At 41.7% G+C, this 72,089-nt stretch overlaps 1 protein-coding gene and 1 pseudogene across 1 annotated transcript; both read right to left on the bottom strand.

The window, feature by feature from the left end:
- Window positions 1–41,684: 41,684 nt before the first annotated feature.
- Window positions 41,685–60,232, bottom strand: Rnd3 (Rho family GTPase 3). Its single transcript, XM_021150212.3, has 5 exons — window positions 59,832–60,232; window positions 59,329–59,416; window positions 48,326–48,435; window positions 45,300–45,434; window positions 41,685–43,798 (listed from the first exon to the last, which is right to left on the bottom strand). The coding sequence occupies exons 1-5, from the start codon at window positions 59,979–59,981 to the stop codon at window positions 43,547–43,549; spliced, it is 735 nt and encodes a 244-aa protein (XP_021005871.1). The 5' UTR covers window positions 59,982–60,232; the 3' UTR covers window positions 41,685–43,546.
- A 5,397-nt stretch (window positions 60,233–65,629) lies between these two features.
- LOC110289485 (adenylate kinase 2, mitochondrial pseudogene) lies at window positions 65,630–66,552 on the bottom strand (annotated as a pseudogene).
- Window positions 66,553–72,089: the final 5,537 nt, after the last annotated feature.

Genomic DNA, 72,089 nt, shown 5'->3' with positions numbered 1-72,089 from the left:
CCGGCCAGCCAGCTGCTACCCCTCGCTCTAGGAGGGGAAGGCATTACTTCAAACACCAAGAGACAAAGCAAGAGCAGCATAGCGAATTGTAAATCAGTACACAAACTTCAACGACTCAGAGCTAATACTTTAAAAATGTAATATTAGGGTGGACCACACCCACAGGAAACCAGAACACCAAACTAATTCATTCAACTCTCCTAAACAATTCACCTAATTCTGGAGTGGGGAAAAAGTCAAACCAACTGAATATTTTTATAAATGTCTATTTATTCAATTTGCTATTTAATATCCATGAGAAGAAAGATCAACACACTGCTAATCGTTTATTGCATGCTGGTAAATGATTTGAAGTTCTCTTGTAACTTCCAAACTTTGATCAGCGAGCATTTATTTAGCTGAAGGAGAACCACTGAAGTCAAGGATGGCGAAAGCAGAAGGCGGGAGTGAAAGGAGAAGCTGCACACTGCACCACACTTTGCAAGTGGATTTGTGAAAGATGAAATATTCATCATGTGTTACCACGATGGTTTTAGGGGCTTGTGTGCGAAGGCTATATCCCATATGGTGCTGCCGGGCTGCCATCCCAGAGCCTTGCCATAAGGTGAGAGCTGGCTTGACAGAGGCAGCACCCATCTGCAGTTGAGGGCTGCCACCCACAGCTCAGATCTCCCAGTCTGGATGTAGCTCAAAAGCTGGACCTTCCTCCTTGAGCCCACCAACGCTGTCCTTTGCTTTACATGTGTGGCCACTCTTTGTGGATCTGCCCCTACCCACATTACAAAGAGAAAGCCCATTTTGGATTGCTCCCTCTATAGTTAAACATGTCTGGGTTCCTTTCAGCCATAAGAATTTCACAATCTACATACTCCTCACTTGTTTCTTTAGGTCCATTGTCTTCCTTTCATGCTTTTAAAAACTATTTAATTCTATTTTACTTCTTATGTCTGAGTTCTTTGCCTACATACATGTACGTGCACCACATGCATGCCTGATGCCTTCGGAGGTGAGAAGAAGGCATTGGATCCTATGGAACTGGAGTTACAGATGGCCATTAACCCACTACATGGAACCATCTTGCAGACTCTCCCTTCCTCCTTAGCTCACTGTCCTGCTGGAACATGAAAATGGCCATATCTACAGTTTCAGGACATGACAAGGCTCTGATTTGCTTAAAGCAATGGAATTTAAATACAGGACACAATACCATGTTGTGCTGATGCCTTAGCACACACAGGAAGCCTGTCATGATAGCCTTGTATTGGGGAAGGCTATCTACCTTTAAGTGACAGAAGCTGGCCTAATGGACAAGGTAAAGAGGAGCTAGGGTTACGTGAAATTGGCATCTTCAATGCCACCTATCTCATTTGTACATTATGGCAACTAATATAAAAATGTGAGAAGGTTTGTCAAGGTCAGCCTAAACAGCCCTGGGCCCTGGCATGCATGCGTGTGTGTCCTCAGAGAGAAGGATCTTTAGAATGTTACACTCATAGTAAATTAGATCAATAAAAGGCCAAGCCACAAAACAGTATGAGCTGCTCAAAGACAGCTGGTTGATTATCCCGTCATCCCACATAAGCAGGAAGGATGTCCCCAAGCAGAAGTGCTATGAAGGAGATCAATGGGTCATGTGAAGGACAAATTCAATTATCTGAGTCCATGGGCATCTACCACTATGTAGGACCTTTCTAAAACAATGTATTGTTCTTCCTCCCAAAAGACTTTTATAAAAAGTATCTAATGAAAGCAGAAATAAGTAGAGAGCTGTAGAAGCAAAAATACCAAATGAGCAATACAATTCTAAAAACAAATCAAAAAAGCCAAGAAGAATGCTTGGGGCTGATACACCAGAGTGGCTGTCAGAGCCAATTCTCCACTGCTTACAGTCATGGAGTGCAGGACTGTGGATATACTCCTCAGTAATTCCTTTAGAAAATACTGTTAGATAAACTCTTATTGAGAAAATAAGGTAAGCTATCAATCTATTCATAAGTAGAGAGTATGTCAGTAGTGGTCTCATTCTTAAAATGAATCCAGCTATTGTAAAACCATTAGACAGAGCAGGTAGACATGGAGTTGCTTGTCTGGAAGCTTGCAGAGAAGAATGTTCTTCAGTGGTATAACTCCAAGCATATTTTAAAACTGGTGGACAGAATTGTATCTGTTTATTTGCACTACTTAGACTCAAAAGATACAAAACCTGATCAAATAGACATTCATTAAATTCGAATTAATTTTTATTCAAAATAAGCTTTTCCTTGAGTTTTATCATGAATAATCACAATAACACTTTACATTCACATCGTATTCTGAAAACAACATTCTTAAAATTTTTGAAAAACAACTGTCAGTATGCATGTACACCAAATGTGTCTTTCCTTTGGAGACCAGAAGAAGGCACCAGCTTTCCCGGAAGTAGAATTACAAGCCATCTTGCATGTGGAGAACTGAGCAGGAGCTTTACAAGAGCAGAAAGCACTCCTAACTACTGAGCCATCTCTGCCTCTCCTGAAAACACCATTCTTTCTCAAAGACCTAGTAAACAGAATGTTTGTTAAAGACTACGAAGAGACAAACAACAGTTGTAAACTAATTAAGTAGAAGGAGAAGAACCCTGAACAAATCATGATTGCATGCAATGAATATGGCCCATCTGGTGATAAAGTTAACTTTATTTTAAGGTCCCAATGATACTGGTTCAAACTCTCAATATTATATTTTCATTTAAAAAATATTTATTTATTTATTTATTTATTTATTTATTTAATGTATATGCATACACTGTCACTGTCTTCAGACACCCCCGAAGAGGGCATCCAATTCCATTACAGATGGTTGTGAGCCACCCCGTGGCTGCTGGGATTTGAACTCGGGACCTTTGAAAGAGCAGTCATTACTCCTGGGCTCTGAGCCATCTCTCCAGCCCTCAATAGTAGATTTTCAAGTTATTTCTGGAAATCTCTTCAGTTTAACCTCCAAGAATCTGTGCCTTGGAGTCAATTCTCACTGTTGCAGTTCCCTCTGCAGCTGTAGAACCCTGTTGATATCAGAGTTCTCTAAGGTGTCTGGGAAGGCATGTTGGTTAGCTGACTCTATTTGCTGTGCAAATAAGGAGACTCCTCTGGCTCTCTAGAGCATGTCATATCTGTACGTATATGGAGCCTAGAATGACTCTCAATAGCTTCCACTGTGGCTTTCTAAAATAAAGAATAAAAACCAAGAGGAGTGCTTGATCTTCTGCTATAACCCTAGATAGAACTGCTAGTTCAACCCCCTAGTGTTGCAATATGTTTTTGATTCTTGCCAAATAACAATGCCATGTACTTAATATGTGGAGTGAAAAGTGTATTTTGGAGAGCTTCAGAACTGAAGGTCCATTAGGCTGTGCAGAAGTAACAAAGAAATTCTAAATCTTAGGGATTAAAAAAAAAGGTAAAGATGACGTCTTTGGTCATGTGCTGTGTTTATTTTGGATGTCAGTCATGATTCTAGGGGGTGTGAAAGAGTATTAAGAAAGAGTTTGTAGGCCTCTTCTCTATAATAGCTTACCATAAAAGTAGACAAGTGGCAGTATATATTATTGGTTGCAAAGAGAAGGAAATATTTGGCGGAATCTGTACTTACAGTGCTTACTACTGTAAGAAGTCCATGCTACTGTACAATGCACTGACCAAAGCAAGTCCCATGCTCAGCTCTAACTCAAAGAGAGCAGGGATTATACCATCCTAGCCTGTGCCTGGAAGGAAGGTGCTAGAGATACTTAATAGAAACTAATTGCTATCACATTACTTTAAATTTTGCATTACTGGTATTATTGTTGGTATGATGATGATGATGATGATGAAGATGATGGGTATGTATGCTTGAGGAAGAGGCTGGTAGGTGCATGTGAGTACAGGTGCTCAAACAGGCCAGTGTTGGAACCTGGGAGCTGCCTGATGTGTGCTGAGAATTGAACTTCTTCAGGAAGAGCAACATGTGTCCTAGCACTGAGCCATCTCTCTATCCCCCTATTGTCACACTTCAAAACAATTTTCTGCAAAAATAAAGCCTCAAACTCCAAAGATTCCTCTTAGAAGTTCAGAGACCATTCCACCTTCAACCTCTCAAAGTTTCAAAACAAACAAAACACAAAACAAAGCAAAACAAAACAACCCTCAAAAAATTAGTATTACTAGCATTGGAGAGATAACTCACTAATTAAGAGCACCTGATGCTCTTCCAGAGGTCCTGAGTTCAATTCCCTGCAACTACATGGGATATGAGGTCTCTGTTGCAGGCACACGTGCAAATAGAGCACACATATACATAAGTAAATAGATCTTTTTTAAAAAATTAGTATTATACAGTAATTCCACTCAACTTGTGGTGGTGTGTTTTGCTATTGTTTGTTTGTTTGTTTGCTTTTGACAGGGTTTCATTTTGAGTCCTGGCTGGCCTGGAATTCAAGATGTCACCAGGCTGCCTGTGAAACAGTGCTCTGCCTGCTTCTGCTGCCCACGAATGGAGATTAAGGATGTGAACCACGACGCCGGGCGTGGTGGCGCACACCTTTAGTCCCAGCACTCGGGAGGCAGAGGCAGGCGGATTTCTGAGTTCGAGGCCAGCCTGGTCTACAAAGTGAGCTCCAGGACAGCCAGAGCTATAAAGAGAAACCCTGTCTCGAAAAACCAAAAAAAAAAAAAAAAGGACGTGAACCACGATACCCAGCACAAGTTGTGGGTTTCTTGTTTCCTTTTATTTTATTTTTGTTTTTGTTTTTAGTAGCTCAGAACAATGAGTAGTATTTGATACCATGGCAACTTAGGAAAACAGGGAAGAGGTAGATTCTTAACTGGGCCTCCAAACAAAAGACTTAAGACAAACCTGAACGAAAAGGACTAGAGAGAGGGTCCAGCAATTAAGAACAATGGCTGTTCTTCTACAGGACACGGGTTCAGTCTGCAGTACGATCATAGTAGCTCACTAGTCCTGGAGAATCTGATGCCCTCTTCCAGCCTCTGAGATCACCAGGCACACACATGGTGCGTGGCCATATGTGCAGGTAAAACACCCACACATATGAAATAAAAATTAGGAAGTCGAATGAAGAGAAAATGTGACAAGAAATCACATCCTTGGGAACACACAGACAAACATGGATGTCAGAAAGTGTGTGTGGTAAATAGAGGGTTGAGTGGTTTGCCTGGCCAGCCGGTCTGCAGTGCAATCATCTTTAACATAAGCTTGAGTGGCTGTTAGGGAGCAGGTCACTGTAGGCCACGATAAAGAATGTGTTCTTTGTACAACACAAGGGTCATTAAAAGTTTTTGAAGACAGGCTGCTGATTGCAATGTAGAAAGATAAATCTGTGTGTGGAGTAGTTGATGGATTTGGAGAGGACAGACTGATAGAGGGAAACTAATTAGTCCACTATTGCAATCATCGGGCCCAGGCAAGAATGATGACAGTAGGGACAGTGGAGGAAACTGCTGGGGACAACTTGACTGGGAACACTTTTGAGGATAGGGTGGGGGTGGGGTGAAGAAAATCGGCAAGGGATGCTAGGCAGGTCTTGGCCTACTTATTCTTGTTAACACTGACACAATCAGCAGCAATCTGTACTTTGTGTGTGTGTGTGTGTGTGTGTATGTGTGTCTGTATGTCTGTGTGTTTGCCTTTTGCCTTTATGTATCTCTGTGTGTGTTTTTATGTGTCTGTCTGTAGGTCTATGTGTGTGTGTGTGTGTGTGTGTGTGTGTGTGTGTGTGTGTGTGTGTGTGCTTAAGGAGGGAAAGGGAGAAAGGGGAAGAGGAGGCTCAATGCTTCTACTTCAGTGCCTCAGAGGCGCCTGCAAACCTCTCCTTCCCTCCTTGCTATGTAACTGACAAGGCTCTAGTTACTAGAAAGGCAGACTTGCTGTGCAATAGACAGAGTATGGCTACCATAAGGGGAATCTCCTCCTTCTAGGGTAAGTCACACATTTGTTTGTTAAGTGCTTTAGGGTGGAGTTTGTAACACTCCTTTCAATGCTTCAAAGAAAATCTTCTTCTTGGGTTTCTCCAAATTACCATGAAAAGAAACTGGATTTGCCTTTGATTGACTCAGGACCTTTGATACTTACCTTGCTTGTATGGATCACACCTTGGAAACGTCTTCTCCAAAACTGTTGCTTCAAGGAATCCAAGTCTTGGCTTCCAGCTTATCATCAGTTTTTGTCTGTGAATGCATTTGCAAAAGAACAGTCTCAATATTTGCAAATGTTTCATTCTAAGCCACTTAAGAGTCTTTGCTCAGGGCTGTCTTGGACTCACAGACTTGTAGTCCTTGGTCAACTGTGGTTTCTCCCAGCGATTAAGGAATGGCAGTGGACTGTCCCTTCTCTCCTCATTCATCTTTGGCTGGCAGCTTTGCTAAAACAGTACCATTCTCACAGAGGCCACAAATCCATGTTTTATTTCTGCTCCTCCTGTCTTTTTTCAAGACCAGTCTACAACCTTTGCTGGCACTATACATCTCGACATTTGCATTTCACAATATGAGGTTTGGGCAATATAGCCAGCTACTTCCTATCAAAGGTGGGGTGGGGGGCTCATCATATTCTCCAAAACATCCTGCTTCCAGCTTGGCTAAAGTGGCTATGGCATGTAGGTAAGAAAGTAGAATGTCTTCAGAAGGATAGTGTGTCACAGAATCATTACCATCTCTAGGATGGGTAGCACAAACTTGTAACCAGCCACTAAAGCAGGAAGGTTTTGAATTCAAGCATCATTCCTGGCTAAAGTGATTTAAGTCCAATTTGGGCAACTTTGTAAGACCACGTTTCAAACTAAAACAGAAAAAAGAGGGCCCAAGCTGAGAACACCTGCCTAGCAGACGTGAGGCCCTGGGTTTAATTTAAAAAGAATTCACCAGTTTTGTTGGAAATTATATGGTTCAGCACATTTTTTGTTTTGATTCTCAATGTTAAATATGCTAGCTTTATCCACAAGCTGAATTAAAATATACTAAGGATGGCATTATTCTACTGTGAGAATACTTATTATAAGCACTGTGCAGGATAAATAAATTATTATTGTCTAGGGTTTTGGGTTACAGTTGACCTGGCTCCAGAGGCTGCACTCTGAACTATCAATTTATGGGTTCATTTGCCTATAGGTGTCAAAGCACGATGCAATTTTAATAAAACAGGGTTGGATAACCATAATAATAGATGGACCACTGAAGTAGAAAATAGGTTGAAAGAAGGCAGCCATATCTATAGAGATTTGGCATATGGTGGTAAGAAAAGAAAATAGTTATATAAAAAGGATTTGGAAAATCTAATACATTTACAGTAAAAGAAAATTGTGATATCAAATGATGTACAGAGATAATTTCTGAACGATTGATTATGAAAGTTCAATACAAGCCTGCCTTGGTTGTGGGACCTTTAATATAAGAAGGCGAAAGCAAGAGGGCCACAAGTTCAAGTCCCCTCTGTGATAGAGAGCTAGTTCAAGAGCAGCCTGGGCAACTTAGAAAGTCACTCAAAATAAAGAGAGAAAACAGATCCTCACAGCCCTGGGCTTAATGCTCAGCACTGAGAAGCAGGGGAGGGAGAGGAGGCTAACTGTAAAAAGAATCAAGACTCCAAAAAGCAGTAGGAACAGGGTGGAATTCTGTGAATCGGATTACACATTTATATTTTTGTATGTTATTATTCCAGTAGGAAGAATAAGGTTGACGATTGGGAAGATTGCTCAGTCAGTTATGCATTCGTCACAGGTAGGAGGACTTCAATTCGGATCCCAGGAGGCTTCATCATATTGGGCAGAGTAGCCCATTTCTGTAATCCCTGCCTACAGTGGGACAGGAAGTGGAGGCAAGAGAATTCCACGAGCTCCCAGGCTAGTGAGGCTGGAATCTAGAAAATGAACATAGATACCCAACCTGAAAACACTGAAAGGTGAAGGGTATTCAAGGCTGCCCTCTCAGCTACATACGGGCACTGCTACTGACCTGCAGGATTTCCTTAACCTAATCTTCTTTACCTCTTACATACACACATTCTTACCAACACACACACATACATACACACACACACACATGCATACACACACATGCATATACACTAACACAGACATAAATACTTACACATGTACACATAGTGCATACCCACATACGTACATGCACACACGGTAAAGTTTGTTTGCTAATTGGAAAAATTACCTCTATGACATAAAGAATTAATTTCCTGATAAAATGGCTATAATTCCTTTATGTAACATGTGTATATATAAATGCATGCATATGTCTATGCAAACTATATATACTCATGAATTATATGCATGCATGCATGCATGCATTTGTATGCATGAGTACAGATAGGAAAAATAAAGACAGATAATTCTCATTGTTAACAAAAACCTGGTAAGAAAATAGTTTGTAGATAAATGGGGTATAATTACTTTGCCTCTTTTTTCTCTCTGTTGTCTAGACTATATTTTTTATTTTTAAAAGTTAAGTAAACATAGCTTTTAAATTAAAAGTATTTGTATCATCCTTTCAAATAATGCATATTTTAATCATCAGACTCTGATGAAAAAAGGCAACAACAGTATAAGCCTCTTCCCAAAGTCCTTTTTCTCTCTCTCTCTCTCTCCATTCCTTCCTTTCCTTTCCTTTCCTTTCCTTTCCTTTCCTTTCCTTTCCTTTCCTTTCCTTTCCTTTCCTTTCCTTTCCCTTCCCTTCCCTTTCCCTTTCCCTTTCCCTTTCCCTTTCCCTTTCCCTTTCCCTTTCCCTTTCCCTTTCCCTTTCCCTTTCCCTTTCCCTTTCCCTTTCCCTTTCCCTTTCCCTTTCCCTTTTCCTTCCTTCCTTCCTTCCTTTCTTTCTTTCTTTCTTTTTTTTTTTTTTTTGGTTTTTCGAGACAGGGTTTCTCTGTGTAGCCCTGGCTGTCCTGGAACTCACTTTGTAGACCAGGCTGGCCTCGAACTCAGAAATCCGCCTGCCTCTGCCTCCCGAGTGCTGGAATTAAAGGCGTGCGCCACCACGCCCGGCTCCTTTCTTTCTTTCTTTCTTTCTTTCTTTCTTTCTTTCTTTCTTTCTTTCTTTCTTTCTTTCTTTCTTTCTTTCTTTTCCTTCCTTCCTTTCTTTCTTTTCCTTCCTTTCTTCCTTTCTTTTCTTTTCCTTTCTTTGTTTCTTTCTTTGTTTCTTTCTTTGTTTTCCTTCCTTTCTTCCTTCCTTTCTTTTCCTTCCTTCTTTCCTTCCTTCCTTTCTTTCTTTCTTTCTTTCTTTCTTTCTTTCTTCCTTTCTTTCTTTTCCTTCCTTCCTTCCTTTCTTTCTTTTTTCTTTTCTTTTCCTTCCTTTCTTCCTTTCTTTCTTCCTTCCTTTCTTTCTTTCTTTCTTTCTTTCTTTCTTTCTTTCTTTCTTTCTTTCTTTCTTCCTTCCTTCCTTCCTTCCTTTCTTCCTTCCTTCCTTCCTTTCTTTCTTTCTTTCTTTCTTTCTTTCTTTCTTTCTTCCTTCCTTCCTTCCTTCCTTCCTTCCTTCCTTCCTTCCTTCCTTTCTTTCTTTCTTTCTTTCTTTCTTTCTTTCTTTCTTTCTTTCTTTCTTTCTTTCTTTTCCTTCCTTCCTTCCTTCCTTCCTTCCTTCCTTCCTTCGTCTCTCTCTCTCTTTCTTTCTTTCTTCTTGGGACACTTCTCTCAGATATCTCCAAGTAGAGCATGCTACACAACACATGCCAGCAGTACACAGCTATGCCAGCTCAGATGTCACTTTCTCCACAGATTCTGCAGTCTATGTTGCTGTCCTGTCCTAAGGTTCCCTTTCCTTCCTAACAGACAACACAGCCCAATCTACACTCACTGCTTTCACATTTCCTCATTTAATGTGCTGTACCGTTCTGTAGACATCATGAGAAGAGGAACTGTGTCTCTTTGCTCCAACCTGAGACTTCATCAGGAAACTCAGTTCCTAGCAAGCTGTAGATAAATTGGCAATAGAAATAGTAAATGTTGAATAAATGAATGGATAAGTGAATGAAGGAATTCCATGTATAAGTGAGAAAATAAGTTACTGAAGACAGAAAGCACTAATCGTTATGTATCTATGCTAAGTGGAGAAGACAAACACCATCTATATGTGACTGGTAGGAGATTTAACTATAGGTACCCAGAGATGTGAGCAATGAATAAACAGTATATCCTTATATTCCTATTCTTTTCCAAGTAGAACCACATGGTGCGGCGTGAGGGAGCTAGATTTGTTATTTACAAAGCTGCCTACATTTTCCAGCTGCATTTCGGGTCAGGACTGGCAGGATAATCAGATACCCGGGAGAGTTCTTTCCGTGGATGTTCTAAACAGAACCTCTCGGTGAAAGATGCAGCCCTCAGACCCTGGAAGGGGCTTAATGCAGGCCTGGCCCGAGGGAGGAAAAAAAATCAATGCCTTCCACCGCGAGTGAGACCTGCTTCTTTAGAACTAATGTTGGCAAAGGGGGAACCCTCAGGGCCACTGAGATTGGCACCGTCTCCATCAATTTCCTCTGGCTCTGCTTGGTAGCAGATAACAGCAGGGCCTGAGATGAGGAGGGCTTGCCTGAGCCAGCAAGAAGACACCAGGGAGGCCCAGCTGGCTTGGAGACATGATTCCCGCCCGCTTGGCTCTCTCACTCAGCCATTGGAAACTCACCGAGCATCTACCAGGCAAGAGCCTGACCCTGGGAACATTAATTATAGTCTTGAATTGAAATTAGAGCTCAAGTCTTGAGCCTTCCCTCCATCGGCCATTGTGTTCTGTCACATAATGGGGGAAACACGAATAGATGTTCAAAATTAAGGTTCCACCAGTAAGGCCGATGCATCCAAGATAATGGAAAGAACCCTGGCAGCAGGCGAGGTGCTCAGTCCAGTTGGTTAAAGAGGCGCAGAAGTTTTCAACCCGTTTTTCCAAACGGTCTCTATTCTTTTCAACAAAACCAAACATGGTTTTCTATGATGATAGCACGCCCCAATTAAAACCAATAGCTACAAAACAATGTTTTGTTTGTTTTAAGTAGCAGGCAGAGAAATCACCCCCCCCCCCCAAAAAAAAGAACCCTGAAGTTCTGGAGGCAAACACTCTCAACCCCGCCCAGACTAAAGCAGCCCTTCAGCAGACAAGTCCTTGGTGCGATTTTCTGAAACAATGATATCAACTAACTCTTTAGCCACTGGTACAGTCTGGCTGTTTGAGGTTTTGTTTCTTTTTCTTTAATATAGGCTTTAGATTCCTGGCATTTTGGGCTGACTTTAATTATGGCATCAGTGTAAAATTACACAGTTGAGAGAGGCCGGTCATCTTATTATGGTTTCTTTCAGAAGTAAAAACATCTCCCTAACCATGCCTGTCTCATATCTCTGAGACCCACTTTGCCTCCGGTTTTGAGTATGCTGTGCATGCAATATTCATTTGGTTTGGAGATCTTAGTATTTATGGGTTGGTATGTTGATTGTAATATATGCTAAATGCAATCTAAAGCTAGAGAGAATTAACTTAGGATTAACTTGACTTGAGGTTCGTAATATTTAAAGATAGGAGAAAATGTTCACTTAATACGAGAGGGAAAACTTCTCTGCTTTTTCATTTTCTAGTGTCTAATCGGAATGTAAGGCCTGACTATCAGCCAGCATTTTCTCATTTTGCTATTTATAGAGTAAAAACTATTACTATCCGTGTAACTTCAGTGCAATCTGTGCCAGTGCCTGTACTCGGCTCTCTTAATTTATTGCAGTTGTTTCCAGAGTGAAACTTGGAGAAAGCCCGCCTGGTCTCAGTCCCAGACAGACACACAGATGTCTGCTTCACTAAAGCTAAGATTTGTGGGGCTGACGCTCTGCCCCTTATCCTGGCTGATGACAAGGGAATTTGAGCTCTGCTGGGCTTACAGGGCAGAACTGGAAGAAACAAAACTAAACAATATAAGTCACCCCAGCCATTTCTCCTCTCATAATTGCTCACGTCAGCGTTTTTTCAAATGGAAAAAAAAAAAGTGCTTTCAATGCCAAGGAAGAAGACAGAATAACACAGGCTACAATGATTGAGGTTTAAAAAGTTCTGGATTCAAGTACACGTTATAGTTAGCAACCTAAACCTACATAATCTATTTCTCTTTGAGCCTAACATTTTAAAATTTGAAACCTACCTTAGATATTAAAAGAATACACAGAAAGTCCTCTGCACACCAGTCAGTGATTGTCATTTTGAGAACATTTTATTTTCATTACATTAAAGAATACCAAAAAGTAGGAAAGTAATGGCTTCTGATAATGAAGAATCATTAAGCCTTTCTCTTTTTTTCCTGGGAATGCATCTGATAGACAATATTTGACACTAAGTGAAAGCATTCATAATTTTGTTTTTGTTTTTGTTTGTTTGTTTGTTTGTTTTAGTAAAATTGTGGTTAACAATCCAGTTGTGGATGACTGGCCAAGACTAGCTGAAAGGCTTTTCTCAAAATGCATAATTTTGTAATGGTTCCACGCTGTAGAGTTAGGAAGAATTGTCATCCATTCATGGGATAAAACTGGCAACGACTGTCATTGGTGTTGCCTAGCCTTGCCTGTCGATCTTTGGGTGGAGGCAGTTGACCATCTCTGCAGACACCTTCCAGCTAGCACTCACTCACACTCGCTAATGTGTATCTGTCAGCGAATGTTTATGCTTCCAGAAGAGAGCCTTAAAATCCATGATTATAGGAACAATTCTTTTTTAACGTTTCTTTGAAGAGAAGTCATATGTAAATTGTAGTTTTATACATATGTATGTTTATTTTTGTTAGTATGTGATGTAGACATATTCATTGAGGGAGACAACATTATTATTAGAAATAAGGCTTTTTATAAGCACTCAACTCCACTATGCAAATGTTATGGCTGTTAACCGATAGTCATGGCAGCCATGAGTTTTATTTTCTACACATTTTGTGTAACAGTGATAGGCAGTGTTGATTGTCAACAGAATCGAGAATGACCCGAGAGATGGACCTGCAGGTATGTCTATGGGGATTATCTTGATTGTATTAATGTAAGTTAGGGAGATCTGCCCTTTATGTGAGACATCATTCCCCGGCTGGGATCCTGGGCTGTGTAACTAAAGAAAGGCCGCTGAGCACGTGCTCATCTCTGTTTCCTGATTGGATTGTGGATGTAAACAGAAAGCCTCTGTTTGTTGGAGGGGTTGGAGAGAGAAGAGAATGGGGAAAATGATGTGGTCATATTTTAATTAGAATTTTTTTTAAAAATCACTTAGAAAAAAACAATGCTTGAAAAACCAAAAACACAAAACAAAACAAAACAAAAATTTCTAAATGTGATATAAAAGTTTAGCACCATTTTCTATTTCTTTTTCTTATTTATATGAGCTCCAATTTAGTAATTTACATCTTATAAATACATTTCTATTTATACTTTAATAGCGATAGTTTTTACAATTACATTTTGTTTTGCAAGTAAAGTGAAATGTCTGTGTATTTAAACTGTTTAAATTTGACAACCAGTCACTTTAGAACATGACTTCTTGTTTGGTTTTTTTTTTTTTTTTGGTTTTTCGAGACAGGGTTTCTCTGTATAGCCCTGGCTGCCCTGGAACTCACTCTGTAGACCAGGCTGGCCTCGAACTCAGAAATCCGCCTGCCTCTGCCTCCCGAGTGCTGGGCTTAAAGGCGTGCGCCACCACGCCCGGCTCTAGAACATGACTTCTAAATCCAACTTCTCATCTTATTTTAGATTTTAAAGTGTATATTTAAATCATGTTTTTGGAGGAAATATATAGATGTATATAGTTTCTGTTTGCTAATATCTGAGATTTTTTTTTGGTTTTTTTTTTTTTTTTTTTTTTTTGGTTTTTCGAGACAGGGTTTCTCTATAGCCCAGGCTGTCCTGGAACTCACTTTGTAGACCAGGCTGGCCTTGAACTCAGAAATCCACCTGCCTCTGTCTCCTGAGTGCTGGGATTAAAGGCATGTGCCACCACACCTGGCTGAGAATTCTATTTTTAGTCTTTGTACATAAAAGACAAATGAGATGAATCTCATGCACACTTCAAGCTCTCTATCACTAAGCTATAGCCCAGCACTAGTACTTTCTCTTGTGCTGTGTGTTTTATTTTTATTTATGTGTACTTGTATGTATGTTTGTGATTCTGCCTTGGGTCCTATTGTTTTGTTTTGTTATGCATGCTGAGAGAGTTTAAATTTCATTTTTAAATAAACTAACTTTTTGGAATCTCTCTCTCTCTCTCATTACCTAGAATGTGGAGATTTCCAGGCAATGTGTACCTCCTTTCCTTTCCTTTCCTTTCCTTTCCTTTCCTTTCCTTTCCTTTCCTTTCCTTTCCTTTCCTTTCCTTTCCTTTCCTTTCCTTTCCTTTCCTTTCCTTTCCTTTCCTTTCCTTCCCTTCCCTTCCCTTCCCTTCCCTTCCCTTCCCTTCCCTTCCCTTCCCTTCCCTTCCCTTCCCTTCCCTTCCCTTCCCTTCCCTTCCCTTCCCTTCCCTTTCTTCTTTTCTTTTTCTTTCTTTTCTCAGCTTGTGAAATATTACCTGTATGCATATGATTTCAGGACAGACCATATAGAGGGCTCTTCCCTGGGGAGCACCACTTATTCAGCTCTCAACGTTCCCAGTTGCCCATAATTCTTGGTCTAGTGTTAAGGTCCCACAAGCTTTTCCCATTGTGTATGAGTACGGCACTGTACTTTGGGTTCTGCTCCTGTAGCAATGTTAGTTGGACTTTATAGTTATGGGAGTGTGTGTATGTTTGTACATGCGTGTGCACGCATTTGTGTGTGTGCGTGTTTGTATGTGCTTGTGTGTGAGTGTGCATGTTTTTGTATGTGTGTGTGTGCTTGTGTATGTGTGTTTGTATGTGTATGTGTTTGTGTGTGTGTATGTGTTTGTATGTGTGTGTGCTTGTGTGTGAATGTGTGTGTTTTTATGTGTGTGTGGGCAGTGTGGGTGTTGGAGTATGTCATCTCCAATATTGCTGATTCTAGATCCTTCCTCAGCCCTTTTTGGTTTCCCTCCACCTTCCCCATCTTGCTGCATACATACTTTCATTTAAACCTTCAGTTATTCAATTTCCTGCCAGAATTCATTTACTCATTTTAGTTTTCCAATGTCTTTTTTTTCCTCCTCATTCTATGAAAATTTGTCAGCTATGTCTTTGGATAAAGGCTCTTCAGCACCTTCGCTTGAGGTGTTAATTTGACTGCTGTGACTTTTAGTATATGGCTATTGCTAGCTTCCTCAGTTCACCTTTCTCTTTAAAGGCCTTGTTATCTCAACTTGTCAGATCTCACAACTGTGAAAGACACATGCTTCTTTGCTATCGGGCTTCCTTGCCAGGTGTTTACTGAATTTCCGCCCCCAGGGATGTAGTTGACCATCTCCAAGGCAATCTCAACCATTGGATTGTTTTCCTTTATTTTTACTTTTTTGTTTATTTGTTGAAAGAGAAGGCCTCACTACATCCAAGATGGCCTGGAACTCTGTGTCACCTAGGGTGGAGGCAGCAATCCTGTGTCCATCTCCTGAGTATCTCCTGTGTTACTGACAGGTTTTCTTTTCTCTCTTTCCGCAGGCTCCAGTTTTTCCTGTTTTTTTCCTGGACCCAGGTAAAGGTTGGACAACTCCACTGTAGCCTGCTCACCCTTTCCACCTTTCTTTTCCATGTACTCCACAGCTTTTACTGGTGGCCAATAAAAGGAAACACTGATGGAGAACATGATCTATCGTGGAAAGCATCCATTGATGGGCAACACGAGCCAGCAGCTCTATTACAGGCTCTTTGTACTATAGTAATAGAACAGTATTAGGTATGAAATCTTTGTCTACTTTTTTTTTCAAGGAATCTCTTTTTCAAGTCAAAAAATTGTGACATACCAATAATTCTTTTCTCACATGGCTTAGGGTTTAGGTGTCATTCCATTTGGGTGACAAATTTCTATTGCAAAAAAAAAAAAAAAATCAAAGAAAATTGGAAAAATATCCTAAGTAAAAATAAGTGCATTTAGCACATCTAATGGACCCAGCAAAGCTTAAATAAGCTTATATGCTTATTTAAGCATATAAGTGTAACATCAGGTTACATTTAGACAAAAGTCATCTACCCCAGAGCCCAATTGATAAGTGTTAACTATGCATGCAACTCACCGATGGTTGCATTGAAAGAGAGAACAAACAGGTTAGAAGGCATGCTATCACACTATTGGAGAGTTTAAAAATCACTTAGGAAATTGTGCTAGCCAGGTATTAAGCCAGGTACCACATGCATAGGTGTCTTAAACGACAACGTTTCCACTGACAACTGGGTGTGAGTCAAATGGACTTCTCTGTGCCTCTGTTGTCCTGAATGGGAAAGTAAAAAAAAAAAAAAAAATGAAGAAGAATGCATTTTCTTATTTGTGCTTGCTTGTTACACACGTCAAATGGTGAGTGCAAACCAGCTTGTGAAAGCCCTATACCTGATAAGTATTACAGAACTATCACCGATGCTACAACTATGAGCCACAGGCGACCTGAGCTCTATGTAGCTAAACTCTATTAGCTAAGACCTTTGTGAGGGGTGTTGAGAATTGATTGTGTTCAGTATGTTCTTTGTCTCCACAAGGAAGGTGTTGAGAAGTCTCCCAGGTATCTTCAGACTTTTACATAAGCTGGCCGTATCCATATGGGTGGGCGGTACTTTCCAGACATTCTGCAGATTTTTTTTTCACTAAAGACATTTTGAGTAATTTGCTGATTTATTGGAAAGCAAAAACTTCAACACATGAAACCTCACATCACGTTTTATAGCTCTGGATGTATCTCACACTGGTGAAAAGATGAAGTAAAATGTAGAGTGTTTGGAAAAAAACAAAGCTGATTGAAACATCATGGGTGTAGTTTTCTACATCAAGAACTGGTCCAGTTCTCTTTGGCTACCAACTGATAGCCTACAACTTAACTCAGCCCTGACACTGACTCACTGACTGCACACGGTAAGAATAAGACTCACAAATGGAGGGCTCTGCACACAAATATGATTCCACTTTTCTATGACATTCCATTTGTCACTTTTTGATCTTACAGCACAAGCCATTGGTGTTCTGTTCGGGTTTTTTTTTCCCTGTGCTCATATGTTCAAGGCTCTTCCCAACTTTCTTCTCTATAAGTTTCAGTGTCTCTGGTTTTGTGTGGAGGTCCTTGATCCACTTGGACTTGAGCTTTGTATAAGGAGGTAAGAATGGATTGATTAGCATTCTTCTACATGCTAACCGCCAGTTGAGGTAACCTAATCACAAAAGAACACACGTGATATGCACTCACTGATAAGTGGATATTAGCCCAGAAGCTGGAATACCCAAGATACAATTCACAAAACATGAAACTGAAGAAGAAGGAAGATCAAACTGTGGATACTTCGATCCTTCTTAGAAGAAGGAACAAAATACCCATGGAAGGAGTTACAGAGACAAAGTGTAGAGGAGAGACTAAAGGAATGACCATCCTGGGATTGCCCCACCTGGGGATTAATTTCATATACAATCACCAAACCCAGACACTATTGTGGATGCCAACAAGAGCTTGCTGACAGGAGCCTGATGTAGCTGTCTCCTGAGAGCCTCTGCCAGTGTCTGACAAGTCCAGAAGTGTCCAGAACTCACAGCCATCCGTTGGACTGAGCACATGGTCCCCAATGAAGGAGCTAGAGAAAGGACCCAAGGAGATGAAGTGGTTTGCAGCCCCATAGGAGGAACAACAATATGAACTAACAAGTGCCCCCCAGAGCTCTCTGGGACTAAACTACAAACCAAAGAAAACACATGGGACTCATGGCTACAGCTGCATATGTAGCGGAGGATGGCCTAGTTGGTCATCAATGGGAGGAGAGGCCCTTGGTCCTGTGAAGGCTCTATGCCCCAGTATAGGGAAAAGCCAGGGCCAGGAAGTAGGAGTGGGTGGGTTGAGGAGCAGGGGGAGGGGGGAGGGATAGAGGGTTTTTGGAGGTGAAACCAGGAAAGGGAATAACATTTGAAATGTAAATAAAGAAAATATCTGTCGGGCAGTGGTGGGGCACGCCTTTAATCCCAGCACTTGGGAGGCAGAGGCAGGCAGATTTCTGAGTTTGAGGCCAGCCTGGTCTACAGAGTGAGTTCCAGGACAGCTAGAGCTACACAGAGAAACCTTCTTTTGAAAAACCAATATATATATGTGTGTGTGTGTGTGTACATGTATGTATATGTATGTGTATATATATATATATATATATATATATATATATATATATATATATATATAATTTTTAAAAGATATAAAAAAATGATTCCACTTCTGTCACCAATTGCAGATCTCAAGCTCGGACTGTTCTTACCAACTGGATATATGTTTACCTCTTGCCTAATAATTTGTGAAAATGTCTCACAAGGCAGAAAAAGTGTGCTACTTGCTATTATTAATTTATTATAACAGATACAACACAGAAACAATCAAATGGTGGAGAGACATTGAGACAGGGTGTAAGGTGTGTGTGTGGAGGGTCCATTAAGCATCTCTTGTCTTCTCTAACTCTCCAACATCCCAACCCCTAGGTATGTTCACTGACCCAGAGCTACTTTAAAGTAGTTTGTCAGAGGCTTCATGGGGCTTACATATTTAATATGAGAGGTCACATTAAATCATTGGTGGATGGTAATTAGGTCAGTCTTCTGAACCATAAGCTTAGGAAGATGGGCTGAAAGCCATTCCTTCGTCAACCAGCTTCCATAAGGTTACTTCATTAACACAAATCCAGGTGTAATTGGAAAAAAAACATTTATTATGAATAAATAACAGAAGCTTTTCTCACCTCAACACTCAAAAGATTCTTTCCTAAATGAAAACTATTTTTAAAAATACTATACTTTGTCTGTGTGTGTGTGTGTGTGTGTGTGTCTGTGTCTGTGTGGTGTGTGTGTGTGTAAGTCAAAGAACAACTTGCAGGAGTTGGTTCTCTCCTTCTACTCTGTGGATCAAACTCAAGTCTCCAAGCTTGACAGCAAGTGCATCTATCCACTAAACTATCTCACACACCCCACTCAAAAGTTTCCAAGGATTTTAGCTATTCTGTGTCTGAAACTGGGGACAAGATCTGCAAGAGCATTTTCTATTCTATCCCAGGTGAATATAGTGTTCTACTTCTATGAAAGAGCCACATCGCCACGTGATTTGGCAAACTCTACACATCCTGGATCCAAGCTTCTGATCTGCTTCCTTGGGTTTAGCCCAGTTCAGGCTAGCTCCAGGGTGGTTAGGAGAACTGATAAAGGCACAGACTAGACTTGCCTTAGGCAACGCTAGAGCAAGTGAAACCACCGTTTCCCCTTTTATCTCTCTGAGTTGTACAAGCTTTTGTAAAGCAGACGAAAGGAAAGGAAAGAGATGAAAAATGGCCTCTAAAGACCTCTATTGATATTATATGTATTTTTAATCCATGCTTTCATGTCTTAGAGTTTCTAACACTGCCTTTGATCATTTGAAGTTCCACTAAGAAAGTTTTAATAACATAAGAAAAAAGAATGGAACAGAGAGATGGCTTAACAATAAATAGTTGCTCTTGCAGAGGACCCAGGTTCAAATCTCAGCACTCCCAAGTGCTGACACAGTGGCTCACAACCATCTGTAACTCCAGTTCCAGGGAAGCTGAGTCCCTCTTCCCACTTCTGTGGGCACCACATAATGAAAGACAATTTGAAGCAATATTAAGCTATGAGTTAGTTTTGTAAAAGTAATTTGTCTACAAAGGCACCTATATTAATATTTATATTTGCTTTACTGAATTAAACTGTAAAGTTCCATGCTCTCCCTCTCTGTACAGATTTACAATGTGGAGTTTGACCTAAATAGGCAGAATTACTAATGAAGAGAATGTTCTAGATCCCAGCAATCTTCCATGCTAAAACAAAGTTTTATGGTTGTGTCTGAAAACATATCAATTTAAACAAGCCAGATAATTTAGTGAATATCAATTATACAGATTCAAAATTAATATGGACATAATCCTTTCTACAGTATGATTTTCCACTGTGAATAGTGATCTGGGTTCTCTACTGGGGACTGAACTTGTTACCACAACCAATGAACACTAGGAACAAATCAGGAAACAAGAGTATGTGTGCTGTTTTTTATATCCTACCCAATACCCAGTGATGCCACTGTGTTGTATAACGTTTTATATATGTTATATATAATATATATTATATATATAGTTTAATGTGCAATGCCAAATTCAGAAACTGAATGAATAATTATCGTCTTCATTGTGACTGCTGTAGGTGGAAGTTCAGTGGCATCTCCAAAGGGAGCTTACCTTTGGTACTGTTTCTTAAGTCTCTAAAACAAAACAAAACAAAACAAAACAGGTAAGACATCAGACGCTGAGTGTCGATGTCTCCTTGTGTGTTTTCCCTCAAGTAGAATATATGAATATTATTCTAAAATTGAAGAACAGAGAGGACCACACATGTCAATGAAAGTAACCTCAGAGACGAAAATAAAACTAATTGTGTTTGCAGAATTCTTTCTGGCAATGAGTGCTTTGAAGAGGAAAAGCCAGGAACTTTCATGTGTGAGTAGCTACAAGGACAATCATGTCTCTATCCAATAGGCAAACGTCAACTCTGCCTTGTTTCCACTCCAGAGCAGTGGAAGGGCAAGATTTTTGGTTCAGAGTTAACCTATACAGGAAGCAATTGTGCTTCTGAAGATGACAGCCTGCCAGAGGTCTTGGGAACCAGCCAAAAACCACTAATGTCTCTGACAGGAAGCAGTGGATCGTTTTTTTTAAAATGCAAAGAATAGAGAAATAATCTTCAGGTTAGTTAACTGATCTTTTGAAAAAAATGTAATATATACACAAATATATAAAACCTTGAGCCTGCTAACATCTAAGAATAAAGGATTTATTCTAGTGGCATTTATTACCTACCTAATTGGAAAGCAAATATGAGTGTCACAATAATACAATTACCTTTGAAGTGATATTTTTTAAATAAGACATGACAAATTTTAAGGGCAAGCCTAGAATTGTCTAGAATACTGAATGTAGGAATAAGAGTCCTATATATTATTTCATGCTACCTTAACATACAGTTTGTTAATTGTTACATGAAATTTTTAAAAACAGCTATCCTACATTTGCCTACCATACTTAAAATGCATTTCTTTGTAAGTTTCATAAAATAGAAATGTGAAGTTTCTATGACATTATTTGCAAACTGCTTCTAAAATTGATTATATCTCAATAATTTAAAACACAAACTAATTTATGTTCCTGATCTCATTTTATTTTTTCTTCTTTGTCACATATTTTTAAATAGACTGATACCTGTGTGGCCACCGTGGCAATAAAATCCTCCCAAAGCACACTGACCTTTGTTTTTATTGTGGATATATAAAATATATTAATATGTTTATATTATGATATATTTTACATATAATATTAAAACATTTTGTAAATGTAAATATATATTTATCATTTCAGTGATTTTTAAAGGCACAGTTCAACAATTCACAAATATTACCCAACCACGAGCATTGCCTACTTCTAGAACTTTCCCATCCTTACAAACAGAAACAGATCCCAAGCCACTGAAGTCTCCATTCCCAGGCAATTGCTGGTTTATTTCCCTGTGAGAATTTACTATTGTGATACCTAATGTAAGAAGAATCATATAATACTCATGCTTTTACATCTATGAAAATTAGTATAGTGACTTCAAGAGTCACTGCATTGTACTGTTATCAGAATATGCCGATATCATGTGAACAATTTAAATGAGCCAGATAATTGATTGAATATGTCATATAAATTCAAAATTAATATGGAAATAAATCATGTACACCAGAGTATGATTTTCAGATGTGAGTAATGATCAGGGGTCTCTACAGAGGACTTACTTAGTATACCACCAGCACCAACTGAACACAAGCGTATTGTGTGTGTGTGTGTGTATGTGTGTATATGTGTGTGTGTATATGTGTGTGTGTATATATGTGTGTGTGTGTATATATATGTACACATATATATATATATTCTCAACATGTGATCTACTACTGAGCTACATCCTCAATCCATACTACTTTTAAGACCAGGACTCCCTATATAGTCCAGGCAGACCTCTGTCTTAATATCTTCATACCTCTATCTCCTGGACTGCTGGAAAAATGTGTGTGTGTGAGTGTGTGCCCGCGCCCATGCACTAGAAAATTCCACTCTAATTCCATCTAGAGGCCGGGCGTGGTGGCGCACGCCTTTAATCCCAGCACTTGGGAGGCAGAGGCAGGCAGATTTCTGAGTTCGAGGCCAGCCTGGTCTACAGAGTGAGTTCCAGGACAGCCAGGGCTACACAGAGAAACCCTGTCTCGAAAAACCAAAAAAAAAAAAAAAAAAAAAAAAAAAATTCCACCTAGAATTTCATTCGTCTTTTTAAGGTTGAATAATATCCCCGTTTACGGATATGGCACGTTACCCTTGTCTAACATCTAGTGATGGATTTTTGGATCATTCTCACTTTTTAACTAATTGTTATCATCTTTTCTTTCTTCCTTCTTTTCCTCTCCAGTCATAAAGGAACCATTTAATGACTACGAAAAAACATTCTTTTGTTATTTTAATTTTTATCTCCTCAAAGGCTAATGATGTTCAACATAAATTTATATTCTATTGGACATTTGCATATCTCCTTGAGAGAAAAGTCAACTCAGATCTTCTACTCAGCGTTTTACTGGGTGCCTTTTGCTGCTGCACTCTACAAGTTGGTATTCAGTATTCAGAATATTAATCCCACATCAGATGCATGCATCATAAATTCTTCCTTATAATTTCATAGGAAACATATCATGTTTAGAGGATGTTGCCCTTGAAGATGGTAACTTTTTGGAGGCTTTGGATATTTTCAGAAGCAGGGCCTGGCTGACAGAAGTGTGTCTCCAGGGATGGGACTCCAAAGGATACACCCATCTCTTAGTTTCATCTTTGCTTGGTGCTCCCTGACCCGCTGGATCATGGACATGTCTACTTCAGGCCCACCCCACCATGAGCTGAGGTGTCCCTCCATGTTTTCTGTACCATAATTGCCTGAAACAAGTCAAAATTGACCACTGCTCCTTTAAGCTGCTTCTGTCAGGTGCTGTATCATCACAACACAGAAACATCAAATGTCTTCTTCCTCACATTCTGTAATAATTTGGATTTGTTTGGTTTTTTTCTCTCGCATCCTTTCATGCAAGAAACTCTTTAATTTTGCTTAAAGCCATTGCCTTTTTTGACAGCTGCACTTTTACTGTCATATCCAAGAAAGTGTGCCAAAGGTCACATCAGAAAAGTGTTTCCCAATGTTTCATGAGATTTTGACATTTTAAGCCTTGTGCTTAGGCCTGTCCTCCTCTCAGCTGATTTTTGTGTATGATGCTCAGTGGAGGTATACTTTCTTTGTCTCAAAAATGAACATCCAGTTTTCCCAGGACCATCTACATTCATAGTCAAAGACTGGAAAGGGAGGTTGACATGGTCACGTTGCCCATGCAACTTTTGGATGTCAAGATACCCTATCGTCACTCAATGGTCTTCACACTTCTGTCAAGCTCAGGAGCTCATATCTGGAAGGTTGCTTTCTACCTCTGCTGCCATCTGGCAGCGTATCATGCTGTTTGGCTTTCCTTTTAAAAAGGTGTTTTTATTCTTATAAGTTTATGGCCAATTTTGAAATGAGGAAAGTAAGACTTCCAACACAGTTCTTGCTCTCAAGATGGTTTTGTATATTCGTGATCTTTTCCTATGGCATAAAACTTTTAGGGTAGACTTTTACATTTCTGTGGAGGACACCCTTGAGGCTTATGGGCAACTTTCTGAATCTGAAGTTTACTTTGGCTAATCTGCCCATTTAAACAATACTGCATTCCAATACTTGGCCATGAATGTATTTTTATCTACTTATATCTTTTAAAATTTATCTCTATTTTTCTTATATTTCCCAGTATACTAGCATCTTACCTCCTCATTTAAACTTATCTTTCAATATGTTATTCTTTTCAATGCTGTTACAAACACTGTTATAAATTTGTTAAAACAAATGCTGTTATAAATTTGTTAAAACAAATTTATAGCCGGGCGCGGTGGCGCACGCCTTTAATCCCAGCACTTGGGAGGCAGAGGCAGGCGGATTTCTGAGTTCGAGGCCAGCCTGGTCTACAAAGTGAGTGCCAGGACAGCCAAGGCTACACAGAGAAACCCTGTCTCGAAAAACCAAAAAAAAAAAAAAAATTTATAGGTTGTTCAGTGTTAGTAAGTAATAATTTAACTGCTTTTGTTTATTGATTTTGGATCCTGAAAATTTTCTAGATCTATTCATTAGCTATAATAGGAGTGTGTGTGTGTGTGTGTATGTGTACATGCACAACTACATGTGTCTTAGTCACTGTTCTATTGCTGTGAAGAGACACCATGACCATGGTAACTCTTATAAAGAAAGCATTTAATCGCAGGCATGATTACAGTTTTAGAAGGTCAGTCCATGATTATTAATGCAGGAAGCAGATAGTCATGGTGCTGGTGCTGGAGCTTGACATCTTGATCCATAGGCAGCAGGCAGAGAGGAGAGGGGAAGGGGGAGGGGAGGGTAAGGGGGAGAGGGAGGGAGAGGGACTGGGTATGGCATGGGCATTTGAAATCTCAAAGTCTACCCTCAAATGTTATACCTTGTCTTTGAAGGCCAGACCTACTCCAATAAGGCCACACCTCTTATTCCATTAGAAACAGTTACCAAACCTGGACTAAGCATGCAATTATATGAGTCTCTGGATGCCATTCTTATTGAAATCACTTTACTTATGTCTCTTAATTATCCTTATGTGTATGTATTTAGAGTCTTCTATATATGCTGGCAGGACACAAGCATCTGTGAACAGAGGTAAGCTTACTTCTCTAATTCTGATGCCTTCCTTCCTTCTTCCTTTCCTCCCTCCCTCCTTTCCTTTCATTTTGGTCCGGTTAGAACTTCTAGAGCTGTGCTGAATAGAATGGGGGTCTTTGTCACATGTCTTATTGTGGGGAATAGCCTTAATCTTTCACCACTGACAATGATGTTAATTGTGACAGTCTTACCCTTGAATCATTTTAAGCTCTACTAGAGACTAGATGGAGGAATTGATTTGAAATAAATCAGACTGTAGTGTGTGTGTGTGTGTGTGTGTGTATGTGTGTGTGCTTGTGTGAGTGTGCATGTGCAAGTCTTCAGCGTCCATGGAGAAAAAATCTACTTTATACACTAATGTATTAAATAATTTATGAGACAACGTCGCTACCATAACTGTGATCATAGAATAAATGTTAAGCATTAAATATGCTTTGAGGTACACATTAAAGCCTTTCTATTTATTTCTCAGATCCTAATGCCAAGAATTCCAACCATTGTTCTCACTAGAGGAAAGAAGATGGTCTATTATTTTTATTAGCTTCACAAGACATGAAGTGAGATAAAAAGGACTCTGGATTTTTCTGGTTTTATATACTGAATTCTTAGAAATTAAACTAAAAAGTTAAAGATAAGAGTACATTGTCCTGTGAGACCAACCAAGTAGTTTCCCTAGACAAGATAGGGCGTTGATAAGAGGATATGACTAGATCTAAAAATGTGCCATTCTGTGCATCTGAATTGTTTTCCATTCTTTCATTAACTTATTCACCAATACATATTATAATATATAATATATATTATTGAGTGTCACTTCAATAGTATCATCAGGCATCAGGCTGGATACCAGAAACATATCTGTGGAAGAACTTCAGATGTCAATATAAGCTCAATGATGTGCTGTGCTAAGGAGGGCACAGGGCACTATGGGAGTGTCTAATTGACAATGAGACATTGTTAAATGCTTAGAAAGATTTTTCTTTTTCATGATGCCAAACATACTAGGAGCAAAATGTAGTCAAGATGATTGTAGCAAACTTGGAATGGAGCTATTATCGTATCCACCTCTGAGAAGAAAGAATCAAATCTCAGGTGTACCTAGCTGTGAGACAAATAAATGAGCCTAGATCTGACCTTGTGAATTTGTGATTTGTACAATCCAGTGTGCACCTACGACACCAGGCAATTCTATGAATCCCTCACTCTCTTTGGTAAATTGTGTATACACACCTGTCTGTCTCCCCAGTTAGAGTTTTACCACAGAATGTGAACTGAATTACATGTAGATCATGCAACACAGGGATTTAAATAACTCTGAACATCACTCTGAAAATTGACTAAACAATGAAAGTATATTGGCTAGATGATGATAATCGGAGTTGTTCACTTTCCAAAAGTGTGTTTTTAGAGAGAAGTGATTTGGGAAAACTTTTATTGAAAGTGTGAACTGATGCTGGGTTTTATTTTTATTTTATTTTATTTTAAATTTCAGCCTTAATAGTTAAAGTACTTGTTTCAAATTTCTTCTCTGGAACATAAGCTGGATAGACATTTTTCCTATTCTTTAAAACTTGCCTTTATGTCCTATAGGTAATTGATTATTCCCTCATTGGCTTGCTGGGAAAATCAAAGGCAAAATTGTGGCCTAAAATAGTTCTGAGTTTTCAATCTCTGACTGACGGGCTTTGGTTCAATTTCTTTTCTTTATATATTTATTTCATTATCTTGTTTGTTATGAATTTTCTTTAATCCTTCTTGGCACATGGCAATGTATAAATGAATAAATAATATCTTCAGAAACCTCATGGGAGAATTTAGATTTGTTCTTTGAACCAAAATTCCATAAATTGGATTCAGTTTATTTTTAGAACTGAAATTGCCCAAATCTGATTTCTTTATTTTCCTAATTTCAAATTCTAACCCTGTTGTCTAGAAAAACTAAGGGAAGTCATCCGAGAGGAAATAAGATAACAAAAGGCAGAAGTGACACAGGCAAGCCAAAGCTACAGATGCACTGTGTCTGGATGACCATGATGGCTGTGATGCTGATGGTGACGAAGAAGGGTGGGGGGGTTATAACATCTTGATGAAGATATAGCCTGCAAGACCTCTGTCCCAAGAGCAAATGGCTCTGTCATCCAATTCCTGATTCACTGCCAAGTGCCAAAATTGACTGCGTGAATAAAGGCAATAAAAAATGAACTATATGTGTGCTGTGACTGACAAAAGGGAAGTGGGAAAGGAGGCCAAGTTGATGTCCTGACAGAGGGAGGGAGGCAGAGGGGGCAGCAGGACACACATCACACCAGGTAACATTGCTTTTATCTTCCTTTCCTAAGAGAAGTATACAGTCTATCTAACTATTATCGTCTCCAGCAAATGCCTGCAGAGCAGCTGTGTGGCTGGCTTTTGCATGTCCTAAAAGTTGACCTGTGTCCCTACCCTTACATAGGCAGGTGTGTGTTAAGAGTCCCAAACTGATTCTCTTTCAAATACTCAGGTGCTTTTAAATCTTAAATTGAGAGTCACCAATTTTTACAAACCACCATCTCTTACTGGAGATGTGTGACTCAGTCTAGGCCAATTACAAACAGGAATTCCATAAGAAACCTGGAGAAAAATTAAGCTGTTAAGGCAGATTCTAGATTATAGTGGGCTCAGCACAGCATGACAGTTTGAGATGACAGTATTCTCTTAACATAGGCATTCTTTCAGAACCACCCAAGGCAGCAGATAGCCCCAGTTTGAAAGAACACTTGAGGGAGCTGTTACGAGCACTGGCTGCTCCTCCAGAGGTCCTGAGTTCAATTCCCAGCAATCACATGGTGGCTCACAACCATCTGTAGTGGGATCTGATAATCTCTTCTGGTGTATCTGAAGACATGACAGTATACTCATATACTTAAATTAAATAAAATCTTAAAAAAAAAAGAAAAAAAAGCACTTGAGTTTTGTGCATATATTCCCTCTGGACTAATTTCTCCATGTAATATTTTACACTGACATAGATCTCTGAAACAGAAAAAGTCTGGGGGCTGGAGAGATAGCTCTGAGGTTAAATGGGCATACTGTTCCCTAGAGGACTGGAGCTCAGTTCCCAGCTCCTACGTTAGATGACTCGCAAAAGCCTCTAACTCCAATTCAGCACTCAGTGTTCATATTCCCCCACATAGACGACAACACCACACCACCACACACACACACACCTGCCTTTTCTAACAGGTCAGGATTTTCTTTAGTGGCTTTTATAGTAACATGTGTATAAGCAGTCATCCTTATCTCCCGGAGGATTCAGCTCGATTCTTCAACAAGCTCGTAGAGAGCCATTCTTAAAGAAAGGGTGTGAGTCAACAGTTTCCACCAAACCAAGTTACTTCCAAGGCACAAGGCAAAAGGAGATAGAAAGGAAAGGTGCATAAATCAACAGAGGAAACCCTCTGCTTCATTCATTCGTTCATTCGTCACTCAGTAAGCTTTCTGTCTTCCAGTAAGCATGAGAGAGATGATAAGGACATAAGCAGTCCTTCCCCCTCCAGCCTGTCTGGCTCCTTCAGCATACTGGGAGGTAATTTGGGCACAACTTGGATAACTTTAGGAATGTTTTAAATCCCTTGTAAGTGGCCATGCAAATACTTTAAAAAAAGATGTTTTACTATGTTTTACTCTTTTATTTTGATCACCACAAAGAGACTGGACCAGAAGTGTTTGGAATTCTTTTCTATATCCATAGAAAGCTATCCCAAACATCCCCCATGTCTCTATGCTGCAATGTAACCCGATGGTTCTTATTTATATAGCACACACTAAATTGCACAAACATGCTTTGGATAAAGAACGCCTGCACATTTCAGGGTAGAGGATATTCTTTTGCTTATTATGCAAATATGCATTGACTAAGCATTAGAGGCAGACACTGGCCCTGGTGCTGGCTACAACACCTACACTCATTTATCTTACAGTTCTGTGGGCTGCTTCTTCTTCTTCTTCTTCTTCTTCTTCTTCTTCTTCTTCTTCTTCTTCTTCTTCTTCTTCTTCTTCTTCTTCTTCTTCTTCTTCTTTTTTTTTTTTCTACAGCACACCTGAAACATTTTGGAAGATTTCACAAAGAAGTTCAGATTTAAAAATTAGGGTTCTTAAGAACTTAAACCATGTTTTATTGTGAAAACATTTTGAATTTTTAACTTTGTCATAAGGAATCTATGAATTTTGTTTAGTCTTAGCAGTATCTAAGACTCTGTGAGAACGTTATCAGAGAAGTGGAATTATGGAGAATTATACATAGTAACAGAAGCAGTTACACTGGGCTAGAAGAACAAGACCATCAGACAGTGAGAGAAAAGCAGACAGGACTAAAAATGATAGACAAGCTAGCCAGAAAAAAACCCTCATTACTGTGTAATTATCTGTTACCGAAGCCTGTGGTGCTTGTGGTTTCGGGTAGGCTTGTTTGAGGCATGTTTGTCTGCAGGGTTGGATCAGACTGTAGGTGGGGATGTGAAGACAAAGAGAATTGATCCCTTCTGTGAAGGCTTCTACTTCCTAAGAGTTTCCAGTCATCCCCTCTCCTAGATCATCTAGTTGGCAGCCACAGAAGCTACACACATTTGTGAAGAGGGAAGGAAACAAACAAAGGAAAAGTGTCCTCGTGCTATTTCCCCATGGGGACAATGGGGGATGTTCCCAGCCTGGGATATGGCAACACCGAGGCCTAGAAGGGACCTTACTTTGGAAGGCTTCATCAGTCTCAGCTCTGGACAGACGGACGGATTCCACCACTCCCCTCAGTGACCTTTCTGATTTTCAGGCGTTCACATTGGCAAGGTTTTCTTTAAAACCAATTCTATTTCAACCACATTTTCTGTGAGCTTTTCTTACTTATTCACTGAGGAAAAATGTTGAGCATACTCCCTCACAGTTGAATAATGACAGCTGATCAATGAAGCTAAGTGCTACAAGTCATCTTGAATAGCAAGTATTACTTCATTTTTTTTTTACCACAAATTCACACAAATTGCATGATACCAGGAATGAAGCTGCTCTTCATATTTAGAATATCTCTATCTCCCCAAGCTGTCTCACCATGGGGTTGACGCTGGACCCTTCCAGTCTCCTTTTACGTGAGAGATCTGGTTCTGGCATCAGACCAGGTGTTAGTAAATCCCTCAGAAGAGCTTATGGACTATAAGGTCCTTCCAGAAATTTCTATCCTCACCACAACTCCACCCCAAGATTTACTGTAGTGTAAAACACAACTATTTGCCTTTTCTTGTATTCACGTGAGGCCATATTAAAACATCCTAGGTTCTTTTCTTATTTTTCAAGTATAATTGATTGCATTCATATTTCATCTTTAAATTGTTCACATCTCCTTCCCTCAATCTTGTGTTTAACTAAAACATGTTCTTAACCAAGTTTCTCTCTCTTAGCTTTGGATGTGCAGAGCTATGCCGAGACCTCCCTTTCCACTTAAGTGGGCTGATATTGGAAGGAAGAATAGAAAGAGCATTCTTAATAATGCGCATATGTATGTGTGTGTCTATATGTTTATATATATATATATATATATATATACTTAAGACCCTACACAGCATAAGATCTAGGCCAGGAACTTAGTTATAAGAGTGAATAAGAAAGTTATATGTATACCTAACACACTTTATGATATGGGATGCCTCATGGAGCCAAATAGCAGAAACATTTAACCAAATTGGATGAACAATGAGAAAATAGTTGAACTAGTCAGATTAAAGTTGAAATTTGAACCTATGGCCAACCATGGGAAGACCAAATACCATTCAAAGCAGATGAAACAGCATATGTAGATGTCAAAGGCAAGAAGACAATGAGATAGGGCTCTGCTTTGTCTCTATGTTAAGTTTCATCCAAGCCAAGAAATGTAGAACATAGATTAAATTTTTATTGTTTTATTTGAGAGGGGAAAGAAATCTACACTATGGCTGTAATAGTATATAAAGAATTTCATTTTATAGAATAATGGTCTATAACTTTAGGAGACCAATTATGATCCACTCGGAAGCTGTTTAGAAGGATCAGTGAATCCACGACTCATGAGACTCGTGGGCTTAAAGAATTTCAAGAGGCAGGCAGTAGCGGCGCATGCCTTTAATCCTAGCACTTGGGAGGCAGAGGCAGGCAGATTACTGAGTTTGAGGCCAGCCCGGTCTACAGAGTGAGTTCCAGGACAGCCAGGGCTACACAGAGAAACCCTGTCTCAGAAAAAAAGAAGGGGGAGGAGGAGGAGGAGGAGGAGGAGGAGGAAGAGGAAGAGGAAGAGGAAGAGGAAGAGGAAGAGGAAGAGGAAGAGGAAAGAGGAAGAGGAAAGAGGAAAGAGGAAGAGGAAGAATTTCAAGAACTTTTTGTGGCTGGAGCAGAGACTACAAGAAGCTGAGTATCTTCATACTAATGTGGTAGAGGAGAGGCTTTGCTAAGGAGCAGGGACAGCTGGCCCTCAAAGGTCCTGTATGGATTTCATCACAGTTGTAGTGGTTATGGGAAGTCACAGTTTCAGGCCAATTTCTGTTGTTATACGAAGATAGGTAGTAGAGTTCACTCAATTCACTCCTTCTCCAATTATTTCTACTATTCTCCATGAAACAGCAATAAAAATAAATTAACACAGTAATATATTTTTATTCCCAGTTTTATGAGAAAAAAAAAAACCTCATTGATAACTCTAGTACATTTTAATTGGAAAAAAATCCTATATGGAAGTTATCACCCAGAAAGATTTTTTCTTAGCAAATGTATTTGGCAGAATCATGTAGAAGAACAGAAATAATAAATATGTACATTATAAATTGGAGTTTATGATCGGTTTTCAGGATAGTACCTTAGTAGTCCAATAATAACCATCTCCCTGCTGAAGGGGCAGAGAGCCCAGTTGCTGCTCAGCCCACAGAGCGACGTGTCTCAGGAATCCCGTCCTGCCTCTGGAGACCTGGAACTCCTTGGAGAACAGCTGGACTTCAGGTCTCATGTCAGGGACATCGATGAAATCATGTTCAGTAGGAAGGGCAGGCACAAGACTGTACGTATTTTTGGAACTGTCAGTTTGAAAGTGCTGCTGACTTTAGGAATTGCACCCCTCCCCCAGTCAATCCTCTCTGAAAATACCTTAATAGACTGGGGCAGAGGTGTGTCTCCTAGGTTGACACTCCATCTCATCGAGGAAGCAATTAAGACTCACTATTACAGCTTCTAATTGTGGAAATCACTTAGTAGAGTGAGAAAAAAAAAGTAGACTATCAGGGGTCCATTGTCTGGAAACTCATTTTTTACGGTTTTGTCTGTTGTTGTGAACAAGCTGTCTTCCTCACTCTGCCTTTTCCCACAGCCTGCTCTGTCTGGTTAGGAAACTGGAGCCACCTCAGGAGACTCTGAGCAAGGTGTTTCAATTTGCAAGTTGAAAGCTATTTTCCTTCAACCTCTCTAAGACTTCAGAGAAGCCGGGCGTGGTGGCGCACACCTTTGATCCCAGCACTCGGGAGGCAGAGGCAGGCAGATTTCTGAGTTCGAGGCCAGCCTGGTCTACAAAGTGAGTTCCAGGACAGCCAGGGCTATACAGAGAAACCCTGTCTCAAAAAGAAAGAAAGAAAGAAAGAAAGAAAGAAAGAAAGAAAGAAAGAAAGAAAGAAAGAAAGAAAGAAAGAAAGAGAGAAAGAGAGAAAGAGAGAAAGAGAGAAAGAGAGAAAGAGAGAAAGAGAGAAAGAGAGAAAGAAAGAGGAGAGAGAGAGAGAGAGAGAGAGAGAGAGAGAGAGAGAGAGAGAGAGAGAGAGACCAGAGAAATATCAAAAGTACCTATACTAGGAGAGGGATGACAGTCACCACTTACAATTTTCTTACATTTTGGTACTCTTTTGCCAGCTACATCCAGACCTCTGTAGCTGGAGGAATGACTTGGCAAATCTGAATGCTTCCTTAAGAATAGAGGTGATCCATCCATTTTCTCTGGGTACCCACTTCCTCATTAAATCAGTATTAAAAGAACTCCCCACTATCTTCATATAAAGCTTCAGAGAAGATGGCAAGGTCCTGCCATAAACTGTTGAACAGATTGTGGCATGAGGACTAAGAGTCCACCATGGACATGTGGCCGTATTTGAGAAGGAAAGACATTCACATGGGCCCCTATTATGGAATTAAGGGTTTGGCTTGAACATCTGGATTCTGCTCTTTAGCACAATTCAACTTATTTCATTCTATTTTGCTAGGTTCATCAGAGGTCGTATCTGTATACCAGTATTCTCCTGTTTCCATCAATATACATTCAGGCTCTCATGTTGGTCATTGAGAAGATATTTTGTTCTTTTCATTACACATTTGACCATCGATCCCTTCCAGGTGCCATATATTGCATTAGGAGAATACTAAAACCCTCTCTCTGCCTTTGTTTGCTTGGAGTAGGTTCTCACAATCCAGCCCTGACTATTCTGGAACTTACTGTGTATACTAGGCTAGGCTTGAATTCAGAGAGATCCATCTGCCTCTGCGTCCCGATTGCAGGGACTAATGGGTGCACCACCACATTTCCCACTCTCTGATAATCTCCATTTTATCTCATGGAAAGTATGAGTTTGCATTAGAAGCACAAACACATTTCTTTCAACAGGGTTAGATGACAATTGTCTCCTGTTATCTTTAGATGCACTCTCTGAGATCTAAAATACCTATAGTCAACCACAATCCGAGAATATTAAATGGTCACTTTTAGAAGATAAACACTTTGTAAGTTTTTAATGGTATTCTGAGCTGCTTATGACATCTCAAGCTGCCCAGCTCCATCCCAACTGACAAGTGAATTTTTGTTGTGTTCAGCTTGCCTGAGTTGTATATGGCACCATCCCTAATGCCTCATGCCCATGTTGTTTTGCAGATGGACTGTGAAGATCCTTTGTTATTGTTTCCAAGTAATATACTATTTTATTGAGCAACAGTCCCAAAGCACAAAAGTGCTGATACTGGCAATTTTATTACAGTATATTATAATAGTTCTGTTATCAGTTATTATTATTAATCTCTTAATGTACTTAAAGTATAGATTTTATTTTGGTATATATGATAAGTCAAGTCTAAAGAGAGAGTTTGGTGCATGCTTTGGTTTCTGATATCCACTTAGGGTCATATGTGGGGATATCTCCTACAGATACACGTCCACAGTCCTAGAGAGAAAAAATATGTATTAGCCAAGTGGACTCCTTTTCTCATCTTAATTGTCCTATAATGTGTTCAAGAATCTTCCAGTTTTAGGGCATGAGCAGAGAACATCAACAATAGAGATGTTAGAGAGGATTCTGTTTACATGGTGCCAGCATTACCTGTCATCTACCTTGTGATCTTAGCTCTATCCTCCTCCTCACTCATCAGTTTGTCATCCACAGGACAAAGACAGGCTTTAACTTTCCAGCACAGAACACAGTGTCTGAAAAACAGGAACTATTCAGAAAGTATTTCCTGGCCACAAGAATGACTGGCTATAGAGCAGCAAAAGGCATCATTCAAACAAATATTTTCATTGCCTTTATTTTCCACTCTCAGAAAATTTCCACTGCTTTGCCAGTGGGCCCACATCTAGATGTAAGGGATCTCAACATTTTTATTCCCAGCACATTGTGACAGGACTTTTATTGCCAAGGAAGAGGATAGCCATTCACAATTCTGAGGCCTGAGATATGTCAATGTCTCTCAGGACAAATCCTGGAAAATTTTGAAGATCTTCTTCACCCAGAACATGAATTATTTCCCCTCCAATGCCTTGTGCTTCTCAGGAGCAGAGCCGGAAGGGTGACTAACTCCAGAGGTATTGGGAGGACACCAGTGCCTATGCAGTGAGGTCATGTTTGTTAGGAAGGGTACATAAAAGATCAGAATATAGAACTCTTGTAAAATGGGATGAATTGGATAAAAGAATTCCTAAGCCAGAAACTACATTCATGGATGAATATCTATCTGGGCCTGACAGCGGAATACTTAAACATGTGTACTTTAATAGAATTCAGTTTCTTAATGGAACTAATTAAAAGTAATAAAGGTTAAAACCCTGAGGCACTGACTTTTGATGGCCCCTTTGCTTATAAAATTTTTACTCTACTAAAAAACTGAGTAAGCCACAATATGTATTTCCCCCCTTGACTGACTCTTTCCTGCTTCATATCACTTACAATTTTATGATGTTGAACACCTCCCTCCTCCCATTTTCTATGCCCAGGCCAAGTGTCACCCAAGTGTCATGCTGATCAACTTTTTAGCTCTTAAACATCATACAAGAATGATCATCGCTATGACACAATAAGTATGAATGGACATTTCTGAAGATTTTCTTCACCTCAGATGCTCTAAGCCTCTCAGGAGCAGGGCCAGAAGAATCACCAACTGCAGAAGAATTTGGAGGGCACCAGGAGCTATGTACTGAAGGCTGTATGTGTTAAGAATGGCACATGAGAGATCAGTGAAATAGACCCAAAGGAATTTGTGACACTTAGAGGGTGAGAGGATAATCAGATCTGGAATTCTGAGGAATGGCTGGCACACTGTTTTTGTTTGTTTGTTTGTTTGTTTGTTTGTTTTGGTTTTTTGAGACAGGGTTTCTTTGTGTAGACCTGGCTGTTGTGGAACTCACTCTGTAGACCAGGCTGGCCTCGAACTCAGAAATCTGCCTGCCTTTGCCTCCTGAGTACTGGGATTAAAGGCATGAGCCATCACGCCCGGCTGGCACACTGTTTTTATGAGTGGCCTGGCTCTTGAGAAGCAATTTCATGCTCAAAGCCCACCACCACCTTTACACCAAGGAAGTCAGAACTAAGGGGTAAAATACGAAAAGGGTGTGTTTATCATAACTGTATTGACTCCCATGGGCCGCCTGAGTAGCTTCAAACAATGCAAATTCATGATTTTATCTTAAGAAAAGAACACAAAAGAAAACACAGAAGCTCCTGGTTCTCCAGCAAGCTTAGAGGAGAATATCTGTCCATGACATTTCCACCTTCTAGGAGGTAACTGTGTCTTTTCAAATTCCACTTTTTATGACCTCCCTTTTCTAGGATCAAAGCCCCCAGTGTGACATTTTTCACATCTCTCTCTCTCCTTTCTTCTGAGGCTCTGGTGTCATGTGGCCACCGGCTGATGCTGACTCCTCCTGCACAACTTTTATAATGAGCTGTGGCTCCATGGGACTCACCAGGCTACCCAGGATCTCAAGCTTGTTAACCGGGTCCAGAGTCAGGGCCCTTTGCCATAGAAAACCACATTCATATCTAACTTCCATCAGGCGGTAGGCATGATTTGGAAGCCTATTTTAGCCAACTACAATACTTTGTGTTTGCTTACTTTTATTTATTTATTTGTACGAACAGTTCTTTTCATGCTTTTGTATGAACAGTTGTGTTTATAAATATTACTTGCAGAGAAAGAAAAAGTAGAAAGAGAATTGATGCATTCTGGGTAGTTGAAAAATGGTCAGAACTGTGTGTCTACAGCTTGAGTTTTTGACAAGTCATCACCTGACTCTGGTGGACATAAAAGATAAAGGAATCTTCCCCCACTGGTGGTTTGTCAGACCTTCTGTCTCTACACCCTTCACGTAGATGCCTGAAAAAATTTGAGAAGGATTTAAAAACGATAATAACAAAATTACACATTAGAATAGTATTACACAAATCCTATTATATAGAACGGAGGGAAATGGGAATGTGTTCACATACTGCTGAGTTCCTTTGTGATAGATGCAATAACAGAACATCTAAGACTGGGTGATTTACAACAAACAGAAATTTATTTTTCTTGGTTCTTGGGGCTTAGAAATCTAGAATCAAGGCACCAAATATGTGGTAAGACCTTTCGTACTACAAACAAGGGAGAAGCTGGAAGGACTACAGACAAATTTTGTGTTTTCTCATACCAGGAAAGCATAAGAGAATCCACTCCTGGAAGACATTTTTGTACTATTAATGCATCCATCAGAGTGGTTCAGTCAAACACCTGTCCAAAAGACCCACGCCTCAGCAGCATCACATCACAATCAAATTTCTAGCATAAATTGTTGGGGACACATTCAGACCACTACAGTTGCCAAGTGCTACCGTGTTGTGTATAAAGTGGAGGGATGGGGCTGAAGTGGGGTAGGTAGCCACATGGGCACAAGCCTTTCCCATGCTTCCTTCTCTAGGGGGGATTCCCAGGTCTAATAAGCTTCTGGGGAAACCAGAGGGAGTACCTCAGATCCAGAGTGCTAGAGAGAACTAGATCAGGAGCTGACAATCCTGAAAGCATCCTTCCCTTAATAGTTGAAGTCATTCATTAACTCATTACCTTACGGCCTACTTACTGTAGCAGGTTTCAGCATATACTGATGAATCAACCACAGTCTCCTGCTAAGTGCTGAACGTCTCAATTGGCCCTAGAGCAAGTGCTGTCTAGGAAGGAGAGGAGAGGACTCATCTGTCTGCAAACTGAGAAAATTGCTATCATAAGCTGACCAAAAAAGTCCAGTTCAGTTTTTGATTTCAGGTAACTTTAAAACATAATAAAAGCCATAAGGCTGATTGCTTGTCTCACAGGACTATGTGTGAAGAAAGATAAATTAATAATGGTTATACATTAACTCTTGGACAGCAAATGAATAGAGATTAGGACTGAATGAGTTGCATATTAGAGAGGCAAGAACAATGAAAGAAATGTAGCCAGGAAACACATGAGTGTCCTAACAGGAGAAAACCCTTACCACACAATCTTGATGATAGCGTAGCAAGTAGCACCTCAATCTACTGATGGCAATTACTTAAATTGCCCTGATCACTGTCAGTTCAGGGGAAGCCATTATATTGTCTAAACTCACTGCAGTTTGTTTGTTTCCCTAATCTCTGAGAATGTGTCAGATTCCATGTAGGGAGTAGCTCACTCACAGCTACTCATCAACATTTAAAATAAGTTTATTAAGAACATGCCTTCAGGAAAATAAAAGTGAACAAGGAAGCTTCCTCCTCTAACCGGGGTCCTCAAAATCAGGAACATGCAATAGGCATAATGTGGCTAGTGGATCTGATTGCTCCTAACACTCCTCATCTTACCCACAAACAGTCAGACACAGAGCAGAAGAATCCTAGCAGTTAATGTCAAGTATTTTTCTGTTCCTTTAAAAACAAAAATTCGATGCTGGTATCCACAGCACTCAGTTTGGGTCAGACTCTAGAACTATTGCGACGGAACCTCTTTCTAGATCATTTCCAGAGCAGTGGGGTGTGGAAGCCGTGTCAGCCATGGGTGGGGTTCCTTTCATCATCTCACCACTCAAGAAGTATGGAAAAGATGGAGGTGAAAGAAGAGGTCACAGGTTAGGAGACGTGACAGGTGTTGGCAAATGGTGTGCACCAGGGGAAGGTTTGGGGAGCCTGAAGAGCCAAGGAGGACAGGGTGCATGCAGTCACACCCAGTGGCTCACATAACTCAATGACTGTGATGGTCCCCTTCTTTCCACGCCCCAACACCACACCATACTCAAGGACTATTGTCGGTGACATGATGTTGCTGGGGCAGAACACCATTCTACACTGCTTGCCTGAGTTCTGTTGTTGGATTACCCAAATGACCCTGTAGAAGACAAGTCACCATGCCCAAAAAGGGAACTAGACACTACTTGCCACACATAGGTGTGTTGGAGAATGGTGTGAACCTGTTCCAACAGTGTGCAACACATCCCCTCCTCACTGTGTATATTCACTCTGATGATACTGGGTCATAGATGCACCCAGTTTCTAATCTTACTAGGGGCAGTCTGTTCTTCATTTATGTCCAAATTAGAAATGACTTGTTAGTACTTCAGTGATCACAGAAACGAGGCACCAAAGAGCCCCTCAAAACAAAATCCAAAGTAACATCCCAAAGATACATGGGTGTTAAAAGGCCTACAAAGTTGTATGTATGTTTTGTTTCTGGGTTGTCAGAATAAAGCATAGAAATGAGAAGGAATTAAAACTATTAGTGAGTCCTTGCCTAAAGTTACCGGCTTTTAGTACAAAATACACATTTCAGCATTAAATAATGAAGCTCTACTTTCAAACAAATGATGTTCATAATTAATTTATATCATATTAATGCATTGGCAAATAATCTCAATTTTACAGAAGAATTTCATGGATTTATGCCAATTTTAGTTTTGTTTTTTGAACTTAGCAATTTAAGAGTATGCAGGAGAAAGTTCCCAGATACAACGAAGCCAACACATTTTATACCAGATGTCTCTGTGGGGTGTGTTCAGGCTTAATTGGAAAGGAGGAATGGCTCCTACTGAACTTCTAGCAAGTTCCTAGTATTTTGTAAAATAGGAATAACACAGTGACTACTGACAACAGGTCATTGCTTTTCTGTCATCTTTAAATGGACTGCAGTCATTAATACACACCAAGAGTGTGTATCCCTGCACACTGAATTACAGCACTGTGGAGGTCCTTTAGCAGGTGCACCAACTACTCACAGAAACATTAATTTCCTAGCAACCCAGTATACATGAGTTAGTTCACTCCAGTGCGGGTCAGCACTTCTCGACAGCCTATGATCTGCCTGACTGTCCACCTTGACGACAATTCCATTATGAATCCTGGATGACTGTCAAGCAGACCTTGCCCTTTGATCACAGGTGGTCAGCTAAGCAAAGGGCTGAGCCTATTAGAAGGAACCCAACAAACATCTGGTGAATGGATGGGACAATGACCAAAATAAAAAACTGCAGGGTTTAAACCAGAATGCTGAAGTCAAAATGACCTACTCAAAAGAAGACAAACCACCTGGAGAGTTTAAGAGTCTTTGAGAAGGAGGTCGTTTAAAACTTTCTTTTAATAAACCTAATCCCTTGGTCTATTTCTGTTTCCACTCAAGTCACCCTCTCTGAGACTACAATCTTCGAAGCAACTATTGCTGAAAAAGATACCCATGGAAGGAGTTACAGAGACAAAGTTTGGAGCTGAGACAAAAGGATGGACCATCCAGAGACTGCTCCACCAGGGAATCAATCCCATAATCAGCCACCAAATGCACACACATGGCATATGCCAACATGATTTTGCTGAAAGGACCCTGATATAGGTGTCTCTTGTGAGGCTAGGCCAGTGCCTGCCAAATACAGAAGTAGATGCTCACAGTCATCTATTGGATAAAACACAGGGCCCCCAATGGAGGAGCTAGAGAAAGTACCCAAGGAGCTGAAGGGGTCTGCAACCCTATAGGTGGAACAAAAATATGAACTAATCAGTACCACCCAGAGCTTGTGTCTCTAGCTGCATATGTAGAAGAAGATGGCCTAGTGCCATCATTGAAAAGAGAGGCCCCAGTACAGGGGAACGCCAAGGCCAAGAAGTGGGAATGGGTGGGTAGGGGAGCAGGGAGGGGAAGGGTATAGGGGACTTTCGGGATAGCATTTGAAATGTAAATGAAGAAAATATCTAATAAAAAATTGAAAAAAAAAGATTAACAGAAGTGAGAGAGACAAAGTCTTAAAGAGTTTTAAGACAACCATTTCACATTAAAAAAAAAATCTTAATTGTGACCACTACTAAATTGCAAGGACTTTACACATTAGTCAGGTTATAAAGCCAGGACAAAAGTGGACCAAGGTGGCCAGTGCTGAAGCCAGACTCTTTTATTTTTTGGCTTCAACAAATTAAAGCTGCTGAGAACTGACCAGAAGGAACATCATTACCAAGTCCAAGAAGCAGCCAAGGTCAACAGAAGCCCAACATGAACCATCCCCCTCTCCCTTTTTTGTAGTAGGTTGTTGAGAAGCAAGGTTGACCTTGCTGCAGGAATAGAAACGATCCAGTACTAGGGTTGGGAAAGTACTTTTCTCCCCCTTTAGTAATAAATGACAGGAGTGAGTTACACACATACTCAGTAAACGTCTGGGCTCCAAACTCTTTCATCTATCTAGCCCATAATACCCATGCTCTTAAGATGGTTCACTCATGTAGGAAACCCTGGTTTTCTCTGCTTTGTTCTTCTGAGAATTCTTTCTCAATAAGTAAGGAAACCACAAAGATTTCTAAAGCCAATTTTTTTTTTTTAAAAACCACAGGATGCAGTTTTTATAGGAAATATCTTGCCTGTGTCAAATCATAGTTTTGAAGTCTCACTGAATATTTTTAGATATTTATGTGGAACAAGTAGACATTTTAGTTGAAGACCGAGTCATCCTGCCTGATTGGGACCTATGCCCCTCTCCCCTAGGCTACCCCATGTGTACTTGACGATTTTCTGTGTTGAGAAACATCCCTACCATAGATGGGGCTAGTTTTGTTGTGCCTCTAGTAAGCTGCAATAGCTGGATCCTAGGCTATCCACGTGCTGTGAACAAGAACACACTTTGCAAGAGGATATCTGGGTTCCCAGGAGACACAGTAGAAACTGAGGTCATAGTCAATTTCCAGGCATTGAGAATCTGGGTCTGTATCATTCATTTCCACTATAAAAGACTTCCAAAGAATTTTGGTACTTTCTACAATTTAATCCTATCCAGTATCATGGCTTCTTTTGTCCAGAACTGGAGTACGCATGCCCCATTTTCTTAATTTTTTAAAAAAAACGATATCATGTAAATAGCTTCTATATACAGATTCATCTTTTTCCAAGAGACTTTTGCCAAGAGTGAAATTCTGAACTCTACTAATTCAGCAACTCTTAGCTCCCATTCTATAATCATCTCTATGAAACAACAGAGCTGAGCAATTAGCAAATAAGAAGCAGAAGACATCACAGAGACAGACATGGTTACTTTTTTATTTGAAGGAAAAAAAAAAACCATACGTTTTAATAAATACTGTGGAAACACTGACCAAACAAACATACAAAGTGACTTCAACATTAAAAAAAAAAAAAGCAACAAAAAGTTCTGCTTTATAACAGTTATAACTTATTTTCTTTTTACAATATTTAAATACAGAAAGCACTTGCCAGCGATTTTGTAATACTGCCCAAAGCATAATGCTGTACCAGTCAGAGCGTATTATGTTGGTAAGATGTCTGAGTTTCATGGGAAGTGACTGAAATGGCATTTTCTTGCAGAGACAAAACAAAGTGCTTGTGAAGACACAGAACTGGGTGTTGTAGTTACCTTCACCTCCCCTTCTGCGGCGGTTTAAGGGAGACACTGCTCCAGCGCTTCAAAAATGAAGCGTCATCATTGGGGGAAAAAAAAGCTTGTTTTCAACAAGCACCAACTCTCAAAAGATTGTAAATGATTTCTTCTCTGAAAGGAACTGCTCAAAAGGAGTAACCTGTAAACTATTTTAAATGCTTATTATCATTCTGGCAATGATCAATGTTTTCAACCTGGCCCTGGCTGTGTATGGTTAAGCGAGGTTTAGCAGTCACTTGAGAAACGCCCTAGGCTCATACCAGGGCAGACATTATAGGCTTCTTTGCAAACTGGGGTTTACTAAAGCATGAGCAAATGGGGGTTTTGCCAGAACAGCATTTCTTTGAAGGAAGTGGCATCAGATGACAGCTTACTTTCTGTTGCTAGTCTAGGGGCACCATCCCCAGACACGAGTGCTTTTGCTCTGTGTATTTGACGTATAATTTTGTTCCAGACAGCCCCACTCACCAACTGTGCTCTCGGCTACTACTACTCCTTCATTCAAGGTCTCTCCTGGTGAAATCTGCAACCACCTGCCTCCTCTTTAATCACGCTATCACATCTGACGATCACATCTTTTATTTGACTTCTCGTTTTCATCAACGATGGCAAAAAGAAAAACAAAGCCACACACACACTCTTCTAAACAGCGCACAAAAGATATTACACGGAACAATTTACCACTTGTTAAGGACAATCACAAGGATAAACAAAACCATCAGACAGAATAAAAAGCAACACGCTCTTCTAGTTGATCTACGCAATCTCTGTAGTGCTGGTCTATGCATCTTGTAAGGGCGCTGAAGGCTTGCTTTCCAAACCATCTTGCTCAGCAGCGACCTTCAGGAAGTCAAGATTTCAAAGCCGCATCAAGTTTTTCTCTCGAATCCCAGCGGGTCCCAGTACAATTTCCATTTTAATGATGAGCTAGGAGGAAATTAGATCGCATCCTCTAGAAAACTAAACGCTAAGGTCACAGTGCGAGTTCCCCAATGAGGACGGTCTACTAATATATACTTTTTGGAAAAAGGGATTAAAACATTGAAAAACGAAATCAAAAAGTAGAGATCCACGAATAGGTTGTAACAAAACCACAAACACAAAACCAAAGATACTCAAGCACCATTCAGAGCGTGGATGTTCTTCTTGGAGGTACTGGCGTCCCCCACTTCTCTAGCGCTCGCCCGTTCGTAGCTCCCCCTTTTTTTTGGCGGATTTTTCAAGTCACACTTCTTGTCACACAAAACTCTTCAACGCATTTGCTTCTCACCACTCGGTCTACATGCCGAAACTAAGGACAGGATTCCGAAAAGTGGGTATCCTTTCAAGGGCCTCCTAAGCCTGTGTCTATGTGACTTTGGCTGTGCACTTCATTTGACTCCATCTTTCCGATTTGCTCCTGCTTTTTTAAAATTTTTTAATTTGAATTATTATTTTTTTTAAACACCAGATATTCCCGCGTCCTCCTTATAGACGGTGAAGCCTCACATCACAGTACAGCTCTTCGCTTTGTCCTTTCGTAAGTCCGTAGCAACTGCTGAGAGTTCTGGTCTGCTAGGCATGTGCGAAATCCGCTTTGTGGCCCTCTGTGATTTGTTCCGCTTAACGTTTTTATTTGTCTTATTTACACACGCCAAGGTGGCGACGTGAAAAATGTCTCTGACGCTGTTTTCTGACTGTAAAGCTGAGCATTCTATGTAAGTGGCTGCTCCGATCTGCTTGGCCATATTTGCCCCCTGTGAAGTAAAAGAAAGAATTTCCGTCAGCGGCGAGACTTTGGAGAGACACTGGAAAGTGTTGAAATACCACAAAACTGTCTTGAATTGGAACATACCTAATATGCCAAATGGACTTCCCAAGTGGTGTTCAAAATAAAACACAGATTTTATTTTAAAATGAGTTACTTTGTTACTTCCCAACTGCTGAAGACCCAGTCCGAAGGCCCTGAAGGCCCTGAATTATATTACTCTGTAGAAACCCCTCTAGCTCCCCACAGCTTCTAGTATGGCGATTTGCTCTTGCAAGAGAATCCAAGCATCCAGCTCTCACTAGGAGGATGCAAAGAAGAGACAGGTGCAAAGGTAGCAGTTGACCCTCAGTGATGCTTTAACCAGGTTGTGAGTAACCTGCTGTGTAGGTATCATCTGGGGACATTGTGAGGCATGGCCTCTTGCTACTGGAGTAAGTCTCCTGATACCATAAACATCCTTCCTATAGATCTGACCAAGGTGCTTTGGCCCTCAGAGTCCTCGCCAGCATTTCAGGAGGCTCTCGTTTTCTCTTGTAGTGACTATAAATGACCTTCAACCCCAGCCAACAGGTTGTACAAAACATAGGGCCGACAGATGTTACTGAACATCAATTTAAATAAAAATCAGCTTCTATGATTGTACTGAGTTTGTTAATGAGAAATGCAAGATAAAGATGAGTATAATGTTTTTACTCTGCATTTTTGTCACACTGGGGATGGGACCCTAAGCCTTTCTCATGCTGGGCAAGAGCTCTGTGACTGATCAATGTCCCCAGCCCTATAATAGAATACTTTAAATGATGCATGCCACAAATACCTATTTTAACAGGAACCCTCTTTAGAATCTGGTGGTGAGTTTTAGGAGAATAGATTCCTCAACAGATTTTCCTTTCTTTGTTTTTCAAAAGATGGCATCACAGAGTGATCTATTTTTTAAAAAAATGGCTTAATTGAGGATATTATTGGGCAAGAGAACAATAAGCTCTCTTAAGAGAACTAATTTTAATCACATTCTCTCTTTAAAAACACTGGTGTAGTAGAAGCATCCAAGGTTAGTATCTATCAATTGTTTGTGCACCCTACCCCTTGCTGACTTTTGCTACAGAAAGTCAGACAGATCCTATTCCAGCTGACTCCTGCTTCACCTTTTGCAAAAGCGCTACATCTCATTTATCACAAATAATAATTCTATATTTCCTTTCATTTTTATTGAAAGGGGGCTTTTCAGGGCTTGGAGTGATGGCTCAGTGGTTAAGAGAGCACTGGCTACTCTTCCGAGTGACTCAGATTTAATTCCCAGAACCCACAGGGCAGCTCACAACTGTCTCTAATTCTAGATCCAGGGGACTCGATATCCTCACACAGATAAACATTCAGGCAAAACACCAATGCACATAAAATAAAAATAAATCTATCCTAATAAAGAACGAAAGGAAGGAGGGAGGGAAGGAAGGAAGGTGACTTTCCCACAGTGACAACACACTTACCTGGTCATATGACACAGGGGTCTGCCTGTGATTTGAGAGTTCCACTAATGTGCTGACATCTGTCCGCAGATCTGATTTGCAGCCCACCAACAGCATCTTGGTATTGGGACAAAACTCCTGGATTTCACCTTTCCACTAGGGAGGAGGGAAAGAAAAATTAATGAAGTATTGACACATATACAATAAAAACAAAACTCCCCTGACAGACTTTGAAATGCAACTTTAAGTGAAGAAGCCAGATTATGTTTAATTAATAAGTAGGTACCAAACCTTAGAGACTAACCATGCCTGTTGTTATAGTCTGTGTGACTCGGTGGTTCCTCCCACAATGAACTTATTTTGTATCAACACAAGGTAACTTCAACAATGTCTTAATTATGGAGGTATTTGAAAGGTAAAGAAAGCACCTTAATAGTCACAGATCCAAATGGATTTTATATCCTGGGATATACTGAGTTCCTTGTTACCCAGCCTAATATATAGTAAGCGGAAGGGTGGGCATAAGGAATAGGCCACACCAGCAAAAGTGTGCATTCATCATGACAGACAAGGACATGCTTCCGTGTGCTGGCCTCCCGTGGCTGGCCAGTATCTGGCCTATGATTACTAAAGCATAGTGTCTTGCTTCAAGGATCTTCCACTCAAGTGGCTGGATGGACATAGACTACAGCTTAAGCAGAGAACTACCTCTTGACATCCCAGGAGAGCATCTAGTTTGTAGCCCATAAAGACTTTGAGTTAATTTTTAACTGTCAACCATTACCATTTAGTCTACAATTTAACTATTTTCTGTCCTAACCAGAATCAGGAGAACTTTGAGAAGTTTCTGGAAGGGATTCCAGCTGCCTCAAGCATTCTAAACAGCTGTTCATGGTTTTGCTTCTTCTAACTTGTGTTCTCCATCATCAGATGAGCGACTAGAGGGGTTGAGACTCTTCTGCCCACACTTATGATGCCTTTCGTGCTCTAGGAAGAATGTAATGATGGTGGAGCTCTGACTTTCAGGAGTTCACAGAGCAGAAGAGGCAATAAAGATTTGTAAGTGAAATACTAGGTAAGAGGGACATTCTGAAAGAGTGACTTAGGAGAGAGACCACGAGAGGCTACCTCCAGATCTCAAGGTGTAGCTGAGCCAATGACATCTAGTTCTAAAGTGCTCCAGCATGGGGAGGGCAGTAACACACTGAGTGCCTGATCTGTCCATTGAGCCTTTCCCTTCTTCCTCCCTCCTACAATTATCTAGGAACATCTAGCATGTTATTCTAAAGAATTGAAAAACAGAATAAGACTTAGTTTTTTGTACTTTTTCTATTTTAAGTCACTTTAAACTCTTACAATCAGTGGACTTTAAGACTCAATTAAGACAAAACACAGATGAAGTAAGCTGTGGTGAGCTTTAAGCCTCACACAAACATAAAACACACTAATATCTACAGGTCCAATGTCACTATCTGTTTGATCTTACTAAATAAAAATCAAAGTAGAAGAGGAGAAAAGCTTTCTGTCATAAATTATGTATAAGCTGATACCACATCAAGTACAAACACCAGTGAATAAGTGCCCCTTTTCTCTCCAAACACAGTCAGACATGTTCTCAGCTTGTGGTGTTGCGGGTCTCTCTCTACTTGTTTACAGGAGGACAGGAAAGTTGTATTCCTGACAGAATCTGACAAAAAGTCAACCCTCTGTTTTATACATTACTCAGAATGAAAAGGTGTTACAAACTAAAAGGACCCCTTGATCTATCAAGAGTTCAATTTCATTGAACTGCTTGCAATCAATGTTTAGCAAAAAACTGAAGGAAGGCTATACCTCAAACCCTAAATTTGTCTACTCAGGCAATTAAGTACCATGAGGAAAAATAAACTAATAATAATAATAATACACCCAAAATGCAAATGTCACTGAAAGTAGAAATCAAAAGAACACAGCCCAAATGAACCAAGCCTGGACATCTACAGGGGCACTTCTCTCTTTATGCTGTCTGCCCTCATGCTGACAGGACCACAGGGACAAGCACTGAGTGACATTCTCTGTTCCTACCCACATGTGCAGTGCACAGAAAAGAAGGGGTAGTACAGCTTGAGTCTCACTCACCAACCTACAACACCTAGCAAGGGTGAGTGATTAAGATGCTGACTGCCCCATCTACCAGCACATATAACCCCTCTAGAGCTACCATGGAACAAAGCCTGGGCTTGCTGCAGGCCAAGCAGAATCACTGTCCCACTGAGTTCTCTGGAACTCATCTATGGAAAGTTCCTGTAACTACCCGGAGGGCCCAGTCCTCTGCTGGGGAAGGCTCAGCATCACTCTCTACACACATAAGCAGTTGCCTTCTTAGACCTCAAGACCTATGTGCAACAGGTACCATTCCTCCTAGCCCTGGTTCCTCTGTCTACAGCTTCTACTAGTCTCATCTCCACCTATAGAATCTGACCCACCTTTGCTTCCAGTCACCAGGGCTGTGTGATAACATACATATTTGGTGTAACTGGTGCTTTATTGGTATTTGACATTTATCAGTAGACATCGGATCATAATTCACATTGTTGCATGTCTAGGGACAAGCCCCACTACACATATTCCTCTTATGCTAATTTCACTTATGTTTCTATAAATTAAGTGAACTAAAGTAGCTCTTATTGTATTAAGGGGAATATCTGAATTGAGATCAACAGCAAACACCTCTCAGAGCAGTCTGTCAAGCAAAGGAATGAAGGGATCAGGTAAGAGCTTACTGTAGCTATTTCCTATGTTTTCACTCCATTTCCTCCCAAAAAACAAACAAGGAAGCTGTGAAAAGTACTTTGTTCAGAGCTTTAGGAAATAAAGTTTCAAGCAGATTAATTCACGCCTTATAGCAACAATGTATATGGGAATGTTGTTTTAGTGTGGAAGTATCCTTTCTGGTCTTTTCATTAGAAGAAATAAGTTCAGAATCTTTGAATCCCCTGGCCAATCACCTCTCTCCAACCCTAGCTCATCGAAAGTTCAGGGTGATAGCCTCGTTCCTCAGCACTTACCTTTTTTAAGACACTGTCCAGAGTCTCTGGTCTACTGATGTCAAAGCAAATGAGCACTGCATCAGAATCTGGGTAAGAGAGTGGACGGACGTTGTCATAGTAAGGAGAACCTAAGAAACAAAAACACACAGGTCTCAGACAGAAATCCCCACTGTCTAAGAGGCATTAACTCTACCCTTTGAAATAAACCCCTTTCCTGTTAAAATGCAACATCTCACTGGTCCCCCCTCTCCAGCCTCCTTCCTGTAAGGAAATGCAAACACATCCACAAAAGACAGGTTAGTAATATATTCACTTGAACTAGGAGATCAGAGAGCTCCTATGCATGAGACCTCAGCTCCTGGGAAGGCCAGGAATTTAAGGTGCAATTGGTAGAGCTTAAGAATTAGTCAGAAGGGTTTTAGAAGAACTGGGGAGTATGTGGGACCAGGTGACCATGAGGACAAACCCATTCTCACCACAGGGAGAGAAGCCCAAGTCTTAAAAGTGTTCCCCAATCATAAGGGGAACATGGTGACAACCTATATCCACAGGATCTAAGCAAACCTAGGAAGCAGCTGGAATTTAGGAAGAGATGAATACATATTAACTAGAAGTATTGTGGCTCTGTTATTGCTGTGGTCAAAGGTCCAGTGGCATGGCAGCAGCCACTGGAAAGGGAGCTGCTTCCTGGGAAAAGATCCAAACTCAAGATTGGCCCAATAGTTGAATGGGGGAAGGGTCAGTGGGGGAGGGCAAGTTTAATGGTGCACAGGAAGCCAGAGCAAAGCACACCGGAGTGTCACTCCATCCCCAGTTACAAGACTGGATAAGCCATTGACCATTGTGCCTGCTTACACTTATTCCCCCAGCTCTGTGTAAGTTCACTTCCTGCTACACCAAGAACGTCATAAATGCCATGTTGGATCATGTTGCCTTTCTACAGAGTCCCTCCTGCAAACACGACTGCAGGACATAATCCAAGGGCCCTTGCCTGAGTTAAACTCAAGGTAGTCTAAAAGTTCAAATCGACAATCAATGGAACCACAGAACTTTCTGGACATTTAAGATTATTTTCCTTCTCTCTTTCTTTTCTTTTTCTTCTTCTTCTTCTTCTTCTTTTTTTTTTTTGACATCTTTATGAGTTCCAAATGTTGGGAATTCACACAAGGCCAATAATTACAAAATAGATTGACTATAACGCTGAAGATAACTTGACAACTGCTACTTTTATTAAAGAACTATTTCATCATATAGCTATTTCACAGACACCAGGAAGGTCATTTACTAGGCAAATGCAAATACGCTAAAGATTTTTTTGACTTTTGATTTAGTTTTGACATAATTCTGCATTTCTGGCAGGAAAACACAACATGCCTTCCCTAAGTCAAAACCTTGGTGGTCCAAGTCAGACACAGAGAGAGAGGTGGGGGGTGGGTGGAGCTATTCAAAGAAATGGTTTTAGTCAGGTCCAGCGCCAGGGTAAAGCATAAGGATTGCAATTTTGAGGCCTACCTGAGCTGGAGAGAAAATGCAAGATTGTTTAACTCTCCATGTGAGTACACTAGTATGTCCATACCCCTTCTCCATTGAGCAACTTAACGAGAGAGACCATGTCTCAAAGAAAAAGTACAAAGACATCTGGCCTTCAGGAATCTGTTCTCTCTTCCTAGAAGTTATTGTAGTTAGTGTGTGTGTGTGCTGAGCTCTGGGCACTCATCGCTACAATCCCTAGCCACACTGTGTCTACCTCAGTTCTGCTTTAGAGATGGAGAGAGTGAATGTGCTAAGCTAGGAAGATGCAGATGTCCTAGGAACCAGGAAGGAATGCCTCAGCAGTGAAGAAAGGTTAAGAAGCTCTCAGACAGGACAGCAGCCTCTCACTGGCCTGTGGGAGGCGGGAAGTGCGGTAACAAACACTGAATGAAAGGTACTCCCAGAGAGCTAAGGCCTTAGTTGAAATGAATAAGAAAAATATGTAATGTGTTTCTAAAAATGACAAGCAGTGGCTACCCTTTCAGCAACTTGAAGAAATCAGAGGCGAGAGTAACTCTAAGGTGGACACTTAGAATTCACCTTAAGTTTTTCTTGAAAGGCACCAGAAAGGGATGGCTTTACCCTCTATGGATACACGCATATTTTACATTAGTTCTGCAGCTCTCTGACTCTCTCCACTGTAACCTTCCTTGTCCGCCTGTCCAAAGTCTAACTTTGGCACAGCTGCTGCTGTGAGCATTAGAATATCTCTTTCCTAATAGCCTGCCACAAAAAATCCCAAGACTGTACAGAGAAGAAATTCAAAGGAGGACAGAGAAGGCTCTCTTCTGTTCTTCAAAGCTAGCTCCAAAGACCTGACCCGACCTACACAGTCAGAGCCAGCCTACTGTGTAAAGCCAAACAGGTGTCAGAAAGCTCATGTCTTATGCTCTCCAGTCTAGACCTATGGGACATGATTAGAATCTGGAGGTGCCAAGGCTCCTTTAGAACAGGACGCTGCCTGCACAGAGTGGCACAGTGCAGTATTTACAGGACAATAGAGACCATCTTTTCCAAAGGTGGCTGAAGGAAGTCAAAGGGGCAAAACTAATTTAATTAAACTTGGGACTGCTGGGAAAAATCCAGAGGCTGGGTTGCAACATTCCAGTCACCATGTGGCTGCAGAGAACACCCCGCCCTTTGTGGGCTGCTTCCCCTCCCCCACCCAGTTTAAGGCCACAAAGGGATCTGGCTTTGTGCTCAGCCCTCTGTCACAGGCTGGAGATTGCTTGCCTTCAAAAAAAAAAAAAAAGATAAAGAAAAAAAAAAAAAGAAAGAAAGGCAGCTTTTGTGCTCAGTAACTATATGCAAATGAGAGGGAAATTTACTCTCTTGATTGACTTTAAAAAGAAACAGTTCTCTTAAACAAGATTACAAGATTCTCAAGGAGGCCTGTTTCTGCCTTTGTTTTTATTTGGTTTAACAGTTTGGATGAAAATACATATGTAGTGTAACGCTTCATGAGACATCAGCCACCAAGCTTGGAGGTAAAGAGGTAACTCCTAGGCGCTTTAACAAGATCTAATTAAGAGCAGGACTTTGATCTGAGCCCAGTCCAGCCCCCTGCAGTAAACAATGCAGCTTTTTGATCAACAAGTGCCCAAGGGCGCTAATAAAACAGATCCTCAAACTCATAACTGTAATTCGACCACCAACGAGAAGAGTAACTTGCCATAGGAAATAATTTATTCATTATTTTTTGAAAGCTTAAGGTTAAGAATTTTTTCCTGGATGGGGGAAAAAAAAACACACCCAAAACTATTGTCTCCATTTTTTTCATAGTAAGAAAAGTGAACTTATTAAACTGTTCTAACAGGAAAGATCTCACAGTTCATTGGGTAAGAGGGACCCTTCCCTTCTGTGATCAGCTCTGTGACCTGCACAAAGGAAGTCGGCAAGCTAAGGGCTGATCACCACAGGCATGTGTGGGAAGAATCCTAGGAATGCCCTGTCAACTGAGGAGTCCCGGAGACAGAGGAGACTCCAAAGAGTGGAGAGTAAGCTCTCAAAGAGAGAACAAAGCCAGCCCCGGACTCCTGCTGCATCCAGCAGCTGGAGAAGTCCCACGGCACCTAGGGAAGGCAGGCTTCCAAAAACACTAATTTCTATTGATTCTAGTTTAAGGTTGGAAGGTGCTAACTGAACATGTTTTTACGGTGTGCTCAAACACAGTGGGTCCTCTTGTGCTCAGCCTGCACTTCAGTACCTAAGAATGTACCAGAGTTAAAAATCCAATAAATCTAAGGATGAAGCTTTGCTTGTCAAATAAAACTTCCTTGGCATGTGGAAGGGGCTTCCTGCACACGGACATTTCCAGGGCAGCATCGTCCTTAAAGACACAGCACTGCACTTAAGCCCCCCCCCTTTAAATAACCTACCAAACTCTCCATTGGCAAATTGCAGGGAACTGTTTCAGTATAAAGCTGTAATTGGACTATATGCAAAACAAGTGTCTCACTCTGGCCAAGTCCACCCACTCCACCCCCACCCCAGCCCCACCCCCGCAGCTGAAAGGTCCACCCATCCCCCCTCGAAGCTGAAAGGCTTTATCCAGGCTTGGATTAGAATAAGCATGCGTTGGGGGTTCTTTGTTGCTCGACCTTGGCAAACATCAGAAAAGTTCTGACAGACTTTTGAAATTGCAGGTCTACCCCATCCCTGTCTTCAAGATCCTTAATTTGGGCTGAGAGGAAATTTTCCAGCCCAAGAAGAGTCACAAAGTGCCTCACCTAGAAACTAATTCTTCAAACACATACCTGCCTGCTGAAGTCACCCCGCTGCAGAGATACAATACACCATATATGTACATGATTAAACATATATGGACCAAGAGCCATGCCTAAAAGGGAGACCTTTGGACCTGTTGCAAAACCAGCTCAAATACTGAAACTTGACCTTTTTAAAGTCTGCAAACTGAAAATCCTCTTCACTGAATCTTTTAAGAAGTGTAAGTAATGCCTTACACTTAAAATAAGTCGAAAGTTTTTCCTATAGGGAATTGCTACCAAGATAAGGAAGTTAGGGATAGGGGATACTTTGGGCAGAAATTACACAGTAAAATTTGTTACTTTAAGTGTTCATTAAAAGCACAGGGGAAGCAAACAGCACAAGAGGCCATGGCTGGAAGGGGAGCTGTACAAGAGAAGTAGGCTCAGGAATGTGAGTCAAGTCTGGACAAGACCTTGAGACTCTGCTTCAATATAAACCCCAGTTCTTCCTCAACTACCTACACTGCAAACATCAGGCCCCAGTTAGCCATCACCACCTGGCCCAGCAGTGGTCTTTCATTTGTATCAAACTCTTATATATTATGAAGAGCTCTTATGAAAAGATGTGGGCAGATAGGTGTTTCTAGAAAAACTCAGTGTTTTCTATTTCTGGGGGTGATGGTACAGATGCACAGGTGGATATCAAGTTCATGTGGCTAGAACTAACATTGCTATTTGGTGGTTCTAAATAAAATTTTGGTACAAGTTCTTAATCTTGGGATACTTCAAAACAATAACATTTTACAGAGAGTGGAACCATAAGGAACCACAGAGCTTGAGTAAAATTATATAGATACCTTTTAAAAATCCACATTATCATTCACTCCAGACTGAAGCTATTCTATTATACGTCCCATGCTCTGTGAGAGCCCGTTATCTGAGCATGGGGTCCCTTCAGTAGTTTCCCCTGACCTCATACGATAACACGAGGCTTGCGTTTCAGTCCCAATGTGCTCAACACCTGGCCAAACTTTTGAAGCAGCTTGCATTCTATGTCAGAAAAGTCTGAATTTTTGCCAAAAGGGGCTCTGTGAATGTTGCCAATATGTAATAAACCAGAAGACATTTCAAGGACATCAAAAAAACAAGAAAGGCCCAGCTGATTCCTTTGGCACAGCCCAACCATACATCATGAGCTGGGTGGACACACTGGTGCCTCTAGTGTCCTGTTTCCATGTAAGAGAATTGTATTACTGAGGGAACACCTGGTTACTTTAGGAGCATTAGAATGACCGATCTGGTTACCTTCCTCCAATGTACAACTGAGGAAAAACCAAATTGGAGGCAAAATTAGCACTAGATGGATTTTGAAAAAAAGCAGGAGAAGGGAAAAGAAGAAAGTCTAGGGGCCGATGCTGTTTGTCTATCCCTAACCCACACTTCAGTGTATGAAGGCTCAGTTTACACTGGGCCTGATTTCGAAACCCTAAGTTCCAAGAATCATACTGACTTTGTGAAACTCCTGGTTCTTTGTAGTTTATTCTGTTATGCAGATAAAAACTGCAAACTCTTAGTTTACCTCTAAGAAGCTTAGGTCAGAAATCTCAACTTTGAGAACCTGTTTTTCTTTTTCCCCTGATAACCATTCACTTTAAGCAGGTTTTAAATTAAAGGGGAGTTTAAGAACTTTGGAAGATTCGAGTGAACTTGTAGAGAAGCTTTGGAAGCTTTAATGGACAGGAAGACCTGAGCTGGGGACTCGGAGTTAATTAGCACAGGTACTGAACCCTCTTTAGTCTCGGTGCTGTGGGCGAATCCATTCCCACCAAAGCCCATCTTCTGTTTCCGGGTCCCTGTTCACCTCTGGAGTACTCATAACAGATGCCCTGGGAAAGATTCCTTGCCTTGTTCAAGTGCACAGGCATTTCTTCCTAGCTGCACCCTATACTTATTCTGGGCTCCTCATTTGGTTCCTTACTTCACCCTGGAGAAAGAATGGGTATTTTAAATTTCCACCCATATTCGCAACATTTTTGTTTGCTTGGTCGCCCTAACTAGAGTGCAAGCAGCTTGAGGACCTGAGCTTTTCCTGCAGAGCTCAGTACTGCCCATCCCCCATCAGAGTCCAAGCAGCTTTCGCAGAGGTAAACTCTGCCTTAATAGTTTACAATCATATCTTCCTGGCCCGCCCAGATGTGCTCATTTATATTTTAAATCACAAAAAAGGGACCGCTAATCTCCTTTTAAATGGCTTTCCTTGATTAATATGTAGATGAGCCTCCATAGCCATTGAACTTTGTCCATTAGGGCACTGGCCTTCAAGCTTGATTTTTTTAAAAGCTGAAATATATGGGAGTAGTTAGATTTATATTGATCCTGAAGACCTTCTTCCTCCAAGGAAAGTAGCTAGGTTTTTTCTTATCTGTTGTTTTATGTTAAAATGTAGAGAATATATTGTTTTTAGTCAATAATGCTACAAACAGATACAGGAAGTGCTAAGTTTAGCATTCAGGACCTGAAAGAGGTTCATAGCGCTTCAAGATTCAAAGAGTTTTCACAGGGCAATACCACGGTTATCAACTGGGAATCAGCAGTTGAACTGAATGTTTAAAACTAATAATACACCTTAAATAAAATGTGCATTAACTTGCTCAAGCTAAAAGCTGGCAAGGACGACTATTACTCCCTAAATCATGGATGCAGAAATTACACTGCCATCAAATTCCTAGGAAAAGATACCCTGATCTTTAAATGACTAACTTTCTATTATTAGTAGGCATTTGGCTTTATGTTACAAATTGCTTCTACGTTTGGCAAGTGTTGCAGATTTTGAAGCACAAGCTATTAGAACTAACTACTTTGGTTTCAGTATCACTTTAAGATAGCAAGACTATTCTCCCATCCCCTCCCTGTTTCTCAAAACTCATTGGGAAAATCTTATATTTTCCCAGCACATTTCTGCAACCATTAGATCAGCTCATTTTATAAGGAAAAGAAACTACCTCAGTGAGAGGAAGACATGGACCCAAGACTCCCTTTAGAAACCCCTCATTTTAGAAGATTTTTCCTGACAGGTATGATAGTTCATTACTTGTGGAGTATTTTAAGTAGCCATGAGAGTCCATTGGCACTGTGCCACTGTGACTGTTGTAATTGGTGAGTACTTGGGGAAAGACAGAAAAGAAAGACTGAACCTAAAGACTTCTTGGAGCTCTACTGGGAAAGCCTCATAGGAAAGCACATGAAGCCACCAGTTAGAAGAAGCCATTACAGTTCAAGAGTAAGTGCATCCTAGGCTGGCAGTTGCCTAGCCCTGGTTCCTATGCTGTCTAACAGGGCTTGCTTACAGTAGATGCAGAAGAAAGGAAGAGGTGCAGAAAGGAGGAAATATTAACTGCCTGGCCTCCCAGAAGAGAAACGAATCAATGGCTTCCTTTCCTCAGATAAGACTTCCACTTGCTACTTTTTCCCACATTCAAATTGACGGCTTTTGCTTACACAGGATGCTTACGTATGACTGCTTTAGGGGAAAGCAGACCACTTAGGAGATGTTGTTCACACACACACAGAAAACCCATAAAGAATTGTTTCCTACATGTGTGCACCTCCACTGGAAGGTCAAACCCAATAGCCATGCAACCAAAGGGCAAAGTTGGTACTCTTTTCTCTCCACCCAGTTTTCCCAATCTAAATCTCTCGCACACAGTCTTGGGAGAAGATAAAAAATGACATTTAGAGATCCATAAACTTGGCTTGGATCTTCTCTCCTGAGATAAGCTGGTAGCAGTTAGGAAAAGTCAAATGTATAAAGAGGCATAAAGTATATGCAATTATTTTCAGGCCTCAACAAAACAATGTCTTTGTGAGCAGAGAGAATGTCAAACAATGGGGGAGAAAGCTCTAGGAACTTGTCAGAAAAAGTAAGTGTATAGGAAAGATAGTAAAGCTACTTACTCGGAAGCATAAACTTCCTGCTGGAGGCACGCTAATTCTGACTGGCAAGCCACTTTCAGTAGAAACAGCCTCTTTCTAGAATTTAAGCAATGCTCCATCACTGTGTTTGATTAACTAACATCTCACTCGACAAACAACATAATAGGAATTTCAAATAATTCCCCATGCCTCTTTTTTCATTTGTACGAATCTAAATTTTAAGTAAGGTTTCATAACTGGATAATTTTGCAGTGCAATACTGTTGCAATCAGCTTTTAACCCTTCTGATCTTACAGAAATAGGCATACAGAAATAAATAAATAAAATTTATTTCCTTTACTAAATAAAAATATGTCATTATGTTACTACTACTGATTTCATTTCAGGTGATTAACTTTAATTTGATGAAAAGCAATATTTATAACGTTGCTAATCTTAAGGCAAAGGCAATTCAGTGCTAATTAATACCAGGAACCCCATCCCCTTAGCAACTATGCATATCATCATAATTTGCTCAGTGCTTAGGTTTTATTGGGTGACTACTGTATCCAAGACATTCTGCTATAAGTGCAGAGACTGAACTATATAGTTGCTGAGTAAGGCTAGAAAATACCTGAAGTGATATTCGCATTGGCTTCTCACTATAAACCATTCATACACATTCGTTTTATTTATTAGTCCTTGGAAAGCAAAGGAAAGAGGTGGCAAGTTTGGCCTTTGGGCACCTAATCTAAAATCTCTGTTGGTGGTCTTGTGGCTTTTGGAGCTGGAGACACGGGATGTATAAGCCAGCATTCCTAGGAGCACAACCATCCCCCTTCCTTATCCAAATAGTCTCATTCCTAAATCCACCAGGCAGCCTGGCTCAGCCCGGAATCTGGCTTGGTTTGCAAGCTGTTGAGAACCTCAGCACGGGATGCCAGATCCACTGAGACTAGGAGCTGAAGCCAACCAACAGCCTGGGGGAAAAAAATCTGCCTGTCCAGTACACTAAAGCCAAGAAGCATAGCTGGGAAGAGATCTTGCACATTATCTAGCCCAGCGTCTGCCCTCTTTTTACAGATGATGAAAATGAGACCCAGGGAGGTAGAGGATTTGCACATAGAAATCCCTGGTAACCAGGAGCTGAGATGGAAACAGAGCTTTGTATCAAAGACTGTATCAGACCCACTGCACTGCCCCACTCCACGCCTAAATAATTCTTATTGAGTGTAAGTCCAAACGGGGCTGGGGTTGGGGTGCGGCGGGGATGCTGGTGCTAATTGTTGGTACCACACCAGCTGTCCGGCGCACTAGGCATAACAATTACCATAATATGTCTGAGAACAGGAACCTAATAAAATACTAGGCTATGTAATAAGTCTTATGATCGAAAGTAGTAATAAACCTCTAGAATTCCATCAACACTTTCTCTATAGTTTCAAGACTGCGTATGCAATCTCGACAACAAAAACCACAAAAACGCCCTTGGCGCAGCTCAGGCTTGACTCTCCGGAGGGAAACTGGATCCATCCTTCTCACTGCAGCAGTCTGAGCATCTGGCACCGACCGTGAGAGGCGCCGTTGCAAGACTTTCCTCTAGTCTTTCTTCTAGCCTTTGTGCTGGGGGCTGCCCCTGGAGATCTTGGGACTCTGGCCCCTTCCTCCCACAGTCTAATTCCCCAAGTCCCTCAGAGGTTCCAGCCCAGGGTGTGGGAAGCTCGCTGAAGCTCCACGAGGCCACTCCCAGTTGAGCACGGCTCCACCTCGGGCCACCCCGCCTGACAGCAACCCTGCGTGTTGGCGCTTGTGCGCTCCTCCTCGCCAGTTTCGCCCTAATCTGTCTGGCAGCCCAGTTCTCCACCAGCACCGGCTTTCCCCCTCCCAGATTGGTAGTTTCTGCTCCTCTGGAGAAGGTATAGTTTCTACTTAACAGTAGGCGTTTCTCCCGACGAGCCTCTGGCCGTCTTGATACCGGGGGTGTGTGGGGGTGGGGGTGCTCAGTCCTCACTGTCCCTTCCCCGAACTCAGCCGGGGCTGCCAGCCTTCCCGCCCGCGAAGATCTGCCCTCTCCACCACCTTGTGCCACGTTGGTGGGTGGGCGCATGGGAAGGCAACAACCCGGCCTTGAACCCTAGACCTCTGGACGGAACCCACCAAGGCGCCAATAATTCAAGTAGACAGGAAGGTCAAAGGCGATCGGTGCTGCCTGCGGCTCTGCAGGCGGGCGAGGCCGAGGCAAAAGGGTAGGGGAGTGGTATGTTCGGAGAGCTGGCACAGAGTGATCCCCGGGCGGCTGCAGAAGCCGCTCTGCACCGGTGGCACAGAGGCTGCGGGGGCGGAGGCCCCGCGGTGGCCACTGCCGGCACCACCAGCGCATTCCTGACAGTAGGCGTCACGGGCGCTGGCTCCGGCCATTCACCCATCTCCCTCAGCCTGGAACACCCCACGCAACCCGGAGGCTTTGGGGATCTTCTCCCAGCTCAGCCTGCGCCCCTGCCCCCAAACCAGATGTCTGGTGACACCCAAGAGGAGCTTCCTCCGCGAGCGGGAGGGTTTCCACGCTGCTCTGTATGCTCCAGCACTGGGCCACCCTGGCGGCCCGCTCCAGCACGGCTCCAAGGAAGGACAACACAAGGCCATGCGGCCACCAGAGGCTCCTCCAGCAGGGTCACTCCGGACACCTAGCGTCCTCCTGTCCCCAAGACCACAATCACCCCCATTGCTGCCCCTGCCCAGAAAGGATAACATTTTCCGGCGGCTCGGGACCGGGAAGTCCCTCAAGGAGCCACATTAGCAGACAGGGCACCAGATCCCGAGCCCCGGGGCGCACCGGTTCAGACCGCCACGCGGTGTGCCGAGTCTTACCTGAAGTGTCCCACAGGCTCAACTCTATTCTTTGTGTGTCGATTTCAAAACTGGCAGTGTAATTCTCAAACACCGTAGGGACGTAATTCTGGACGAACGAAAGGGACAGAAGAGGAAGGTGGCAAAGAGATTATTAAAAACACGACCCGTAGATCGAACACTTGAAAAACAACCAAGCCCCCAATTAAAACACCACCACCACCACCAACCTCACACTCCCTACACAGTAAACACGCAGCCCCCTCCCGAGAGCCCACCCAGGTCTCCCCACCCGGCCTCCCACACTGAAACCAGCAAGTTTCTGGGGCCAAGAGTCCAGGGTGCTGGCGGGTCCCAGCTCAGACCCTTCTAGGACACTTTCGCTTCCCAGCCGTGTGGCGGCAGAGACCGGCTGGGTATGAGAAAGATTTTCAAGAAAATCAGTGAAGCAGGAGAAACGACGCTGTCCTCCAGACCGGGGACCCCACCAGCCGCTCCCCTCAAGACGTGCGGGTCACACTCACTTCGGGGAAGCAGTCCTTGGCGAAGACGTGGAGCAGCGCGGTTTTCCCACACTGGCTGTCGCCCACTACTACTATCTTGCATTTCACGTTCTGATTAGGATCCATGATAGATTTACTGGATAATTTCTGGCTGGCTCTTCTCTCCTTCATTGATGTTGCCTTATTTTCTCTTGGAACAGGAATTTTCTCTTTAGAAGAAAAAATATATATACTTCTCTCTATAAAAAGCAGATATAAAAATAAATCGCAAGGCCGGAGGGAACCCCTTTAAGCACAGCGGAGTGGAGGAGGAGAGGCAGCGGCTCTTTACTCCTCTCCAACAAGTTTTCTGCCTGACTCCGCGCCTCTCTTCCCAAGTCCAATTCCGATCGGTCTGCTTTGTTTCACGCTCCTAGCGCCGCTTTATACGCCCAGCCTTCCAATCCGCTCCGCTTTCTCAATGAGAGAAGGAAACCGATCCGCCTCCTCCCCTTTTATGGAGCCTGGGAGCCAGCGCGGCCGCCTCGTTGGCGGAAAGTGTAAGCAGCGCGCCCTCTAGGGTGGCGTGCAGGATGGCTTGCAGACCCAGGTTCTGGCATAACCTAAAGGCGCCAGGCAGGATTTGCGGATGGGTAGATTGTTCAGGGCCAGGGTGAGGGGAAGCAGATAATCTGTGCACATGGATTTGCATTGGGATTCCTTTCAAACTGCTTTCCAAGGGGCTCGCCTCCAGAAGCCTCGTCATCATTTGTGAAAATAAAAAAGATTTCCCAATCCAATTAATACAGAAGTAAATCTTGGAAGGGAAAGGCTAAGTTTTTGTGTTCCCAAACCCATAAAATCATATCTATCTATCTATCTATCTATCTATCTATCTATCTATCTATCTATCTATCTATCTACATATATAGTACATAATAACATAAATGATTTATTTCAAACACTAGAACTGGTTTTCCTTGACCTTTGTAGAGGACTGGCTTTTTAAACTGTCAGTTTCAGCTATTCCAGAGAAGGTAGAAGAAGGCTTTGGGGAGTGACATGATAATGTGAATAGGTGCAGGGGCGAGAAAAAAGAGAGAGGACAAAAACTATTAGAAACTTGGCCGCAACTGCCACTCTCTCTGTGACGGCTCTAGAAACAGGGGTCTAAGCGCTCTTTGCTCCCTTCAGCTGTACTCTCCCTCCATCACCTAGGAATCAAGGCATTGGACTTAAGAAGCACACATGCCCATTGTGGAAAATTTAGGGACTCCCCTCCTCCACACATGTACTCCAGTCATTCCAAGTCTCCCTTTCAACAAGTCTTAGAAGAGACAGACAAGACTGTGTTTGTTCTCTTGTCTTCTGAGAACAGTGTCTTCATTGCCGGTCACCCCGACAGCCAGGAAGCTTCAGTTATTAGGTTTGTAGTGAAGGTGTCTGGGAAGAAAGTTCAGCCTGTGAAGGGCTTGGTCAAGTGCGACTTGAATTTCACCACCAGCACTCATATAAGGAGGCACGCCTGAGACAGACCCAGAGGATCCCTGGGGCTTGCTAGCCAGCCAATCCAGTCAGATTGAGGAACTCGGGATTCAGTGAGAGGCCATGACTCAAAGATAATGTAGATAGAAATTGAGGAAGATAAACCACCTCTGGCTTCCACACATATACTAAACACATACATATACATACTCACACATACACACACAACCCTTAATACGTAGTGAATTACTAGAATCATGAAATCACAGGACCTAGAATGCTATCTTACTTCTTTCCGACTTGAGAACCCTGAAGTCGTCCCCTAAAGGACAACCCTGAATCTATCTTTGGGGATAGGTGTATTTTATACAGGCTGACCATGGAAAGGGCAGAGCTGGCCGAGGTCATATGTCTGCATTTGCCAAAATTTGCTTGGCAGAGCTTTATTCGCCTGCCCCAATATCATCTCTTAAAGTCTTAGGTTGCACTGTCATGTCACAGAGGGAAAAGTATCCTCTGTGAACTTCATAGAGTTTACCCTAGCATTTCCCTAACCTAACTAGCGCAGGAAATGTTCCTCAAGCTGTGTGGTCAAGGGAGATTGGGCAAAGCAGTGGGAGCATGCTTTCAGACAGAGGTGCATTTAGGCCCTGAGCTTCACATCTTCTGGCTAAGTGACATTGGAGTAGTCATTACAGTCATCTCTGTAAGCCTTAGCTTTATCTTCTTTAAAATAGGTTTCATGAAGACATTGGTAAGAAGATGAAAATGGCGCCTGCCTGTACTTGGTATTTCTCTGTAGCTCCCACTTGCCTGTCCAGAACCAAGTCTCATGTCTGGGTGAATCCTGGATCCATTAGTCGACATACTAATAAGAAGTGGGCACCTTTTTTTTTGTTTTTTTCTCTCTCTTTTTTTAACCTATGACACTTCCCCTTCCAGAGAGATGACTTGGCCTTCCACACTCCTGATTGATATAGTTTATATGGCCAAAGTCCCCTTACCTACAATTAATTATTAGTTATTTTGAGTTCACTTGTTAATGAACTGGACATCAGATAATTTATCATCGAAGCTATATCTGAGCACCAAATAAGACACCACCAATGATCTGGCAGGCCTCCAGGCTTAAAGGAGTTTACTCCTGCTAATAGTAGTATAGTCACTTCCCCAGGGATTGCTCTGGAATTATAGTGGATAGATATTTTTAGAAACCAGGTGACCTGAATCTCCAGAAATTTGCCAGCTGCTAAGTGAAATGTAATAATAGACATGTGACTGAGTAGAAAATCAACTTCCTGAAGCCACCAGTTTTGAGTATTTCTAGGAAATGAATTCTTTCTTTTGTCTTTTGAATGTACTTTTAACACCTAAACATTTAGTTTAGTAATTATTTATTAGGTGCCTGCTATATGCCAGGCACTGTTCTAGGAGCCTCAAATAGGGCAATAAACATGAAATTTTCTTTCTGCTCCCACAGAGACTACATTTTAGACAGTGCTCAGTAAAATATAAGGAAGAGAGTACACAAATCAGACTGAATGTGCTGAGCTCTGTAATGCAAACCAGGATTCTGTGAGAAAGCAAAGTTTAGTGGTGCTTTCTCAGTGTGTCTCCGTGGAGATGGATTCCTGAAGGAGGAGGAGGAGGAGGGAGAGGGAGAGGAGGAGGAGGAGGAGGAGGAGGAGGAGGAGGAGGAAGAGGCAGAGAAATCAGCCATGAGCAGGCCTTACAGCAGGCTGTGGCAGGCAGGAACAGACAACAGGAAGGTCAAAAGTGTTTGGCAGGCTTGAGAAACAGAAGGAGGGCCAGACTGAGGCCCACTGAAGGGAAGCCTTAGGAGAGGGAGACACCAGGAAGAGCAGGGGTTGGGTAACCAGTCTTAGAATCTGGACTTTTCTGGGAAGGGTCACATGAAACCAGTCCCAGAAGGGCATAGATCATAGCATGATTGTATGAATGAATAAGGAGGCAAACAGATGACTCTGGACCTGGGTCTGGATCTGGGTCTGCACTTTTCTGTAGCTTGGCTTCCTGGATGAAGCCTCATCTTAACTGAGAATATTGGACACAAACACACCTTAAGCCCTAGACAACATAAAGATGTGAGAATGCAAAGAAATGTTTCCCCGGAGACACAGAATCACGGGTGGATGTGAAACCCCATTGAGGGCATCGGCTATGGCCTAATGGCCTTCCTTGTGCGGTTCTCCTTGTTAGTATTTCTTTGTCTTCCCGTGGCTCTTTCTTACTTGCTAAACCATGAAGGTTAAGAAAGGGGAAATAAGCAGCAAGAACATCTGTACGGTTTTGTTAATTGTGCAAATATTCAGTTGTTCTAAATGGTTTTAACTGAAACATTATTTCTTTTTCTTGTGACAAACCCTTTCATATTGGGGGGAGGGGCCATCCTCCTTCCATAGCCAATGCATCCCTTTTTATGACAATAAAAGATGATTTGATAACAGTATAAAGAGTGGATGTAGATTCTGTATCTAGGGGCAGCATAGATAAACAACAGTTCTGTGTTCTTTCTTTCTCTCTCTCTCTCTCTCTCTCTCTCTCTCTCTCTCTTTCTTTCTTTTTGGTTTTAAGGCATTTATTGTAGAAAGGCAGAGAGAGGGAGAACTGTAGAGAATTAGAGAAGTAGAGAGCGAACATGGCCATGTAGAAAGAGAGAAGGGAAGGTGGAGGGGGGGAGCAAGGGAGCAAGCAAATAAGAGGTAAGAGAGCAAGAGCTCTGTGCTGTTCTATGAGGAACCCCCACTTTAATTCTGACTTTCCCACTCTACATACTGTCTGACCTTGGACAATCTCTGAGTTCTTTTTCTTCCTTACAGGAAATGAGTTATCATTATTTCACTCCTTTACATTGCACAATAAGGTTGCTTAGAAAATTGTGGGTCTACACTTTAAGAAGTTACTGCTTAGAAACACACGGCAGCTCACCCTGCGCCACATTCCAACTTTACTGTGTCCACAGATAGCTCACACAGATATGCCCACAGTGTGATAAATCCTAATCCTAATTGTTTACACAGGTCACCTGTCTGTCTTCGATCGCCAGCAGATGTGTTTGAAACCCGAGTGCCCCGTGTGGGGAAGGCACAGGTCACGGGCAGGTGTAACCCAGGAGCAGAGAGAAATTTGACATCAAAACAAGAAAGGGAGCAGGGTGCCCTCAAAGACATTATGTCAGAAAATATGGACATGACTCATAGGCATGCTCTCTGAGAGCTTAACAAGGCGATGGATAGCAAATAGCTTCCAAGTTGTGGAGAGTAAGGGACACAGCCTAAACACAGACTTTTCTATACTGAGAAGTGTTGACTTCATTGGTGTCTCTTGTGGGGTAGTCTGTGAGAGGATGCTCACTGTACTAGTTCCACACATTAACAACAGAGGAGCATTTGTGTTTTTTTTGTTTTCTGTTAAAAAAAATGCTATTCAATAGGCTAAACCTGCTCTTGGGGAAGAATATGTTCCTACAGAAAGGAATGTTTTTATTTATTTATTTTTTTTTTTTTTACAAATTTTCAACATACTTTATTGACTCAGGGGCCAAACATGGCAGCATTTGGTCAGTTGTGAAAGGCACCTCATTGAGAAATACATCACAGTGTTGTCGGGCAATCCCAGGCCCAGGAGGGGAGGGGGAGAAGGACAATCCTTGGATGACTTAGCTTAAGACATTTTAGCTTCCCCTCAACCCTTCCCTGTAGAGGACTGAAGTCAGGGCTTTACAGAGCCAGGCACACACACGCCACTGAGCTACACTCCCAGGCCTTGTTCAGTTATCTAAAAGGGTCCCGTGGATGAATGAAGGCAAGGTTTTAAGACTAGGGGAGTGCTGGGTGGCTGAAGGCTTTGTTACTAGAGTAAGCAACTCTGAAGTCCTAAGTGTGGGATCCGCTTCCCTTTGCTCCCCACAATTCCAGGAGAAACTTTGTCTGCCGAGCAGCACCCATCACCTCACACCCCCGTCTCTTCCATCCGTGCAGGTGAGTCTTCTCACTTTATGGAGCGGGGCAGCCCCCTCCTCTGCACGGGATGCACAGGCCCAGCCTGACTGCTGTGCTTCTCACTTTATGGAGTGGGCAGCCCCCTCCGCTGCACGGGATGCACAGGCCCAGCCTGACTGCTGTGCTCTGGGCCTGGGGATCCATGAGGTTCTTATGTAGAAGCTGAGGTCTCTTAGAGAGCATTAGCTTTGTGGTCCAGAGAAAAGGAGAGGCTGACTGCTTAAAAATAATACCATGTCCCTTATCGGCACCAATGCACTCCAATCACAGTTTTTTTTAAAAAAAAATAATCTTTTCCCTTGCTTATACTTTAAAAATTCTCATCTACGTGTAAAAAAAAACTTACTAATTATAACACTGCCACTGTTCCAAATCTTCTCTCGAGGAGCCCCTCCCCACCTCCCTCACCATCCATCCATCCATCCATCCTTCCTTCCCATGACCACCCTCTTCCCTCTGCCCAGCACCTAAGAGCAGGGATCCCACGGCGGGGAGATGAGCAGGGGTGCTGTCTCGCCTGGCCTTCTGTTACTAGGATGTGGCTTTGGAGAAGGCTGCCAGGATGCTCGCAAACACGATATCAGGGGTCTGGGACGCATCGATGGCACAGTGAATGCCGCGTTTCCTGTAGTACTCCACGAGTGGAGTGGTCTGAGTGTGGTAGGCCTCCAGGCGGGTCTTCAAGGCTTTCTCGTTGTCATCTGACCTGCGGATCAGGGGCTCCCCGGTGATATCATCTTTCATGGGCTCCTTTGGAGGGTTGAACTCCTCATGGTAGGACCGGCCACTCTTGGGGTGAATCAGCCTCCCAGTGATCCTCCGGATCAGCAGCGAGTCCTGGATGCTGAACTCAATGACTGAATCGAGCTTCTCTTTCCTCTTCTCCATGAGGTCATCAAGCATTTCAGGCTGCCTCACAGTCCGAGGGAAGCCATCTAGAAGAAAGCCATTTTTGCATGAAGGAGTCTCCAAATTCTTCTCAATTAGCTCCACAACCATCTCGTCACTCACCAGTTTCCCTGCATCCATTGTCGCCTTCAGCTTTTTTCCTAGCTCCGAGCCAGAAGTTACCATGGCTCTCAGCATGTCCCCGGTGGCCAAATGACAGACACAAAAGTTTTCAGCCAGTTTGGGTGCCTGCGTCCCCTTGCCAGCCCCGGGCGGCCCCAGCAACACGGCCCGGATGCCCTTCGGAACCTCCGGTTCGGAAGCCAACACGTTGGGAGCCATGTCTACCAAAGCCTCACTCCAACAGCCACCCCTAATTATCTTCTTAAGAGTTTGCCTATGTGTCCTAGCTAAGGGCATTGGTCAGTTTTCTGGCTGTGTGGTAAGAATACTCCAGTCTGGGTAGAAGTAACTGGTCTTGTTTGTGCCCAGTAATGCTAATACAATTACCACGTGGACTTAGGCCTCTCTGTAGCCAACAGAAAACACTGCTCTGCGAATCTGAATGGTTGGCCAACCTATCATCCTTTTCTCTGTTCACAGCACAGTTGAGAAAGAATTTCTTTCCTTCTATAGTGTCCTACAACATATACATTTTGGTCTATGGATTTTAGGGCACATATAATCCTTTGCAACGGCCTCTTTTTTAAAAGTTTTCAATTGTTTGATGCCATTTTCTCTACTTTAGTATTTCCCAGAAAAAGCAAACAGGCAGCAAATTACTACAGAATCATTACACTGGGTGACCACTTAATTTGCCAAGTATTCAACTATACTTTGTATTAGTTGGTAAACAGAATATGAAGAATATATTTGAGAACGACTTTCAGGAGAAAATATTTTTTTCTTGTGTGGTTGTTTTTTTTTGTTGTTGTTGTTGTTCTTGGTTATTTTATTTTGTTTTGTTTTTGATTGCTCTCTTTGAGAAATGCATGCAGTAAGTTCTAGAGAAATATCTTTTTGGATGTTTTAGGTATATCCAGAGGAAAGCAAAGTCTTTATTGTGAACAGATCAGATCACCTCTCAACACTGCTGGAGCTTCACTGCCAATGTCCAGAGATACGCTGAGTGTGTTATTGTTGGCCCTGTGAGTGGCCAAGTGGTATTTGATATTTTAACTCAAGACTTCAGGAGAAATATAATATTAAGTTTCTGGGGGTGGGGTGGGGGAAATCCCCTTTGGAAATCCTTGTCCCTTATGCCAAACTACTTAACTAGTTATGGTATGTAAAAACTTAATTGAAATCTGTGCTTGCTTAATGCAACCGAAACAACTGTTACATTAAAAACTATTAGATACGTGATATATCCCATAGCTATTATCTGACCATTTCTAGCCTCCGAGTGAGAAAACAAAAGGCAGCCGACTGGGACAGCCTGTAAACAGCAACTCGCTTTCATACAAGCAAATAAATGTCGAAAATGGGGTCTGGGTACTTAACTTTGACTTGCCCACGCATTTCCCCCCACTCCAGGTTTTTGTTTTTTGTTGATAACAAATTTGACAAAGAACTTGTTGCACTAGCTCTATGTATTTGGGGCAGAGAAGTGAACTACTTCTCAGAGAAACAATACCATGAGCCAACAAAGAAAAACATGCAGGTGCTCTCGAAAGCTGCTCTGTGCTCAGAACTCAGAACTAGGGAACAGGCAGCAACCTTGAAGGGAAACCCAGCAAGTGCTGTTTCTATAAGAGTCCTTAATCATCAGGGAAATGCAAATCAAAACAACCCTGAGATTCCACCTCACACCAGTCAGAATGGCTAAGATCAAAAATTCAGGTGACAGCAGATGCTGGCGAGGATGTGGAGAAAGAGGAACACTCCTCCATTGTTGGTGGGATTGCAAGCTTGTACAACCACTCTGGAAATCAGTCTGGCGGTTCCTCAGAAAATTGGACATAGTACTACCGGAGGATCCAGCAATACCTCTCCTGGGCATATATCCAGAAGATGTCCCAACCGGTAAAAAGGACACATGCTCCACTATGTTCATAGCAGCCCTATTTATAATAGCCAGAAGCTGGAAAGAACCCAGATGTCCCTCAACAGAGGAATGGATACAGAAATTATGGTACATTTACACAATGGAGTACTACTCAGCTATTAAAAAGAATGAATTTATGAAATTCCTAGCCAAATGGATGGACCTGGAGGGCATCATCTTGAGTGAAGTAACACAATCACAAAAGAACTCACACAATATGTATTCATTGATAAGTGGATATTAGCCCAAAACTTAGGATACCCAAGATATAAGATACAATTTGATAAACGCATGAAACTCAAGAAGAATGAAGACCAAAGTGTGGACACTGTGCACCTTCTTAGAATTGGGAACAAAACACCCAGGGAAGGAGTTACAGAGACAAAGTTCGTAGCTGTGATGAAAGGATGGACCATTTAGAGACTGCTGTATCCAGGGATCCGTCCCATAATCAGCTTCTAAACGCTGACACCATTGCATACACTAGCAAGATTTTGCTGAAAGGACCCAAATATAGCTGTCTCTTGTGAGATGATGCCGGGGCCTAGCAAACACAGGAGTGGATGTTCACAGTCAGCTATTGGATGTATCACAGGGCTCCCAATGGAGAAGCTAGAGAAAGTACCCAAGGAGCTAAAGGGATCTGCAACCCTATTGTTGGAACAACATAATGTACTAACCAGAACCCTGGAGCTCTTGTCTCTAGCTGCATATGTATCGAAAGATGGCCTAGTCGGCCATCAATGGAAAGAGAGGCCCATTGGACTTGCAAACTTTATATGCCCCAATATAGGGGAATGCCAGGGCCAAAAGAATGGGAATGGGTGGGTAGGGAAGTGGGAGGCGCTATGGGGGACTTTTGGGATAGTATTGGAAATGTAATTGAGGAAAATATGTAATAAAAAAAAAATTACTATTCTTCCTAAAAAAAAAAAAAAAAAAAAAAAAGAGTTCTATGTATTCAGTAGATGTATTAAAGCTGCTGTCTTCATAAGTCGTTAGATTGGGTCAGTGATGTTTCCTGGCCCAGAGCTGGATGAACTCTGTAGAGGGGCAGGCATGAAGGTGGGTGGATTAGGAGGAGTCTTCTTTGGACACCATCGGTTTGACTCCAGCAGAGCTTGCTCTCGGCCAGCAAGGGGAGACTGCACTGTGGTCGCTGAGTGCGTGGTAACGACAGCAGAAAAGGACAGAACAGAAACAGCAGCATAGCGGTACCATTTTCCTTCCTTTGATTACATTTTTCTAAATGCACTGTTTTCTAAGCCTACAGGATGTTTCCAGTTCATTTTTGCATATTGTCCAGGTTGTGAGTTGAGACTAGACTCCTAGTCCTTCCACTTGGAAGAAGAGGCAATGCATGAAATACACAGAAGTGTTAAAGACGGGATATGACAATGTTCAAGGTCATTAAAGTCTGACAAACACTGATTTACTGGGGCTTTCTGTTTGTTTGTTTTGTTTTGTTTTACATTTGCTTGGCTCCATCCAACACACAGGTCCTGGGGGCAAATTGAAGTCATCAGCCATCTTTTGGGCCCCAATTGCTGCATTTTAAAAAGGTTTGTCAGATCTACTGGCACAAGTCTGAGGGACTGCAAGTTCCAGGCTTGTCTGGGCCACAGTCAGTACAAGGCAAGCCTGGGCAACCTAGTAAGACCCTGACTCCAAATAAAAGTCAGAGAGAAGACTTGAGATGTAACTTATTAGTAGAGTCTTACACGTGTGAGGTCTGGAGTTTCACCCTTAGTTTCTATACAAGAAAAAAAAATAGAAAGACCAAGGGACTTAGCTGGAAGGGGCATGTTGGGGGTGGGGAGAATGTTTGACATGGTTGGCTAAAATCCTGTTAGAATTTTATACATGTTACATACCTGATGACCTGAGCTCCATCCCTGGAATTCACACAGTTGATGGAGAAAGCTCACCTCTGAAAGTTGTCCTTTAGCTCCCACCCCACTAAACAAATAATTAGATATTTAAAATTAGAAAACAAAAAACCACGCCCTTTACAAACATCTGATCTTTATGGCCCTCTGCCTTTTCCTTTCATGGCTTCTGGAACTCTCTCTGCAAGATTCCACTTCTCCAGTGCTAGCTGAAATATCTTTTCTATGTCATTGTGAGGTGACTGTTAGCACCTTGGAACCTGCCATCTGACTGGAGGACAAATGACTCAGCCTTCTCCTGGCTCTTATGTAAGATTTTCTGTAGGTCACATCATCACTGTCACCAAAGCAGGGCAGAGTGACCATAGGTTGAATGAATATGCAAGCATTATGATGTCATGTCTGGTGACTAACAAGGTGTATAAATTGTATGGGGGTGGGAACTGTTCTGTCCTTTAGAAACAAATAAGAGGTCCTAGAACATCCATAATGTCATTTCTCTCAATTCTGATGTAGTGCAAGAAGTTGCTACCAGCATATATTATGTGGCCATCTATCTGAATAAATATTTACTAAGCTTTATGCTGGCACAGTTTGTTCTCATGTATAGTTTCATAACACCTTAGAAATACATCAGAATGAATCTGCGCTGTCATGGCAACTCTATGGAATCAATCAAGTGCCTGCTCTTGGGAGTATCCCATGTCATCAGACTGGGCTGAGATGAGGTGAAGTTACCAAAGTCCCAATACACCAGCAGCAAGGCACACAAGGTGGTGCATACATGATTAAAACTTTGAATATATAGCAAAGGAAGCCCTAAAAGGGTTGGAGAGATTAAAGTTAGTGCTTGGAGTGAATGTTCTGGGAGATTTCTGGGTTGAAAATGATGAGTAATGGCTGAGAGAAGTGTCCAGATATAGTGATTGGACACTGTGCTGGGAATAAAGCCACTGCCATTTCAGTCTTAAATTGTCATTGAGCAGCTCCGTGTTCCTGGGCAAATACCTCTCTGGCACCAAGTTCCCCAGCTTACATTTTGAGGGATGGTCTGTACGCTTCTGAGATATTTTATGACTATTGATACCATGTCCTATAACCAGCTTGCTTTGTAGATCAGTAGAAGGAACTATGTATCTTCAACTGCCTGTCACTGAGAAACCATGAATCCAGGATTCTGACCCAGTATTATGGAGCCTTCCTAAGTCCTAGATCTTTTACATACTAGTACTTGTAAATTTAACTTCATGACAGGTTAAGAATATTGGCAGATAAAGGGACAGACTCCCATCTTATACAACTAATACTATTTATAAATCATTGCAATTGATAATCTTCTTTCCCAACTTGCCTAGATTTAGAGTCACAATAGAAGCACACACCCATAGGTTTATGAAGACATTTCCAGAAAAGTTTAATTACTGAGTAAACACCCATTCCCTGGCCTGGAGTTCCAGACTGAATTAAAAGGAAAAGGGAGCCAGCCAGGAACACTCATCTCTCTCTGCTTCCTGACCAAAGGGGCAGTGTGTCTGCTTCATGAGCCTGATGTTTCTTCCTCACTGTGATGGACTGTAATCTCACACTGCGAGACAAAAGAAATCATAAGTTGCTTTGTGCAGGTATATGTGTTTGTGTGAGGTGGGAAATTGAATTTAAGACTTTGCACATCCATGCTAGGATGTGGGAACATCCAGGACATTCAGAGCCTAGCTGTAGTCCCAATCCCTTTTGTTCCTTTTTGTTAGGTGTTCTGTTGCAGCAGCAACAACAAAAATGCCATTACAGGAGATAAGAAAAACCCATTCAAATCCAAATGTGTGTGTGTGTGTGTGTGAGAGAGAGAGAGAGAGAGAGAGAGAGAGAGAGAGAGAGAGAGAGAGAAGAGAAGAGGAGGGGAAGGCAGGGGAGGGGAGGGGAGGGGAAAGAGGGAGAGAGGGAGGGAGGGAGGAAGACCAAGATGAGAGAG

This window comes from Mus caroli, unplaced genomic scaffold, assembly GCF_978045245.1.
Source record: "Mus caroli unplaced genomic scaffold, Mus_caroli_1 scaffold_2, whole genome shotgun sequence".
In the NCBI taxonomy this organism is placed as follows: domain Eukaryota; kingdom Metazoa; phylum Chordata; class Mammalia; order Rodentia; family Muridae; genus Mus; species Mus caroli.
Note: the sequence above shows the minus strand (reverse complement) of the source record. Positions and strands in the feature narration are given on the sequence as shown.

Bases quoted from the DNA above. Each gene is read 5' to 3' on its own strand.
- Rnd3 (XM_021150212.3), bottom strand. From the start codon at position 59,981: ATGAAGGAGAGAAGAGCCAGCCAGAAATTATCCAGTAAATCTATCATG. The intron at 59,417-59,831 runs GTGAGTGTGACC...TCGTTCGTCCAG, and splicing joins CCAAGGACTGCTTCCCCGAA to AATTACGTCCCTACGGTGTT. The intron at 48,436-59,328 runs GTAAGACTCGGC...TTTGTTTCTTAG, and splicing joins GAGCCTGTGGGACACTTCAG to GTTCTCCTTACTATGACAAC.